Consider the following 70,612-nt stretch of genomic DNA (forward strand, 5'->3'; position numbering starts at 1 on the left):
AGCGCAAATCAACCAAAAACAGTTGATATTTATTATTAAGCATGTACTCTTTAAGATAGGGTGCCATACAGAGCATAGAATGCGTTAATATAATTTTTACAGCTGGTCAAAGTAGAGCATGTCAGAGAGCTTTTAGTGACCTGATTTTTTCCGTTGAAAATAGCTAAATTTGTGGCTTCATTACAGAGTCGTTGTTAAGAATATTGGTTTCAAAGTATTTTTATCCATAAAATTGATCTTCATTTAATGAATAGAGACAGTTTTTGTTTGATTTTACTTGTTAATTAATATTTTTATAATTTTTCAAAAACTGTGTTGATTTTCCATGAAATTTTATGTTTAACGGTAATTATCGTTTATATGTACATCGAAATACACGGAGTTATTTATACTGTGAGATAGACAAAAGCATATAGAACAATGTCCAGAATGCAGTTTTTGCGATAACTTGCGATCCTAATTTTAACAACCATATTTATGTGAATCCACCCCGGCCACTCGGACCACTGTGGCGGCCACGAAACGGCGGCGGGACTAAGCGAGGAAAGGATATGATATCCGTGCATAAAGACGACGGAATTCCTGTTCAATGACATTAGTTACTTGAATACATATTTTATGAATAATAATCACCTAGAGTTTTGTATATTATACTATAAATGGCTAAATTCAACGTACATCTTGGCGCAGATAACAGTTTCTTGCTAAATTGGTGACTGGCAATTATACGATTAGGTCATTGGAAGGGTCCTCGGCAGAGTTATGGCTAAAATATATTTGAAAGGATTTTCTCAGAATTTCGGATTTCCCTAAAGCATCATGGGCAGGCTGCGGTCGAGGGGTTTAGGGAAGGTCATGCACGTGCAGCGGCAGGCGCCCGCGCCGGCTGGTTGAGGATTTGCGACCCTCCGTACTTACTGGCCCGACAATGCTGGTTTTACAACCTTGCCGGTAATGACTCTTTTCTACTTCCCCTAATTCATCGGTAGCTATCCCAAGTTATGCTTTTTACTCGTTTTTGCCTCTTGCCGACCCTTTCCGCCACTTGTTCCGACAAATGGAATTCTCAGTTAGTGTCCTAGGGATTTTCCGGTTGTTTTTGCCTACCACATGCATCAGTTGTCCTAGAGAGAGTGTCGAGTGAACATCCACTGTAAGTGACTGCGCTGTGTTATAACACTGGATTGATCTGTCAACGTTAGAAGCACTTCAAAGGAGGATATAGTTGTACCTGGGAAGCAAAGCCTCCTTGCACCCGCCTCCGTTTCGTTGTGACTACAATAAGTGTACTCCTCATTCATCGAAAACGATTTTACTCTCCATTGTGGTGAGAAGCAGTGCTAATGGTAAGCAAAATTTTCATTTTTAAAATGGATTCCTAGTTGGAGTCCGCAATTTTTTTTGCTACCCATGTATGACTGATGATAGTTGGGCTGTCGATGGAACTGATTACCTGATATTTTTTTATTTCATATAGTAGTGTTTGATAATAAATTTGTTAGAAACCATGGAGAGTAGATTGCATTGCACTGCACTCAACTACTAATTATATGCGGTGCCTTTATGGTATGTACCCTTTTATGACGGTTTTACCCTTGAGCCTTCGCGCGGAGGCCGCGTGCAGACGGTAATAAACCTAACGGTTCGCGCGCTCCCCAAGCCCTTTTCACTCGTCGGCTGCCCATTTGTGTACCCAAATTTGTTCTTTTACTTTGAACACGTGCAAATATTTCCAATATAGAAATTTAGTTTTCCCGAAATAAACCTTCTATGCGATTGGCTCGCTCATTTCTAGCCGAGTCAGTCTCCTTTCAGTATTCCTAGTCGAATTGCCGAATGACGTTCACAGAGTAGTTGCTCAGTTATGGATACAACGAAAGTGACTAGTCAAGATTTACATAATGTGGTCTTGGCAAATAGAGAGGGGACTATTCACAAAGTTTTAATACATGGAGCGGGAATTGTGAAACATGACATTCTTCCTATTGGACAGCTTTCCGAGGAGACATTGGGAGCCCGACACGAGGAAGTTAGAAGATCAGAACATATCGGGAAAAACATACCAGAAAAGTTTCAACTGAAAATTTAACCTTATGGACTCAAAATTTACCTTATGCACAAGCTTTGACAGCTTCAACGGCAGAAAAATTCTATTTTTCCCTTGATATTTCCATAGCAGAAGGTAGGCATTCCCCTGTAGAGTTTGCTTCCCGCATCACATTTGCCTATTTTAATTGTTATCGCCCTTCTAAACAATATTGTGGCCTACATAATCCTAAATAAGTTCAATTGTATTTTTACAATACACAATTTGTAAAAAGTTTCGTTAATTTACCAATTCTTTAGACTCCAGCGACTTTTGGCCAGCTTTTTTCGATTCTATCCCACTGTGCGTCGTGGGAATGATGATGAGATTTTTCACTTTTAAGAACACGTTCCGGAAAGCTGTCGAAACAGTTTCCCCACACTTTTCACACGGAAATTAGGTGAATGCACTATTTATAAAATAACTTCCAAATATTTACCGGATCGAATGAACATGGAAAATGGCCGCCAAGCGTAGGTTTCCTCGAGAATTCCAAGTTTTTCTTGCGAATATGACGAGACAAGACGGCCGCATCACGCTTCTGGTGACATACACGCAGCATTCATCCGCGTTACTAAGGAGTCGTCGCCAACAATGAACGCCTTCCTCTGAAAGCGCAGTCGAATTTCGCGGGGGCCGTGCTGCTGGCAGATAGTTCGACCCGGAGGCCGACGATGGCGTCGGCACGCACTCTGTTTACTTCAAGTGTAAAAAAATGAGGGTCGCGAATGATGACGAAAAACAGGTGTCCAATCAAACCGTGAATTGCTTTCTTTCGGAGAGTTGCATTTCATGCCGATATTTTTTGCAAAAACATCCTTCTTCCAGTATTCCAGCCATTGCTGACGATTTTGGAAATTTTTTCCAGTCCCCGGAGAGGACTTTTTAAGCAGCTTTGAATCAGATTCCCCAGAGAGGACTTTTTAAGCAGTTTTAAGTCTGATTCCCCGGAATTTTAGCATTTCGAAAGAAAATACATGACTCGAGTGAGTAGGATAATGCTCTCTCATCGTTTTTATTGACGTTTTCTGGACGATTGTGAGTGACTTTTTCGAGTCCCGGAAATTCCCCGGAAAGGGCATTTTTCGCAATTTCTTTGGGAATTTCCCGGGACGAAAGCATTCCCCCGGGAAGCGAACGCAGGACGGCCCACGAAGGACGCTGCGATCCCACACGACAGATGGCACCGAAGGTCCGGAAAACGGCCCGCGTCCGTTACGTCCGCGACGCTCCTACGACTCTCCCGGACCCGCCGACGACACCAAAACTCCCGGAGTCTCCACCAAACACTTTCGTGCGTATTTTTCCACGTTCTCACGCCTAAAATTCGCCATTCCGAGACCGTTCCTCGCCTCAAAAACTCTCGCCGCACACCACCGCCGCAGCATCCGACCTCATCACGCAAAATACCCGAAAAACCGTCCCGAAACCCCGGAAAAATTGATTAATTATCGCTTCTCGGCCTTGTGGCTAAGATCAAAGTGTAGTCTCGAAGAGAGCGGACGTGCCTGCAGAGAGCTCCCGGGACACCGACGGCGCTGAGGTTCACCGGCTCATCCCTGCCCGCCAGAAGTGCCTGCCGTTTCGTCGGACTCGCGCGTCCGCCGCGAGCCGGAAATTTTCAAATCGCGGTTGTGCCGTAACCGCGAAGAGTTGTTTCCGGCCACTTTGGTCGAGTACTTGAGTGTTAACCAGCCCCCCCCTGCCCGATTTTGGTGCCGATTTCTCGCAAATTGCGGATTTTAGAAAAAGGCGCCAAAATTCGGGGGGGCCGTTTTTCTCGGGTGTGTGTGCCGGCACACCCGAGAAATTTTGGGAGGGAAAGAAGAAGTGTTTGGTGCTACTGGCCGCGAGTTCGACTCGCCAAGACCCCGGTGGCGCCTGCCAGTGGCGCCGGAAGTTGGAGCGGTTTTCCGTAAAAATGTTTAGTTGTGTGTGAGATAGAGTGTTGTGCTTTTGTGTGTGTGTTTGCCTCAGTGTTAGCAACAGCCCGAGCAACTTTGGTGCACGTAGCGTGCACCGTTCGGCTGTTGCTAAGCACGTGGTCCCCCGCCACGTGGTCCCTCGCCGCGTGGTTCCCCGCCACGTGCTTCCCGCGCGCCAACTTCCCGCCCTCCCAGCATGACAACACCGCCCGTCGCCCAGCGGACTCGCCGGAAGGCGAAGGAGAGGGGAGTGCATCGCCCTCGTGACGCTCCCTACGCCCCTCCCGACTCCCAGGCCTCCCCGTCGCTGCTTCCCGCAATGGACTCCGCTGGGAGCATTACCCGGTCCTGGCGGAGGACGCTGGAAGAGGAATGGAGTGCCGGGTCGTGGGATCCACGAGCCCTCGCTTCGCCCCCGACCCGATCTCCCGCCTTCCTCGCCACCCCCCGTCTCCGCCTCCCCTCCCCCATAAGTGCTCCCTCGGGATCCGCCCCTGCGAGTGCGTCGTCGGACGACCTTATCGTCGACATTGACAGCGCCCCCGCAGTGCATGACCCAGTGTTGCCCCGCCCCCTCCCCCTGGCCCCAGGTGTCACGGAACGTTGCCCTAGCGTCCGTGCATCATCCCCGGAGATTGTGTTCCTCCCGACACAATCTCCCTACCCCAACCGCGTCTCCCCCACTCTCAGTGCTCCGCAGTCATCCCCAGCTGCGTCTACGATGGACGGCCTGGCGTCGCCTCGTGCGAGTGAGAGTGTTGGTGTGAGTGTCGTCTCGGAGGACGGTGCGCAGCCGCGCCGAGACGAAGCGCAGGACGGCCCGGTGTCGCCGCGTGTTACCCCTCCCCTGTGTAGTGGCTTCCTGGAGGACGGATCGGTACCGCCCCAGGGGGCGTTGTCGGACGGCCTGGCGTCGCCGACAAGGTTTTGTGACGACACGCAGCGGTTTTTGGTGGTGGACAGGTGGCGTTATCGGTCTGTCGGCACACAGACCGGCGAGCCACCTGCCTCCGCAAGTGTTGCCTGTGGGGAAAGTGTGTGTGCTTCGGTTTCCGACACAGACGAAGTGCGTGGCCCGGAGTGCACCATGGCGGATCCCGAGGTGTTCCTCGTCCCCTATTCCCCTTCCGTCCCCTCCCCCCTCACCCCCCGCTGCCACGTCAGAGATCTTAGTCCGATCTCTGACATCCCCCTTCCGGAAGAGGAGCGCGGCAGGTCCCACATGCGCGGTGCATCGTGGGAGCAGTTCCGCGTTTCCTCCGAGGAAAGGCGGCGGAGGAATCGGGAGCGGACGAAGAGGAGGAAGAGACGACGCCGCGAGGAGCAGACGACGAGGGAGCCCGCCAGGCCACTCTCCCCTAGTGTCCGCTCCCCACCGCCTCCCATTCGCCGTCCCCCGTTCCCTCCCAATCATCGTCCTCAACCCCTACCCACCCCCCTTCCCCCCGTCCTGACTCAACGGCGTCCAGACATGCGCCCCTACAGGGAGCTCGCACCCACTGCCCCAGTGCCGCTGTTTTCCCCCAGTGAAGTTGCGCAGCTACGCGCCCTTCTCCGGAACGGCGCAGCTGCGCGCGGTGCTCCCCTCCCGGCCCCTAAAGTGCCCCAGCATTCCCTGCGAAGGGAGCGAAAGCTGCCTCCGCGCTTTATCCGGCAGGTGGAATCAGGGCATCGTCCGGAGGGGAAGGTAGTGAGGAGGAGAAGAAGGCGGAGAAGGGGGAATGGTGACGTCATTACCCCCTCCATCGGCGCCTTCTCCGACGACGCGTGGCCCGCCTCCTGTGCCCCAACATCGTCCTCCTACTCTCGTGCGAGCTCCCGTCCCCCCCCCCCGCCCCCCGTGATGCCCCGAGTGGCCTGGCCCCCACACGCCCGGGGCAACTATCCCTGGGGGCCGCAGGAGACCGAGTGGCCGATCCGTTACGGGATGGAGGCCGAACGGATGACGCAGGCGGCCCCCTTCCCCCCTCTGCCGATGTACCAAGCCCCCCCCCAGCAGTGGGTAGTGAGTCCCCCGGCCCACTGCTGGCCCCCGGTACATGGGTCACCGGCCCCCCAGCCCCGGTGTTGGTGCCCCTACACACACCCCTAGGCGACGAAGGGGAGGGGGTGTTGAGTGAAAGACAGGAGAAGTGGCTGCGTGACCTCCAGACGGCAAACGACGCGAACTCACTCTTTGCCGTCGTAAGCGAGGTCACAGCGGCAGCCGCTGTGTTCAACCCCCCTCCCAGGCTCCCCACGGTGACCCCCCGGCCCAACCCCCGCCCTTTGCCCGCTGCAGACCTCCAAAAACTGTACCGCAGCGGGAAAGGAAGAGCTTTCCGGCGGATTTGCGCCCCGACCGGAAAGCTATGTGAAATCCCACTGGCTTCCCTCAAGGCCCACTTCACCCGTCCCTCCCCCCCCCCTACGATCCGACGCAGCCATGGCCGGCTTTCATCCCGGAGTTCCCACCAGGACGTCGAGGGATCGGCGAGCGGGAGATCACCTCTCCGATCACACCGGAAGAGGTGATCGACCGGCTGAAGAGGACGCGGGCGTCGGCTCCGGGACCTGACGGCGTGCCCTACTCCGCATACCGGCGTGTTGACTTTAATGGCGAGGTGCTGGCCGCCATTTTCAACCGGTGTGTGGAGTTGGGGAGGGTGCCCCCGAAGTGGAAGGAGACGCGGGTCACCCTGCTGCACAAGGGGGGGAGTGAGCACGAAGTGCGTAATTGGAGGCCGATCTCATTGGCCAACACGTTGGCCAAAGTGTTCATGGGCGTACTGGCGGACCGGATGCTTCCCTGGGCCCTCCGTGGGAAGCGCCTTTCGTTCCCCACCCAAAAGGGCTTCATCCCCGCCACGGAGGGCTGCATGGAGCACAACTTTGTGCTTCAGTCGGCCATAGAGCACGCGAGGGCGAGTTTTGGACAGGTGGCCGTCGCGTGGCTCGACTTGGCCGACGCTTTTCCGTCGGTGCCCCATGATCACATCCTCCGAGTGCTCCGCGAGATCGGCCTCCCGGTGAAGTGCGTCACGGTGATCGAGGACATGCTCCGTGGCTCCACGATGACGGTAGCCGCTGCGGGTGGAGTCACGGATTCGATCACTGTGACGAGTGGTGTTCGTCAGGGGGACCCCCTTTCCCCTCTCCTTTTTAACCTTGCGCTGGAGCCCGTTCTGCGAGCGACATTGGAGGATCGCACTCTCCAAGGCTTTCCCATGGGGACTGCGTACGTCAAAGTCTTGGCGTACGTCGACGATTTAGTCCTCGTGGGGGGGAGTGCGGAATCGCTCGCGGCGCTCCTGGACGTCGCGGGAAGGGCCGCCGAGTGCTGTGGCTTAACCTTCAATCCGGGGAAGTATGCATCGCTACACGTGGACTGGCGATGCACGACGCCACAGCGCTCCAGGGGTGTTCAACGCACCCCCTTTTCCATCTGCGGCTCTCCCATCAGGTCGCTCGGCGTAGGTGACTCATACACCTACCTGGGGGCACCGATCGGCCTGAAAGTCAACGTGGCGCCCGCCACGGCGCTCGACTCCATCCTCGAGGATCTCCGGCGGCTCGACGAATCGGACTTGGCGCCGTGGCAGAAGATAGACGCGGTGCACGTCTTCCTGACACCGCGTCTCGAATTTCCCCTCCGAATCGTCCCTGTCCCGAAGAAGGCCGTCCACGACTTCGACAAGGAGATGCAGCGCACGGTGAAGAAGTGGATGTGCCTCCCGACCCGCGCGGCGCGGGAAATGATCTCCCTCCCCAGGAGCCGGGGAGGGGGTGGCTACGTCCCGCTGCCGGCCCGCAAGGATGCGCTCACCGTGGTGCACGCGTTCCGGATGCTCACATGTCCGGACGCGTGCGTCGCGGATGTGGCGTGGCACACCTTGCGGGACATCATCAGCAGGCGGACGGGAAGGACGCAACGGACGGCGGTGCTGAGTAGGGAGTCGATGTGCGACTTCCTCAATGGCGCCGCCGACGACGTCGTCGGGACGGGAACGATCGCGGCGTCATCGCACTGGACCAGAGTGCGCGCGGCGACGAGGCAACTGCGGCGCTTCGTGGACATCCGGTGGGCGTGGAGCGCCGCCAGGGCGGAGTTGGCCATCGTCGTCCAGCGAGTGACGCCGTCGAGGGAAGAGATGACCGTGCCGGCCTCTGCCCGGAGGAGGCTGCACGGAATCATCTTGGCGGCCATGGGGGAGGGCTTCAGGCGCTCGCTGGTTTCGAAGCCGGATCAAGGAAAAGTGATAGCAGTGAGCTCTCGACACCCGGACTCGAACCACTGGGTGTCGGGAGGACACTCAGTGGGGGCAAAGCCCCCGCGGACCCTCCTCCACCCCCCTGGGTTTCAAGTAATTTACTTATCTCCCAGGGGCCGCTTTTCTAAGCCTTTTCATTATTTTGCCGATTTTTATTGTTGTTTTTGCGTTTAAAGCAAGATTTGTTTGCCCCGGCTTTCGCCGGGTGAGTGTCCCCCTCACCTTAAAAAAAGGATCATTGGGATCGGCTTAGGCTTGTGTGAGTTTCACTTTCATTTTCATAATTTTTCTTTGCGGCGAGTATTTGATTCATTGTCATTTTCGTTGTTTTATAGACGCTTGGCTGAAGTATTTCTTTTTTGTTCATGTTGAGATTATTTTCATGTAATTTTAGAGTCAATGCATTTCTTATTTCCGTTAATTTTCTGCAATTTGCCAGCAGGTGCCAAGCGGTTTCATTTTCTTCTTTGCAGAAAGTGCATTTCTCATTTTCTACAAGTTTAAATTGGTGCAACTTCATATTGAAATCACCATGACCAGTGAAGAATTGTACGGTCACGTGAGTCAGATCCGTCCCTTTTCTTTGGGCTCTTTCCTGGACATTATCAAAGAATGAGTAAGTGTCCCTCCCAACAGTGGAGTTCTCCCAGCGACTCTGCCATTTGGTTGTTATTGCTTTCCTGTGATTTCTTCTTTGAAGGGCGCTATCAGTGTTTGTCTTTTTATCTTTGAAGATTAACATTCTTTCTTCAATCATTAGATCGATTGGTATGCAGCCTGCAAGAACACATAGGGCTTCTGTGGAGACTGTACGATAAGCTTTGGTGACAGTGAGAAGTGCAAATCTTTGCGCTCTCATGAGTTGTTCTCTGCTTTTTCCTCTTATTTGAATTTCTTCCCCCATGCCTCACATGCGTATAGTATGATCGGTTCTGCGATTCCTTTGTACAGTTTTCTAAGCGATGCGCAAGTGTAGCCGTTATTTTCCTTGGCGAGTCTTCTTAGTTTTGTAAAAATGTCTTTAATTTTATTGGTTATGTACTCATAGTGGTCGCTGAATTTCAATCCTTCGGTTATAATTACTCCTAAGTACTTAACTTTGGTATTATATTTTAGCGTTAGTCCGTTCATTTTGACTATAGGTTTACGTTTTAGTTTTCCTTTTAACAGAGTACATTCACTCTTTTCTTGTGAAAAACTCAGTTTTTTGTTTTTTCCCCACAGAGTAATTTTTTCAAGTGCAAGTGTTCCTTTTTCTTCAATTTCTCTGCGGTTTTCCCCTTTAATTACCACCAGCGCGTCGTCTGCGTAAGCTACAATTTCTGTATCTGGAGGGAGTTCTATCTTAAAAAAGTCATTGAATAAAATTAACCAAAATAGGGGACCAAGAACGGATCCCTGTGGGCAGCCTTTTGATAGTGTTTTCCCAGCAGTTACTCCGTTCATGTTTAGCTCCGTCCACCTATTTGTAAAATAATCAATGGTTATGTTAAAAACATTCTTCGTACATTCCTGTGTCCGTAGTTCATTTAAAATCATGGGCCACCAGGCGTTGTCAAAAGCCCCTGAAATATCTAAGAAAATACCAAGTACGTATTTCTGGGAGGAGTTTCTGGTAATAGATATGGCTTTTTCAATTGCGTTGACCGTTCCTTTTCCTCTTCTGAATCCGTATTGATGTGGATTGAAATATTCCTGCATGCCCAGCTCTTCGTTTATTTTTCCTGCTAGTAATTTTTCAAACACCTTTCCTAGTACTGGCAGTAGAGTAATTGGTCTATATGCCTTGGGGTTCTGGGGATTTTTATTAGGCTTTGGGAAGATTTTTAGGATCCCTTTTTTCCATTCAGCCGGGAAAGTTTCATTTTCTAATAAGTTGTTGAATAAGGTTAACATTTCGTTTCTTAGATGTGGATACGCGTGTTTTATCATTTCACACTTAATACCGTCGTGCCCCGGGGCTTTTTTATTACTTAGGCCTTTAATTATTTCGTTAAGGTCACTTTGTCTGAAGGGCGTTGCCTCTTTGCCTGCTGTTAGTTTCATTTTCGGTGATTTTCCGTATTCTTCTTTGTTCTATGGTTTCGTGAGTGTTATAGTCGGAAGGTAGGAGCGTTTCCAGCAACAGCTTGGAGGTTTCTTGCACACTTTTTGTAAATTCACCATCTGGCTTCATCAGAGTACTTGGCACGGGTGTCGTTTTTCTCTTTCTTAAAACCTTATAGGCACATCCCCAGGGGTCATCGTTTCCTTTAGTAACAAATCTTTCCCAGCTTTCTTTTTTTGCCTTTTTAATTTCGTTTGTGTATTTGGTTCTTGCATTCGTATACTCACTCTTCCAGATCTCTAAATTATGAGCTTCGATTCTCTGTTTTTCTCTATACTTCTTCCTTAACTTTTTGCAATTTATTCTCAAATTAGTGAGCTTTTTGCTCCACCAGGGTACGTTTCTGTTATTAGCCCTTTTTTGAGGAATCGACTTTTTACTCGCATCTAGTATTAACTTTGTCAACGTTGACACTTTAAGGTTGCTTTTTAAATCGTTACCACTGCTTGTTATTATCTCTTCAAATTCTGCCCAGTTTGCTTTCCTGACGTTGTAACTGTTATTGTTGAATTGGACACTGGATTGCTGTTTTTCGTAGAGAAGTTCGAAGGTGATGAGTCGGTGATCGCTCAACGTTTCCTCATCTAGAACGTTCCAATTATTGATGTAATTATTTAAGCCTTTTGATAAGGTTACATCAATGTTGGTCGTGAAACCATTCGGACTCTCGTAGGTCGTTAATTCAGTTAATTCATTTTCAATTGTCAAATTATTAAAAACAATAAAATCTTCGAGCTTAATTCCGCGGTCGTCACTTTTTACGTCAAACCACATTGTCGATTTAGCATTCGCATCACATGCTAGAATCACCTTGTGATTGGGATAAGCTCGAAGTGCTCTTTCAATTTCGTTTAGATATGGTTCAATTTCCTCACTGAATTGAAAGTAGCTGTTTATGAGTAGGATTTCTTTATCCTCAATTTTTATGATTGCAGTCACTGTGTTTGAATTGCTGAATTGTGAAATTAATGTTGTTTTAACGCTGGCATTGTTGTTTATGATGCAGGCCCATATGCACTCGGCGTTTGGCGATTTTAGTACTACGCCGCTGGAGAATGGGACGTTACCGTGTACTGCGTATGGTTCCTGCACCATCAATACATCGATGTTCAGATCTTTAGATAATGTTTCGAGGTTAGCTGTAGCTGCATGACTCCTACCAGCGTTGATTTGTCCTATTTTTAGTTTATGGGGGCGTGCCTCCATATCCAAGCCGTTCACACTCCTTGTCTCTAGCCATTTTAAAGAACGGACAGTTTCTGTCCCCAGATCGATGCTCTGCTTGTTTCTCTGCCGAAGAGCAGTGGTGGCATTTCGGTGGCTTCTCTTTGCCGGTGCAGTCTTCAAGCTTATGGTTTCCTGCACAATGTGCACACACATCTTCTGGTTTCCTGCAAGCAGAGGTCTTATGGCCGTATGCCTGGCATTTGTAGCACCTTAAGACTGTAATATAGTCTTTTATTTTGCAGCAATGCCATTCGAGGTATAATTTCTCCTTCTCTATAAGAATGTGTCTTATTTCCATAGAGCACTCAAAGATCCAATGCTCCTTCTCTGCGTCGTTGGATTTTAACTGGTGCACCTTCTTGAAGTTATTCTTGAATTCTGGTTCTAGCATCATCAATCCTATGTTTTGTTTGTAAAGCTTGTCTATTACAACGTCGGGTGAGAGGTGTTTCGGAACGTCGTAGAGCATCACCTGCGGTCTTCTTTTTTCTATTCTCTCAACTATGAAACCTTTAGATTTTAGTATTTCACTATTTAACATTCTATCGATGTGTGTTTCTTTTTCTAACTCCACTAAAATTCCTCTTTCGACATTTCTGCTTCTCTTCACGTTTACACCTAACTCTGCTGGCGTCACCGTCTTCTTCAAGAGTTCCTGAAGTTCCTTACTAGATTTTTCTTTATTCGACTGTTTAATAATTACGAGTTGCGGAGCAGGTTTCAGTGGCACCGTTACTCCAGAAACTTTAGGTCTCTGCACCGTAACCTGTGATTGAGTAATTTCAGAGAAGGATTTGGGCTTCATAGCCGGCATTGCGATTTTATTTTCGTTTATTAGATTCACAATTTCTTTCCTCTCTTCAGTCCTACCTTCTAATTTTGCATTATTTAAGGCCATCTTGAGGGTAATGTTGTCTATTTCTCTGATCCTTTTAAAGTGCTCCTCCAAGTTAGTTTTATTCAACTTTCCAATCTTGTGCTGACTTTTCAATGAATTTTGGATCTGCTCCAGCAGGCTTCTAATCTTTCCATAACTCTCCAGGATCTCTTCGCTTACTGCCATTTCAGAGTTGTCCTCGGTGGTTACTTCCCTTCGCTTGGGCGTGTTTCCATCTGGTTCCTCACTACCCTGCCTACCTCTTTTCTCATTACTAGGCGTCTCCACATTTTCGTTTGGGGGGGTCCTCATGAGAAGTGAGGACCTCCCGAATGCCTTTTCTGCATCGGAATCCTCCATCTCCCGGTCACTAGTATCCATTTCTCAATATAGTTAAAGTTTCAATGCATGGGGTTCCCCACCGAGGGGGAACGACGGGAGATCCCGGGGATTTTCCCTAGTCTGGGGGGGTTTGGCTGGCCAGCCGGGGATCGAAGCACTGTATGCACCTTGGGGGTATTTCAGGGGAGCGGGTTCCCGGGCAAGGCGATGGGACTCCTGGGGGGTCTGGGATCCCGGGCTTCGGGTGGGGTGTCGGGAGGAGTGGGGATCCGGTTTTGCGACTGGCGCTTCATTCACAGAGCGCCGCTGAACGTTCTCCCCCTGAATGCGGCAAGAAGAGGAGCGGCCAGGAGAGACACTCGGTGCCGGGTCTATGGACACGCGGAGGAGACCTTGCCGCATGTGGTGAACCACTGCTTGCCGCATGCGGACGGGTGGACCCGGCGCCACGACGAAATCATCAGTCTGCTGGTCGCTGAGCTGCCGCAAGGATGGGAGGTGCGAGTGAATCAGCGGGTACCTGGCGACGAGTCGCTGCTGCGTCCCGACTTGGTCATCTGGGAGGTTCCGAGGGGCGTGATCCACGTGATCGACATCACAGTGCCCTTCGAGAACCGACCGGAGGCCATGGCAGCAGCGAAGGCGAAGAAGATCGAAAAATACGCCACCCTGGTCGATCGAATGCGGGTCCGGTGCGCCTACAAGATGGAGGTCCATCTCGACGCGTTGGTGGTAGGCGCACTGGGGAGCTGGACGTGGGAGAATGACTCTCCTCGCCCGGCTCCACATCCCTAAATCCCGCATTCGCCGCGCCCGACGAAAGATGGTTCTCGCGGCCATCAAGTGGTCGCGGGATATTTACGTCGGGCACATGACCGGGGTCCGCCAGTACCCGCCAGCAGAGACTCCCATCCGGGTTGCCGCACCCACCGCCGGAGGAGGGGCAGGGAGCAGAGGCGCCGCCACGGAGCAGCCTGGAGCGGGAGGCGCCGAGGACGACGCGGCGTCGGGGGAGAGCGGCGTTCCGGACGACGGAGCTCCCATCGTTGGACGAGGGGAGCCGAGTCTAAGGACGCCGAGGGACCGCGACACCCCCCTTGCCCTCCCGTAACCCCCTCTGATCCCTGCCCCTGTGTAATGTGCTCCTGAGGACGTCCACTCACCGCCCGAGACGCCAGGAGCCATGTTCACATATGTATATATATTCGTGTTAGGTTAGGGCCCGTGAGATTCCCGTGTGTTTGTGTTGTGTGAATGCGAAAGTACGGTCTGGCATCGACTTTCCATTTACGGCACCCCCTCCGAGTGTAAATAGTGCGACGGACAGTGACCGCAATGCGTCGATTCACTCGGAGGCGGGGCAGCGTGCCATGGTGTGAATGTTTTTTGTATATATCGCGTGAAGTGAAGGGAATACTCACGCGCAGTCAATGTGTGTGTGTGTGTATTTTGTGTTTTCGCTTCTTCATTGTGTGTATGTTTCCCACCATCCTCGAGTGTATGTGTTGTGTCGGGGGCGGCAACGTGTGTGACGCGATGTGGCCATGAGTGTGTTTTTCTGTGTGTGTGCGTCGCGGCAACGATGTAAGCATCGACGTGACGGTCTTTCGTTGTCGCGGCGAACGTGTGAATGTTCCCTGGGCGTAGTGTAAATAGAGATTGCCGCGTGCGCGCGCGCCCAGGGATTTAAATGGCCAATTTCATCGTTCGGTGTCGCCCGCCGAAGTTTTTAGTTCGCCCGCCGGCCGCAGTTTCGGGCAGGTGGCGCGCCGGCGACGGCTTCGCTGCAGGCCGTTCCCACGATAGGCAGGTGTTCCCCTCCGTTGCCCTTTCCCAAGCGCCAGTGACGGAGGGGAGGGAGCGGCCTAATGCCAGGGCAAATGTGTGTGAGTGTTGTGTTAGTGTGAGTGTCTCTCCGCCGCTGCGGCGGAAGTGGGGGAGGAGAAGAATGCGGCGGCTTTCGGCGGCATTCGAGGAATGTCGCCTCACCTCAAGTGCTTACGCCCCTCTTTCCCCCCCGCCCTCCCCGTCCCCGCCGCCCTGCCGACGACGCCAGCAGCAGCCATGCGCAGAGGAGTTGCGCGTGGACCTGGGGACTCTGCGCGCTCTCGGCGACCGGCTGCAGGCAGCGTGGAGCGGTGGCGCGTGGAACTAGGGGGCCTTCCACGCGCCTCCGGACGGGGAAGAGAAGACAGAAGAACGTCGCGGCGGAGAATAATGCGTCCGTGGCCACAGCGTATAAGTGGCCACGGCGCAGGTATGAAAGAGCGGGCGGCCACGGGGTATAAGTGGCCGCCTCGCATGTGTGTTTGGTACGAATGAATGATCTGTAAATAAAACCGAATGGATGAGTTGATTCATTTTTCCCTGAATGAATGATTTTGAGTGAAGAATGAAGAAGTGAAAACAGTGAAGTGGACAATAGACATAAAAACTATTCCCGACCGGCCTCACTTCGAGGCCGGCGGTGAAAAGTGGCCCCTAAGTGAGGGGCCACAAAATTATTGTAATAGCTTCAATGGCATTACTAGGGCGGCCCACACTTTGTGGGTCGCCCTCTTGTATCATCCTCCCCCACGAAAGGTGGGGGGATTTGTCAACTACTCATGTTTTGAGATTCTCATGTATTTGCAGAAATATTCAATAAACGCTTTATTGTGATCAACGCCGCGTGGGAGGAGTTTGGATACGGTGCCTGTGCCATATTGGAATGAGTGTGTGTGTTTTTCCCTGGATATCGCCGTGACGTGCCTGCCCCTGGATTGTGAGTGTTGTACCTTGCCCTGGATTGCCCCGCGACGTGTCTCACTGGCCCCCACCAGTGGTAAGCCCATCTGAGACAGTCGCTCCCCCTATCCCTCCCCTCATGGCCGAGAAGCCAACCCCGCCCGTCGCCCAACGGACTCGTCGGAAGGTGAAGGAGAGGCGCCCTCGCGACGTTCCCTACGCCCCCCCCCCCCCCCCCGACCTCCAGCCCTCTCCGTCGCTGCTTCCCGCAATGGACTCCGCTGGGAGCATTACCCGGTCGTGGCGGAGGACGCTGGAAGAGGAATGGAGTGCCGGGTCGTGGGATCCACGAGCCCTCGCTTCGCCCCCGATCCGATCTCCCGCCTTCCTCGCCTCCCCCCGTCTCCGCCTCCCCTCCCCCATAAGTGCTCCCTCGGGATCCGCCCCTGCGTGTGCGTCGTCGGACAACCTTATCGTCGACATTGACAGCGCCCCCGCAGTGCATGACCCAGTGTTGCCCCGCCCCCTCCCCCTGGCCCCTGGTGTCACGGAACGTTGCCCTAGCGTCCGTGCATCATCCCCGGAGATTGTGTTCCTCCCGACACAATCTCCCTCCCCCAACCGCGTCTCCCCCACTCCCAAGGCTCCGCAGTCACCCCCAGCTGCGTCTACGGCCTGGCGTCGCCTCGTGCGAGTGAGTGTTAATGTGAGTGTCGTCTCGGAGGACGGTGCGCAGCCGCGCCGAGACGAAGCGCTGGACGGCCCGATGTCGCCGCGTGTTTCCCCTCCCCTGTGTGGTGGCTCCCTGGAGGACGGATCGGTACCGCCCCAGGGGGCGTTGTCGGACGACCTGGTGTCGCCGACAAGGTATTGTGACGACATGCAGCGGTTTGTGGTGGTGGACAGGTGGCGGTATCGGTCTGTCGGCACACAGAGCGACGAGCCATCTGCCCCCGCAACTGTTGCGTGTGGGGAAAGTGAGTGCTCCGGTGTCGGACACGGACGAAGTGCGTGGCCCGGAGTGCACGATGGCGGATCCCGTAGTGTCCCTCGTACCGTATTCCCCTTCCGTCCCCTCCACCCTCACCCCCCGCTGCCACGTCAGAGATCTTAGTCCGATCTCTGACATCCCCCTTCCGGAAGAGGAGCGCGGCAGGTCCCACATGCGCGGTGCATCGTGGGAGCAGTTCCGCGTTTCCTCCGAGGAAAGGCGGCGGAGGAATCGGGAGCGGAAGAAGAGGAGGAAGAGACGACGCCGCGAGGAGCAGACGACGAGGGAGCCCGCCAGGCCACTCTCCCCTAGTGTACGCCCCCCACCGCCTCCCATTCGCCGTCCCCCACCCCCACCCATTCATCGTCCTCAACCCCTACCCACCCCTCCTCCCCCCGTCCTTACTCAACGGCGTCCTGACATGCGCCCCTACAGGGAGCTCGCACCCACTGCCCCAGTGCCGCTGTTTTCCCCCAGTGAAGTGGCGCAGCTGCGCGCCCTTTTCCGGAACGGCGCAGCTGCGCGCGGTGCTCCCCTCCCGGCCCCTAAAGTGCCCCAGCATTCCCTGCAAAGGGAGCGAAAGCTGCCTCCGCGCTTTCTCCGGCAGGTGGAATCAGGGCATCGTCCGGAGGGGAAGGTAGTGAGGAGGAGAAGAAGGCGGAGAAGGGGGAATGGTGACGTCATTACCCCCTCCATCGGCGCCTTATCCGACGACGCGTGGCCCGCCTCCTGTGCCCGAACACCGTCCTCCAACTCTTGTGCGAGCTCCCGTTCCCCCCCCCCCCCCCCGTGATGCCCCGAGTGGCCTGGCCCCTACACGCCCGGGGCTACTATCCCTGGGGGCCGCAGGAGACCGAGTGGCCGATCCGTTACGGGATGGAGGCCGAACGGATGACGCAGGCGGCCCCCTTCACCCCTCCGCCAATGTACCAAGACCCCCCCAGCAGTGGGTAGTGAGTCCCCCGGCCCACTGCTGGCCCCCGGTACATGGGTCACCGGCCCCCCAGCCCCGGTGTTGGTGCCCCTACACGCACCCTTAGGCGACGAAGGGGAGGGGGTGTTGAGTGAAAGACAGGAGAAGTGGCTGCGTGACCTCCAGACGGCAAACGACGCGAACTCACTCTTTGCCGTCGTAAGCGAGGTCACAGCGGCAGCCGCTGTGTTCAATTCCCCTCCCAGGCTTCCCACGGTGACCCCCCGGCCCAACCTCCGCCCTTTGTCCGCTGCAGACCTCCAAAAACTCTACCGCAGCGGGAAAGGAAGAGCTTTCCGGCGGATTTGCGCCCCGACCGGAAAGCTATGTGAAATTCCACTGGCTTCCCTCAAGGCCCACTTCACCCGTCCCTCCCCCCCTACGATCCGACGCAGCCATGGCCGGCTTTCATCCCGGAGTTCCCACCAGGACGTCGAGGGAGCGGCCAGCGGGAGATCACCTCTCCGATCACACCGGAAAAGGTGATCGACCGGCTGAAGAGGACGCGGGCGTCGGCTCCGGGACCTGACGGCGTGCCCTACTCTGCATACCGGTTTGTTGACTCTAATGGCGAGGTGCTGGCGGCCATTTTCAACCGGAGTGTGGAGTTGGGGAGGGTGCCCCCGCAGTGGAAGGAGACGCGGGTCACCCTGCTGCACAAGGGGGTGAGTGAGCACGAAGTGCGAAATTGGAGGCCGATCTCATTGGCCAACACGTTGGCCAAAGTGTTCATGGGCGTACTGGCGGACCGGATGCTCCCCTGGGCCCTCCGTGGGAAGCGCCTTTCGTTCCCCACCCAAAAGGGCTTCATCCCCGCCACGGAGGGCTGCATGGAGCACAACTTTGTGCTTCAGTCGGCCATAGAGCACGCGAGGGCGAGTTTTGGACAGGTGGCCGTCGCGTGGCTCGACTTGGCCGACGCTTTTCCGTCGGTGCCCCATGACCACATCCTCCGAGTACTCCGCGAGATCGGCCTCCCGGTGAAGTGCGTCACGGTGATCGAGGACATGCTCCGTGGCTCCACGATGGCGGTAGCCGCTGCGGGATTCGATCACTGTGACGAGTGGTGTTCGTCAGGGGGACCCCCTTTCCCCTCTCCTTTTTAACCTTGCGCTGGAGCCCGTTCTGCGAGCGACATTGGAGGATCGCACTCTCCAAGGCTTTCCCATGGGGACTGCGTACGTCAAAGTCTTGGCGTTCGCGGACGATTTAGTCCTCGTGGGGGGGAGTGCGGAATCGCTCGCGGCGCTCCTGGACGTCGCGGGAAGGGCAGCCGAGTGCTGTGGCTTGACCTTCAATCCGGGGAAGTGTGCATCGCTACACGTGGACTGGCGGTGCACGACGCCACAGCGCTCCAGGGGTGTCCAACGCACCCCCTTTTCCATATGCGGCTCTCCCATCAGGTCACTCGGCGTAGGTGACTCATACACCTACCTGGGGGCACCTATCGGCCTGAAAGTGAACGCGGCGCAAGCCACGGCGCTCGACTCCATCCTCGAAGATCTCCGGCGGCTCGACGAATCGGACTTGGCGCCGTGGCAGAAGATGGACGCGGTGCACGTCTTCCAGACACCGCGTCTCGAATTCCCCCTCAGAATCGTCCCTGTCCCGAAGAAGGCCGTCCACGACTTCGACAAGGAGATGCAGCGCACGGTGAAGAAGTGGATGTGCCTCCCGACCCGCGCGGCGCGGGAAATGATCTCCCTCCCCAGGAGCCGGGGAGGGGGTGGCTACGTCCCGCTGCCGGCCCGAAGGGATGCGCTCACCGTGGTGCACGCGTTCCGGATGCTCACATGTCCGGACGTGTGCGTCGCGGATGTGGCGTGGCACACCTTGCGGGACATCATCAGCAGGCGGACGGGAAGGACGCAACGGACGGCGGTGCTGAGTAGGGAGTCGATGTGCGACTTCCTCAATGGCGCCGCCGACGACGTCGTCGGGACGGGAACGATCGCGGCGTCATCGCACTGGACCAGAGTGCGCGCGGCGACGAGGCAACTGCGGCGCTTCGTGGACATCCGGTGGGCGTGGAGCGCCGCCAGGGCGGAGTTGGCCATCGTCGTCCAGCGAGTGACGCCGTCGAGGGAAGAGATGACCGTGCCGGCCTCTGCCCGGAGGAGGCTGCACGGAATCATCTTGGCGGCCATGGGGGAGGGCTTCAGGCGCTCGCTGGTCGCGAAACCGGACCAAGGCAAGGTGATAGCGGTGAGCTCTCGACACCCGGACTCGAACCACTGGGTGTCGGGAGGTGTGGGGATCCGGTTTTGCAACTGGCGCTTCATTCACAGAGCGCGGCTGAACGTTCTCCCCCTGAATGCGGCAAGAAGAGGAGCGGCCAGGAGAGACACTCGGTGACGGATCTGTGGACACCAGGAGGAGACCCTACCGCAAGTGGTGAACCACTGCTTGCCGCATGCGGACGGGTGGACCCGGCGCCACGACGAAATCATCCGTCTGCTGGTCGCTGAGCTACCGCAAGGATGGGAGGTGCGAGTGAATCAGCGGGTACCTGGCGACGAGTCGCTGCTGCGTCCCGACTTGGTCATCTGGGAGGTTCCGAGGGGCGTGATCCACGTGATCGACATCACAGCGCCCTTCGAGAACCGACCGGAGGCCATGGCAGCAGCGAAGGCGAAGAAGATAGAGAAATACGCCGCCCTGGTCGATCGAATGCGGGTCCGGTGCGCCTACAAGATGGAGGTCCATCTCGACGCGTTGGTGGTAGGCGCACTGGGGAGCTGGACGTGGGAGAATGACTCTCCTCGCCCGGCTCCACATCCCTAAATCCCGCATTCGCCGCGCCCGACGAAAGATGGTTCTCGCGGCCATCAAGTGGTCGCGGGATATTTACGTCGGGCACATGACCGGGGTCCGCCAGTACCCGCCAGCAGAGACTCCCATCCGGGTTGCCGCACCCACCGCCGGAGGAGGGGCAGGGAGCAGAGGCGCCGCCACGGAGCAGCCTGGAGCGGGAGGCGCCGAGGACGACGCGGCGTCGGGGGAGAGCGGCGTTCCGGACGACGGAGCTCCCATCGTTGGACGAGGGGAGCCGAGTCTAAGGACGCCGAGGGACCGCGACACCCCCCTTGCCCTCCCGTAACCCACTCTGATCCCTGCCCCTGTGTAATGTGCTCCTGAGGACGTCCACTCACCGCCCGAGACGCCAGGAGCCATGTTCACATATGTATATATATTCGTGTTAGGTTAGGGCCCGTGAGATTCCCGTGTGTTTGTGTTGTGTGAATGCAAAAGTACGGTCTGGCATCGGCTTTCCATTTACGGCACCCCCTCCGAGTGTAATTAGTGCGACGGAGAGTGACCGCAATGCGTCGATTCACTCGGAGGCGGGGCAGCGTGCCATGGTGTGAATGTTTCTTGTATATATCGCGTGAAGTGAAGGGAATGCTCACGGGCAGTCAATGTGTGTGTGTGTATTTAGTGTTTTCGCTTCTTCATTGTGTGTATGTTTCCCAGCATCCTCGAGTGTATGTGTTGTGTCGGGGGCGGCACCGTGTGTGACGCGATGTGGCCATGAGTGTGTTTTCTGTGTGTGTGCGTCGCGGCAACGATGTAAGCATCGACGTGACGGTCTTTCGTTGTCGCGGCGAACGTGTGAATGTTCCCTGGCGTAGTGTAAATAGAGATTGCCGCGTGCGCGCGCGCCCAGGGATTTAAATGGCCAATTTCATCGTGCGGTGTCGCCCGCCGAAGTTTTTAGTTCGCCCGCCGGCCGCAGTCTCGCTTAAGTGGCGCGCCGGCGGCGGCTTCGCTGCAGGCCGTTCCCACGATAGTCAGGCGGTGCCCTCCGTTGCCCTTTCCCCAGCGCCGGCGACGGAGGGGAGGGAACGGCCTAATGCCAGGGCAAATGTGTGTGAAGTGTTGTGCTAGTGTGAGTGTCTCCGCCGCTGTGGCGGCAGTGGTGGAAGAGAAGAATGCGGCTACCTTCGGCGGCATCCGAGGAATGTCATCTCTCCTCGAGTGCTTCCGCCCCTCTTTCCCCCCCGCCCTCCCCGTCCCCGCCGCCCTGCCGACGACGCCAGCAGCAGCCATGCGCAGGAGAGCTGCGCGTGGACCTGGAGCTCTTCACGCGCTCGGCGACCGGCTGCAGGCAGGCAACAGCAGGCGTGGAGCGGTGGCGCGTGGAACTAGGGGGCCTTCCACGCGCCGACGGACGGGGAAGACAAGACAGAAGAACGTCGCGGCGGAGAATAATGCGTCCGTGGCCACAGCGTATAAGTGGCCACGGCGCAGGTATGGAAGAGCGGGCGGCCACGGGGTATAAGTGGCCGCCTCGCATGTATGTGTGGTACGAATGAATGCTCTGTAAATAAAACCGAATGAATGAGATGATTTATTTCCTCCCTGAATGAATGATTTTGAGTGAAAATGAAGAAGTGAAAAGTGTGAAGTGGACAATAGACAAAAACTATTCCCGACCGGCCTCACTTCGAGGCCGGCGGTGAAAAGTGGCCCCTAAGTGAGAGGCCACAAAATAATTGTAATAGCATCCATGCCTTTACTAGGGCGGCCCACACTTGGTGGGTCGCCCTCTTGTATCATCCCCCCCCCACGAAAGGTGGGGGGATCTGTAAAATTCTCTTGTTTTGAGATACCGTTGTATTTGAAAAGAATATCAATAAACGTCTTATATGGGCACGGGACTCGCATGCCAAGCGTGACATACGTCGTGGGAATGATTTTTTTTAGTTTATTGCACATATTACCCGTTCCGATGGAGGAAGTAATTGTTCAGGTCCCTCTCGGCAACAGTTTTGAATGCAAGCACTGTTTCACTCCTCACAACCATGGTAGACACAGGACCTACGTGATATACAAAAGTCATCATGATCGCAAGAAGCACTATGTTAAGAGCCATCCTACTTTTGCAATGTTCTTTCAGTGTATGTGGTGTCTCCACAAATTTGTTAGTTTAAGATCTTGCAAACTACACGTTAATGCTTGCGTGGGGACACCACCAGATCCCGTAGGCCTGGCCGAGGGGGAGGGAAGGGATGGGAACGACATTGTGGCCACCGTGGCTGATAATAATGAAGGAAATGGGCAAGATATGGGCGTGAATGAGAGAATGAATGAGAGCGTGAGTGTTATAAGTATGAATGAGAGTATGAATGTAGATGTTGGAGATCTATTGGAAATAATAATGGATGAGGAACCCGAGACTAATATGAATATTGTTTTACTGGAAAATAGTGTAACCACGGTGGCCGAAGGTGCTCCCCCTACGTCGATGGATGAGGAGCCACCACCTCCATTAAGAAGATCAACGAGGAAAACTCCGGGTCCGGCAGTTGACGACGGTGCGGCGGCGGCGGCGACGACATCAGTCTCCTCACCCGCATCAAGAAGAGCAGGCCGGCGGCCGGCGCGACGCCAACCCCGTCGAGGGACGGCAAGAGGAGGGAGTGCGCCGGCGCGGAGTCCACCGCCAGAGGAGAGTCCCCCACACAACGCGGCCGCCGTAACTGCGAGCCCGCCCCAAGTTTTAAATATCCCGGGGCGGGTAAGCGAAGAAAGCGGTCGCGGAGAAGAGGTGGGGGCGGAGGAACAGCCCCGCAGTCCACCAGCGGGGCGCAGCGGCAGCCTGTCCGATGACTGCCATCTGCAGGGAGACGGAGATGGGGCGGGCGAGGAGACGACGGATGCAAACAGCCCGCCCCCGACAAGGGCTCCACCCCGAAGGCGACGACGTGCGGGGCCGGCGCGAACTAAAAACCTCGCAAACCGGCCCCAGGGAGGAGACGACGAGCGGGGTGGACAGGTGCCTGCAAACATCCATGGCGCTCCCGTAAGACAGGTGGCAGTGGACTATGACGGGCTGCCAGAGGATCAACGGCGGTGGATCCAGAGGATTGAGGCGGCCTGCAAGGAAGGGTGGGGAGAGTTCGAGGAGGCCGTCGCCGCCTGGTGCAAGGGTATAACGGACAAGAAGCCGGCCCGGAGAGAAGGAGGTGGTGGCAGAAGGAGAGAGGGGGGGGAGGAAGAAGAGAGAGTCCCACGACACCCCCCCCTGGAAGAGGAGGAGGGGGAACACCGGGAGCTGAATGGTAACAGGGAAGGGAATGACTTCGGAACGGGTAACGTGCCTGCTCGCCGTGTTTTTAGACCCGGTTTGGAATGGCACGAGGAGGTGAAGGAAAAGGCTCGCAAAATCCAACAATTGTTCAGAAATAATAAGAAACGTGCCATTGATCAGGTTTTGAAGGGCCCCTCTCCGCATTGCCAAATCGACAGATGGTCAAATATTCGATCACTTTAATAATGTTTTTAATAAAGATAATTTTATTGATCTCCCCAAACCAATGAACATGGTGGAAATTAATATGCCCAGCCAAAAAAATGATTTAGAATTCTTATTAAGACCTTTCTCAGCTGGTGAGATATGGAAAAGGCTGGGCAAGATGAGCAATACGGCTCCGGGGAAAGACAACATCACCTACGTCGATTTACGCAATGCGGACAGAGGAAGCCACATCCTTCGGACAATATTTCAATTTTGTTTTGACCTCGGCCGGATCCCAGACATTTGGAAGGACACCCGCACCATTCTTATCCACAAAAAGGGCGCCAGGGATGAAATTGATAACTGGCGCCCACTAACTTTAGGGCCCACCCTAGCTAAATTATATGCTGCAATACTAGCTGATAGATTAAGTGGGTGGGCCGAGAAAACAGGGCGGGTGTCGATGTAACAAAAGGGATTCGGCCCCCGCGAAGGCTGCTATGAACACAATTTTATCTTACAAAATGTTCTAGAAGAAGTCCGAAGGAAACGTGGCGAGGTCTGCGTCTCTTTCCTCGACCTCTCTAATGCATTTGGTTCTGTTCCTCACAACCACATTTTTCGATCGATTGAATCATTAGGCGTGCCTCAAAAATTAATCAACAATATTACTGCAATGTATAACGGGGCACGCACGAGAGTGAGGACGGTAGAGGGAGAGACGCAGACAATACCGGGTAAATAAAAGCGGGTGTTAAACAAGGTTGTCCGCTTAGCCCTATTCTTTTTAATTTAAGTATGGAATACCTGATCCGCAGCCTGGCTGCACAAAGGGATAATGTAGGCTATCGGGTTAACGGCATACCCATCACAGTTCTTGCCTACGCAGACGACGTTGCTCTGGTGTCCAGGAAGCCAGACGGGATGATGAAGTTGCTGGATCTCGCCGACCGGATCGCGGCATGGAGCGGGTTAAAATTCAACCCCCGCAAGTGTGCCACGCTCCATGTCGCCGGAGGGCGAGTGAGAGCGACGGAGTTTCGTCTGGGGGGCGGGACACCAGCCTCGATGGCAGAGGGCGAAAGTTACGACTATCTTGGGATCCTCACAGGTTTTAATGTAGATCAAACGCCAGGGCGCCTTATCGAAGAAATTATTGAAAACATCGACGCGCTGGACGCGTCGTTGTTGGCGCCCTGGCAAAAAATAGAGGCTCTGAACATGTTTTTATTAACAAAACTTGATTTCATCCTCCGGGGAGGTAGGGTTAGGAAGGGCCCTCTTAAAATTTTGGATAAACGGGTTAAGAGGGCCCTGAAAGATTGGATGTACCTCCCCATAAGAGCCTCGTGGGAGATCTGCCACCTGGATCCGCGGAAGGGGGGCGCGGGCGTCTTCCCGACCGCAGACCAGGTGGACATATTAACAGTTTCTCATGCTTTTCGTCTTCTGTCTTCCAGGGAGCCGTGGGTAAGAGCACTGGTGGACTCAGCAATAACAAAGACCGTAAGGAATAGAACCCGACGGGAACCAGAGGAGAGAGATATCGCGGAGTACCTTTCCGGAAGCATGCGCGCGGAGTTTGGACGATATCGTTTTGACGTGGCTTCTTTGCGGTCAGACGCGAGAATGGCGTCCAGCCGGTTGGCTGTCAAAATTGGAATGTCGTGGAACTGGAGTGACGTGAGGAGGGAGTTTGAGATCGTCATTCCAGCCCACGGCAGAGAGGTTGACGTCATCCGAGTTCCTTCAAACAAAGCGCGCATGTTGGGTAAGCTGTTGCGCGATGCTGTGCGACAACGATACCTTGCCCGTCTTTTGGCCAAACCTGATCAGGGCAAGGTATTCGAATGTATTTCGGCTTCACCTTTCTCAAACCACTTCCTTCGCACGGGCGCAAATACTAGATTTTGTGACTGGCGCTTCGTGCACAGGGCACGTTTAGGCGTGGTCCCTCTGAATGCGGCGACGAGGTGGGGTCCTAGAGATGACCTCCGGTGTAGGAGATGCGGGTGGCAGAGTGAAACCCTGCCGCACGTCTTGGATCACTGTAAGGTGCATTCGAGCGCGTGGCGGGGCAGACACGATGCTATCCTGCATCGACTCGCCGGAGAGGTTCCTCGCGAAGGCGTGGAAATCCGTGTCGATCGCACACCACCTATGATCGATTCTGCCCTCAGGCCCGATCTCGTCGTCGTTGATGAGGGACGTAGAAAAATCGTCATTGTTGACGTCACTGTGCCCTTTGAGAACCGGAAGAATGCCTTGGATGTAGCCAGGCAAACAAAATTTCAAAAGTATTCTGGCATCGCACAACAACTTGCCGATCGCGGGTACACGGTTTCTTTGAGTGCACTCGTGGTCGGGGCGCTGGGAGCTTGGGATCCCCAAAATTGGGTGGTTTTCCGCGACCTCGGAATTGCAAAACTCAACGTCGGCAGGATCACAAAATTTATGATCTCCGACGCAATCCGATGGTCGCGGGAAATTTACGTTTCGCACGTCACGGGCAAAATTTTATACCCCACTACCCCAGCGCTCCCACCCGGCTTGGGAACGAACTGCTCTCCTCGAAACTCTAGTGAAGACGACGACCCCACCTTTTAATAAAATTTTATAAAACCATGTGTTATTTATTTATTTATTTGTGTATGTCCCTTTTTTCTGTTGTGTTTAGGAGCTTTTATCTTTTTTAGACTGCCGGCTCTATACACCGGTAGTCCGTTTTATTAACTTTTACTCCTAATCATTTCTTGTTATCCCGGCCTTTTACACCGGGATTATACTTTTTAGGCGCTGGCATTTTAAATTTTTTATTGCTCCCGGCCTTTACACCGGGAGTATTTAATTAATTTATTTATTTTCCAAATTTTAACTTTTTTATCAAGCCAGCGTCATACTTTTTAATTAATTGGTGGGCGTCTGAAGAGTGGTTCCCGTCCAGCCTACCTTATCCCAGGGTTAAGCGGAACTGAGGGGCCCTCTGAGTTTTTTTTTCTTCCTACGATCATTTTAAGATCGATTCAGTTTTATTTTTATTTTGTTCTTCCAGCATTCCGGATAGAAATTCAAAATTCAAAATTAATTTCTAGTTTTATTGAAAACTTTTTCGGCCAACCGGAATGTCAAAACCTGATCGCCCATACCGGGAAAATCAAAATTTAGACTTTTTATTTTCGAATTCACCACTCGCGTTTTAATAATTTTATCTCTCAAACTCTTTTTCTAATTATAGAAACGGCGAGCAGGACATGGATAGAAGAAATAAGAAGGAAATGAAATAAAATTTCATAAAAATTGTTCAATCAAAAATATTGTAAAGCAAGATTACTATTTCAAAACAATTGTAAATTCATGAAATCACAATTTTAACAATACTGGCATGTAACTTTTAAAATGTGCAATAAACGTCTTAATATGGGCACGGGACTCGCATGCCAAGCGTGACATACGTCGTGGGAATGATGATGAAATTTTTCACTTTTAAGAAAACCTTCCGGAAAGCTGTCGCAACAGTTTCCCCACACTTTTCACACGGAAATTAGGTGAATGCAAGATTTATAAAATAACTTCCAAATATTCACCGGATCGAGTGAACATGGAAAATGACCGCCAAGCGTAGGTTTCCTCGAGAATTCCAAGTTTTTCTTGCGAATATGACGAGACAAGACGGACGCATCACGCTTCTGGTGAAATACACGCAGCATTCATCCGCGTTACCAAGGAGTCGTCGCTAACAATGAACGCCTTCCTCTGAAAGCGCAGTCGAATTTCGCGGGGGCCGTGCTGCTGGCAGATAGTTCGACCCGGAGGCCGACGATGGCGTCGGCACGCACTCTGTTTACTTCAAGTGTAAAAAAATGAGGGTCGCAAATGATGACAAAAAACAGGTGTCCTATGAAACCGTGAATTGCTTTCTTTCAGAGAGTTGCATTCCATGCCGATATTTTTTGCAAAAACGTCCGAAATTATTGACTGATGCCGATTCTTCCGTCCCGTATTCTAGCCATTGCTGACGATTTTGGAAATTTTTTCCAGTCCCCGGAGAGGACTTTTTAAGCAGCTTTGAATCAGATTCCCCAGAGAGGACTTTTTAAGCAGTTTTAAGTCTGATTCCCCGGAATTTTAGCATTTCGAAAGAAAATACATGACTCGAGTGAGTAGGATAATGCTCTCTCATCGTGTTTATTGACGTTTTCTGGACGATTTTGAGTGACTTTTTCGAGTCCCCGGAAATGGCAATTTTTTTGGGAATTTCCCAGGACGAAAGCATTCCCCCGGGAAGCGAACGCAGGACGGCCCACGAAGGACGCTGCGATCCCACACGACAGATGGCACCGTCGCAAGCCAGGTTGCGGGCTCGTCCCCCCGGGCCTGCCTGCCAAGCGCTCTAGCCGTCCGCCCCAGCTTCGCGCTCGTCGTCGACGGCGCATAAGTTTCCAACATCGGTGGTGCCGCACCCGCAAGTGGCTCTACATCGAAACTTACCCAGTGTTATTGTGTTTGTCCCTTCCCGCTGCAGCCCGAGTTTGGTGCCGAAAGTCCCAAAACTGTACGATTTAGCATTTTGGCGCCAAATCTCGGGTGCGGCCATTATCTCGGGTGCGGCCATTATCTCGGGTGCGGCCATTATCTCGGGTGCGGCCATTATCTCAGGTGTGTGTGTCGGCACACCTGTGAAATGTTTTGTGGTAGTTTTTGTGTTTGTTATCAGTGTCTGTGCGTGTGCGTACTTTGCTAAGACGCCCCGGGTGCCGTCCAGCGGCGCCTACCCGCGGCCGACTTTGGCCGCGAAAATATAGTTGGGTGCAAGGTGGTGGTGTGAATTTTTAATAGTGTGTTAGTGTTTGTGTGTTCAACGGCCTGTGCGAGTTTGGTGCTCGTAGTGTGAGCGGTTTGGCTGTTGCTGTTTGCTAACCACGTGGTTGGTGCACACGTGGCGCGGCAACATCAATCATGGCGGCCCCTCAGCCCACGCCGCCGCTTGCCGTTCGCCGAGGCGGCGGAGAGGGAAGGAGGTGAGGATGTACCAGCATCGTGACGCCATTGACCCCCCCCCCCCTTCTCCGCCTGCTCAACGCTATCCCTCCCACTCCCCACGCCCCACCCTCCCTCCCCCGCGACATGGATCAATGACTCGTGGCGAGATGTACTGGAGCACGGGTTCGACACCGCATCCACGTGGGACGCCCGTGCCTCTTCCAACGCACCCACTGCCAAACACCACCCCTCCCCCGATCCTCCCCTTCTAGTTCGTTCAGCTCGCGACCCATCGTCAGTGACCGAGTGAGTGAGCCAACGACTCAGATGAGCGAGTCATTCGTCATCGAGATCGAGCCTTTCCCAGTGAGTGACCACGCCCTCGTGTTGCCACGCCCCCCTCCCTTAGCCCCCTGTCTAGCGGAACGTTTCTTAGGCGTCCGAGAGACTCTCGCCTGAGGTGATATTCGCGAATACGCATTCCCAGTGCTCCTCTCCCTCCCCCAATCACGTGTCCCCCACACCCTGCGCTCCCCGCGGACGATGGACGACCCGGCGTCGCCTCGTTCGCCACGCCCCGGTGCCGATGCGTGTGAAGTGCGTGACAGTGCTTGTGACGCCTCGGAGGACGCTGAGCAGGCGCGCCGAGAAGCGTCGTTGGACGGCTTGACGACGCCAACACGAGAAGTAGAGAACGGTCAGTCGTTGGACGATAGGTTCTCGCCACGGCGAGATGATCTGGACGGCCAAGCGTCGCCAGCATCCCGACGCACGGCCGATGAGCGCTACGTCACGATTGACAGGGGGGCGTGTCGGTCTGTCGGCACGCAGACCAACGTTGATCGTGGCACCGAAGCGATCGAGGTGTGTGTGACTCCGCGTGTGTGTGCCTGATCCGTCTGTGGATGTCGTGCAGTCGCGATCACCGGATCGAGTTATGTGTCGCGAGCTTGCGTGTCCCGTGCCCCTCGTCCCGTACCCCCCCTCCACGCCCCCGAGCCCACGAGACGAATACAGCGTCATTTCCGACGCGCCACTGCCCGAGGATCGGAGGGGCGGCGCTTCGTGGGAGCATTTTCGTGTATCATCGGAGGAGCGGAGACGGCGTAACCGCAAGAAGCGTCGCAATCGGCGGAGGCGGTACGCGGAGAGGCGTCGCGACGCAGCGGGGGAAGACGCCAGGCCACCAGCGGCATCGCCACTCACCCCTCCCCCAATATCCCAACCCCGACCACGCCCACAAGTGACGGCACGCCCACAATCACCGCCGCGCGTGTGTGTTAGCGCGCAAGACGAGCATGTGCGTTTCGCCGCCGCGCCGACGCCTCTACTCTCCGCTGAGGAGATCGCTCAGCTGCGACTTTTAAGTAGAGGCGCGCCCAGGATTTACGACGCGAGACGCGGCGGAGAGTGGGAGCGGCACAATCCGCCGCGCCTCCAACAAGTGTGGACACAAGTGAATGTGAGCGGAAGTGCGAAAAGACGCAAGAGAAGGCGGAGGAGGGGAGGAAATTCCGCGACGCCATCACCTGAAGTGCTTCAAAATGTTCCGCACCCGCGTGCGTCTTCCCCAGTGCAACACCCGGCCCCCGCCTTCCAACCAGAACCTCCTCCACCGCCCCCCGCGATGCCCCGAATGGCCTGGCCCTCCTTACGCCAGGGGCGTGTATCCGGTGGGGCCTCAAATGACTTTGGCCATCGGTCCATCCAGGGACGGAGGCGCCAGGGTGGATCCAGGTGGCCCCAATGCCCCTTCCCCCTACACCCCAGTGCCGCTCCCACATATCCCGCTCCACAGTGCCGCGCCATGGATGATCCCGCACCCCCTGCGTCACAGTACCGCGCCTTTTCTTTCGAGCGACCTTCTCTTTTCCCCTACCCAGGCACTCATTGGCTGGCGTCAGGGCCCAGCACCGAATATAAGGATAGCCCCGGGACCCGAAAAGACAGAACGGAGGAGGGAGGACAAGGAATCGGATCGCAGCGCGCAAAGCCTCGAGTCGTCACCTTCAGCAACTACGGGGGTGGAGAGAGTACATCCTCACCCCTACGCCGTACTCGCGCTTTTTGCGACTCGGTACATCATTCCAGGTTCAGACATCACAGAGGACGAATGCCGAGACAACCCCGTCTCGCCCGGAACGCCGCCCGGCAGAACGAAGCAGCACGCCAGCAGAGTCAACCCGGATGTTCCAGCCCGACGCCGCCACCGGGGACAGCACCCGCGGCCAGACCACCGACGCAGTCGCCGAGCTACGAGGACTACTACACGTGGGAAACGGAACCAGCCCCTGGCCGATCCTCAGCCCGCTGCCGCCGACGCCGCCGCAGTATGAGCTGCGACCTATCGACTTACCGCTCACCCCGTACGCTACAGTGACCAGGCTGCCGCGGCGGATCAGCGACCCGAGGGTGGTGAGAATGCTGCTCGGACCCTCACCCCAGAAGCAGCCATCCGGGAGGCCAGCACCCAGGACCAACTAGGCCCCTGCTGACCACCGCCTGACGCCCTTCAGGTATTTTCTTGTTTGTTTTAACCTACTCCATACATGGAGTAATGCCACTGTGTGTTACAAATAGACCAATAAATCGGGGTCAAACTGCAATTGGAGTTTCTGTGTTTACTTTACGCTCGTCTTCTCCCAGTCCACTCATGAGGACCCGTTCCCAGCAAGGACCCCTCAACGACCCGGAAGCGGAGGATACGACAAGGGTGCGTCGACGGCTAGGTCATTTTGCACCACTACCGCGTGATTTGATTACAAAAACTTATGTAGAAAGTGATCCACTGTATATGATGTCTTCGTAGAAAGTGTGCACAATTAGACTTTATTAAAAATGTTTATTTCTCTGAGGAACCGAAATGTACTATATAAGTTGGTAGGGTGGTCTCCTAAGGGGGCTTCTAGGTCTCCCCCTAGATTATTTCGTCTTCGCGGTACTTAACACAATCTAGCATAATGTGTCTAATACTTAATGGACAATCCTCACATTGGGGAGGTTCCTTCTCTTCAGTAAAGAGATACGCATGGGTCAGGGGGCTGTGCCCTATCCTCAATCGTGTAAGTACTACTTCCTCTCTCCGATTACTACGAGCTGAGGAGGGCCACGCTGCTATTATGTCCTGGATGCCACGGAGCTTGTTATTATTTAGAATCCTCCACGACTCCCTCCATTTTTCAAATACCGCATTTCTTAGAGATGCTCTTACGTCCTCGTAGGGAACCAGCGTTAAAGCAAACTTTTCGTCACCCAGAGCTTCGTTGGTCATAGCGTCTGCTGTCTCATTCCCAGCTATCCCCTCATGTCCCGGTACCCACAGAAAACGGATATTAAAACCCTTTCTCGTAAGGGTCAGCAGCAGGGAGTTTATTTCTTGCACGATCGGGTGCACGGGTGAGAAGCCAGAGATGGCTTGTAGCGAGCTCAGGGAGTCATTGCATATGACAAACGAGCCGCCGTAGTCACCTAGGGCTTCAAGAGCTGTCCTTATAGCATAAAGCTCCGCCGTGTAAACACTGCACATCGGGTGTAGCTTCGCTTTGATGTTCCCGTGGATAGGGGAGAATAAAGCACATGTACAAGCCGAGTTATCTTTCGAGCCGTCAGTGTAAACGGGGGTAAGGTTGGGGTTATTCCATCGGAACATGGCAAACGAACGCTGGTACTCCGAGGGAGTTGTGGAAGACTTCGGTCGAGATCGTAAAAGAAATTTCACCACCGGAGTGGGAGTGATCCAAGGGGGGTGTTCCGAGAATGAAACAGGATACACTTCGGGTAGTGTGAAATCGTTAAAACGAATGCTTACTGGTCTGGTTGATCTAGTCCTTCGGTTAAAAACATTTATAAAAACGGGTTTAAAAAGTAAATTATAACATGAATGACTCGGCAATGCTAAAATTTTTGAAACGTAGCTACAAAGCAGCCAGGTCCTTCGGTAGCATAGAGGCGGCTCACCTGCGTCGGTATAGATACTAGGGATCGGGCTGGTCCTAAACGCCCCAGTGCATAGTCGCCGACCTGCGTTGTACACTGAATTAAGTGCTTTCAAATACGTCTCACGAGCGGACGCATACACGAATGAGCCGTAGTGTAATTTCGACCGCACTACTATGCGGTAAAGTAAAATTAAGGTGGTGCGGTCTGCTCCCCAAGATACGTGGCTTTAAAACTTTAAAATGTTCAAAGACTTCAAACAGTTAACCTTAACAGAATTAATGTGCTCCTTCCAGTTCAGTTTGTGGTCGAGGGTCATCCCCAGGAAACGGACTGATTCCACAAATGGGAGGTTTCTTCCGCCTAGGTGTAACGTGGGATTTACATGGATGCCCCGAGTGCGAGATAAGTGAACAAACTTGGTGTTCTCCAAAGAGAAAAGGAAGCCGTTATTTTGGGTCCAATTGTGAAGTTTCTTTATGGTGAGCTGCGCCATGCGCGATACATTCACGACCCTGGATGATCTGCAGAAAATCGCGAGATCATCCACAAACAGTGACCCTATCACTGGCTCCTGGATGCAGTGAGCTATGTCGCTGATTGCGATAGCGAACAGCGTCACGCTCAAAACGGAGCCTTGACTTGACTTGACTAGCTTTTTATTTAATCTGGCCCGAATGAGGCCACAGTCCGGCCCCCTCTTCCCCCGGGCCAGGGAGCTCCGTTGTCAAGAGGGTAAACATTTGAAAAGAACTGTCCCGTCCTCACTTTAAAAACAAGGTTAGTCAAAAAAATTTGAATAAAAATGGGCAAACAGCCTCTAAAACCCCACTCGCGTAATACGCGTAAAATCTTACGTCGCCAGACCCGGTCGTAAGCCTTCGCTACGTCGAAGAATACACCTACTACGTATTGGCGGAGAAGGAAGGCTTCTTGGATGAAATTTTCAATTCTAACCAAGTATCTTTATCACTCTAGGTCTCCCCCTAGATTATTTCGTCTTCGCGGTACTTAACACAATCTAGCATAATGTGTCTAATACTTAATGGACAATCCTCACATTGGGGAGGTTCCTTCTCTTCAGTAAAGAGATACGCATGGGTCAGGGGGCTGTGCCCTATCCTCAATCGTGTAAGTACTACTTCCTCTCTCCGATTACTACGAGCTGAGGAGGGCCACGCTGCTACCGTGTCCTTGATGCCACGGAGCTTGTTATTATTTAGAATCCTCCATGACTCCCTCCATTTTCCAAATACCACGTTTCTTAGAGATGCTCGTAAGTCCTCGTGGGGAACCAGCGTTGAGACAAGAACTTCGTTATTCAGATTCGATGATGCCACGGAGCTTGTTATTATTTAGAATCCTCCATGACTCCCTCCATTTTCCAAATACCACGTTTCTTAGAGATGCTCTTACGTCCTCGTAGGGAACCAGCGTTAAAGCAAACTTTTCGTCACCCAGAGCTTCGTTGGTCATAGCGTCTGCTATCTCATTCCCGGCTATCCCCTCATGTCCAGGTACCCACAGAAAATGGATATTCAAACCCTTTCTCGAAAGGGTCAGCAGGAGAGAGTGTATTTCTTGCACGATCGGGTGCACGGGTGAGAAGCCAGAGATGGCTTGTAGCGAGCTCCTGGAGTCAGTGCATATCACAAAGGAGCCGCCGTGGTCATCTAGGGCTTCTAGAGCTGTCCTTATGGCATAAAGCTCCGCCGTGTACACACTGCACATCGGGTGAAGCTTTGCTCTGATGTTCCCGTGGATAGGGGAGACCACTGCACATGCACAAGCAGAGTTATCTTTCGAACCGTCAGTGTAAACGGGGGTAAGGTTGGGGTGATTCCATCGGAACATGGCAAACAAACGCTGGTACTCCGAGGGAGTTGTGGAAGACTTCGGTCGAGATCGTGAAAGAATATTCACCACCGGAGTGGGAGTGATCCAAGGGGGGTGTTCCGAGAATGAAACAGGATACACTTCAGGTAGCGTGAATTCGCATCCGCGAATAAAATCGTTAAAACGAACGCTTACTGGTCTGGTTGCTTTAGTCCTTCGGTTAAAAACATTAATAAACCGGGGTTTAAAAAGTAAACTATAACATGGGTGACTCGTCATTGCTAAAATTTTGGAAACGTAGCTACAAAGAAGCCAGGTCCTTCGGTAGCATAGAGGAGGCTCGCCTGCGTCGGTATATATACTGGGAATCGGGCTGGTCCTAAACGCCCCAGTGCATAGTCGCAGACCTGCGTTGTGCACTGAGTTAAGTGCTTTCAAATACGTCTCGCGTGCGGACGCATACACGAATGAGCCGTAGTCTAATTTCGACCGCACCAGTGTGCGGTAAAGTAAAATTAAGGTGGTGCGGTCTGCTCCCCAAGATGCGTGGCTTAAAAACTTTAAAATGTTTAAAGACTTCAAACAGTTTACCTTGACAGAATTAATGTGCTCCTTCCAGTTGAGTTTGTGGTCGAGGGTCATCCCCAGAAAACGGACTGATTCCACAAATGGGAGGTTTCTACCACCTAGGTGTAACGTGGGATTTACATGGACGCCCCGAGTGCGAGAAAAGTGAACGCACTTTGTTTTCTCCAAAGAGAAAAGGAAGCCGTTATTTTGGGTCCATTTGTGAAGTTTATTGATGGTGAGTTGCGCCATACGCGATGCATTCACGACCCTAGATGATCTGCAGAAAATCGCGAGATCATCCACAAATAGTGACCCTAACACTGGCTCCTTGATGCAGTGAGCTATGTCGTTGATAGCAATAGCGAACAACGTCACGCTCAGAACCGAGCCTTGGGGAACTCCGTTGTCAAGAGGGTAAAAATTTGACAACAACTGTCCCGTCCTTACTTTAAAAACACGGTTGGTTAAAAATTTTTGTATAAAAATGGGCAAACAGCCTCTAAAACCCCACTCGCGTAATACGCGTAGAATCTTACGTCGCCAGACCCGGTCGTAAGCCTTCTCTAAGTCGAAAAATACACCGACTACGTGTTGGCGGAGGAGGAAGGCTTCTTGGATGAAATTTTCAATTCTGACCAAGTGGTCCATTGTGGAACGGTTCCGTCTGAATCCGCATTGTATCCTAGAGAGGAGTTTTCGACGCTCCAGCCACCAAATGAGACGTCGATTTACCATTCGCTCCATTAACTTGCACAGGCAGCTGGTGAGAGAAATCGGCCGGTAAGAATTCGGGTCAGCTCGGTCTTTTCCATGTTTTGGGATGGGAACAATGACGGACTCCCGCCAGGACGGAGGAAAATCCCCATTGGCCCAGAGCTGATTAAAAGTTTCAAGGATTTCCAGCAACGCCGATTCCGATAGATTTCGGAGGAAGGCATTGTGGATCTCGTCGGGTCCTGGGGACGTGTCGTGGGAGTCATGGATGGCAGATTTCAGCTCCCAAATGGTAAATGGCATATTGTAGTCTGCCGTTGTTTTAGGCTCCATAAAGGATATAGGGACGTTCTCGAGCCTTTTCTTGAGGATCGCAAAAGAAGGGTCATAGCATTCGTCGCTGCTCGCTTTGGCGAGTAATTGGGCGAATACGTTCCCTATCGCAGCTGGAGAAGTGATAACCTTTCCTCCGACTTCTAGGAAGGATATACCTAGATGCTGGCTGCTACCCGATATGCTCCTCACCTTACGCCATACCTGTGCAAGTGGAGTCCTGTGGTTGACACCGGAGACAAAATTCATCCAAGAAATCCTCTTTGCGTCCTTTATTACCTGACGCGCTTTCGCTCTTAGTCGCCGAAAAGCGGAGAGATTATTTGCTGTAGGATACTTGTTGAAAATTCGGAGAGCTTTCTTACGTTTTTTAATGGCTTCTGCGCAGGTTTCATTCCACCATGGCACCGCATTTCTTGGAAGGATGCTTCGAGATCGTGGTATGCTAATTTCGGCGGCTTGAATGATGCTGGATGTCAAAAGATTTACGTTTGTTACACAGTCGTTGTTTTTATCCCACACGTAGTTAAAATTTGAGTTAAAAAGATGCCAATCAGCTTTCCGGACAATCCAACAGCCTGGTCTAATAAAATCGGGGTTTATATTTTGCTCCCTTTTGATTAAAAGGGGAAAGTGATCGCTCCCACTAAGATCCTTATGCACAGAGAGTTTGAGTTTATTGACCAAACTAGTCGATAAAATACTCAAGTCAATGGAGGAAGAATCGCCGCTATAAGAGTTAAAACGGGTTTTCTCGCCGTTATTGAGTAAAAAAAGGTTAAAATCACTAATAAAACTTGATAAAATACGTCCCCTGCGGTTGCACTGTTCCGGGGTGCTTCCCCATAGACGATCGTGAGCATTAAAATCTCCGAGTAAAATAAAAGGCTGAGGTAGCTGGTGAACAAGGGATTCTAGATTAAAACGGGTGACGGGTGCACCCTCCGGCAGGTAAACGTTGCACACCGTTATCGCCTCGGGAGCGTGCACCGTCACCGCTACCGCTTGGAACGGAGTGTTAAGATTTATTCGGGAGGTGTAAAGAGCCTCCCGGACAAAAACCGAAACTCCACCATGGGCTCGTTGGCCACTAGTATCGTCCAGTCTAAAAGTGTTAAAATGTTTTAAATATCCCTTGTCTGTATCTTTAAAACGCGTTTCCTGCAAACATATACAGAAAGGGTTAAAATCATTTATTAAAACAGCCAGCTCCTCCTTATGCCGATAAAATCCATTACAATTCCATTGTAATATAAAATTCATAAAAAGGGTTTAAAAAGGGTAAAAGATAAATAAAAACAGAAAAAAAAGGATGTCAATATTGAAACTTGGAGCAGCATTAGCCCGGAAGTCTGTGGAATCATCGCTTTAAGCGACTTTTCCTTCCCTTATTCCTGACTTTTTCGATCTCTGTGTCCGAAATACAGAGATCTTCGTCTATGTCCTCCTGCATCGGTTCCATACCTTTGCCGGAGGGACCAGGAGAGGGAGTTTTCTCTCGCTGGTCAGGTTTTCTGGTGGTTTTCTTTGTTGTATTTTTGGGAGACACTACGGAGGAGTTAGGGGTGTTTTTTTTAGTATTGCTATTGTTACTCGCATTTGTTTTTTTTAATAAATCTATCTGCTTTTCAGGTTCCGTCTGTGTAGAAATGGTGCACTTCTTAACTGGAGCAGAGGCGATTGCGGCAAAGGAACGCGAGAAAGAGGGGGCACTAAGGGCTTTGAACTTTTTCCTTGCCTCCAGGTAAGATATTTTTTCCATAGTTTTTATTTCCATAATCTTCCGTTCCTCTTTCATTTTCGGGCAATCGCGAGAGTAAGCCGCGTGGGTACCCTCGCAATTCACGCAGCAGGCCGCTTCCGCACATTTGTCCCCATCGTGCTTGTCCTTGCCGCAGCGCGGGCAGGTGGCCTTGCCCTCACATCGCGGTGCGATGTGGCCGAATTTTTGGCATTGGAAGCAGCGCATCGGTTGAGGGAAGAATGGTCGCACAGTTACAGATTCGTATCCTAAGAAGACTTTAACGGGCAGTTTGTCTAGAGCGAACGTGAGAATTACTGACGTGGTATTTATCACTTCACCGTTTCGCTTCGTAGTCAGTCTGCGGCAGTCGATGACGCCCTGGGGGGCCATCTCTCTCTTGATCTCTTCTGGTTCCACGTAAAGAAGGTCGTAGTGACTTATTACTCCCTTAGAGGTATTTAGAGTGCGGTGGATCTCGACTTTAACTGGGATGTCGTGTAATTTTTCAGTTTTAAGCAATTTTTCAGCTTGGATGTTGTTCGCAGTCTCTATTAGTAGGGTACCATCTCTTAGTTTTTTCACCGAATTTGGCTCTCCAGTAATTATCGATTGCATAGCTTTTTTAATGAAAAAGGGAGACACCTTTTTCAGAGTGTCACCTTCTTTGGCGCATTTCATGGACAAAAAACGCTTCGAGCTTTCAAAAGACTTTTCTCCTCCGCCCGTGTCCGGGCGGGATCTTTTTGGTGGAGGAAGAGTAATCGTCTCCATGAAAGTAAGAACATAATTCGTCCCCTGGGCTCCCCACCCACCACGGAGCCACACATTTGGGACGCCACCCGCAAGCCGGAATGGACGTCAGGGCTACCCAAGGGATATAGGAACCTTCGATAGGGGGTCTCTTTTGGGTTAGAACCTCCGGCGCGGGGGCCCTCCGAACCCACACGCCTTCGGCCGCCCTACGGAGACCCCCTTATCTCCAGCACTAGCCCGTCCTGGCGTACGCTCGGAAGGAGCTGCCAAGCTCCCCAGCCGCCAGGAGCCGATTGACCGAGCTGGGCTCTTCTCGGCCGCCCGTTTTCGGGGAATCCAAGGCCGAAGTGGGGTATTGAACTCCGGCCCATACCGGGTTTCCGACGCCCGGCTGGGTGCCGGAGAACTCACCCACCAGGATCCCTTTCTCCCCCATGTACGGGTCTCCACGCACGGCAAACACGTGGGTGATTCTGGACGCCAGATGTTACGGCTACTCAGAACAGCAGAGTCACATGCTGTCTGGACACTATCCGAGCGAGCGACGGGGTTTTTTTACGAGCTTGTCTCCTCGGTGGGCTCGGGTCCGTGGGGGCGCGACTCCCCAAAGGAAGAGATAACTCCCCTCCCCCCGTGCGGGGAACAGGAATGAAGTAGTAGTAGTATTTTCTTTAATAGGGTGCGTCGGCGGCCAAGGCCATTTTGCACCACTCACTGACTGGAATTGATAAAGGGGATTAGGCCCGTTCTGAAATTAACGTGTCAATAATTCAATGTGTCAATCAATGAAGTCGGGGTGTCGGTGCATTACTTCCTTGAAGCTATGCTGGTATTCCGCGGCAGTTGTCAAAGATTTTTGATTTTTGTGGAGGACAAAGCTGATTTGTGGAAAAGGTACCTGCCAAGGTGCATTTTTCGAATTCCCAATGGGGTACACTTCTAGGAGTATAAACTCACTGTCCAGGATAAAATTATTAAAAGTAATACTTAGGGGTCTAGTTGCCCTAGGCCGCCTGTTAAAAATATTAATAAAGCGTGGGTTAAAAATAAATTTAAAACTAAGGTGCCCTCTCATTGTTAGAATTTTAGCAACATAGTTGCACATGAGGATGTTTCGGCGTACAGTCAACGGGGGCTCCCCAGAATCTGAGTTAACACTCAAGACCGGAGAAGTCCTGAAAGCTCCAGTTGCCAATCGAAGCCCCGCATTGTGAACCGTGTTCAAAGGTCTCAAATAGCTTTCACGGGCAGAGGAGTAGACAAAACATCCAGTCTAATTTCGAGCGCACCAATGCTCTATACAAAAAAAGCATCGTGGAGCGATCGGCACCCCACGAGTAATTACATAGATATCGCAGGATATTTAAAACTTTCAAACATTTGTTTTTTAAAAACTCAATGTGCTCACGCCAATTAAGGCGGCGGTCAAAAATCAAACCTAGAAAGCGGGCTGAATCCGTATAAGGTAGAATTCGGCCGCTCAGGCGAAGTTCTGGTGGAGGAACATGTGCCCGCTTACGATGGAAGTGGACACATTTCGTTTTTCAACGGAAAAACGAAATCCACTTCGATTCGACCATTCCCGAAGTCTGTTAAGGGTCAGCTGGATGACCCGTGCGGCACTGGCAATTGTGGACGATCGACAGAAAATGGCCAAGTCGTCCACGAATAAGGAGCCCATCACTGGTGTTCTGACGCATTCTGTAACGTCATTTATCGCAATGGCGAAGAGTGTGACGCTTAGTACAGACGTAAAAGAAGCTTCATAGCATTCGTCGCTGCTCACTTCGAAGAGTAATTGGCCGAATACGTTCCCTATCGCAGCTGGAGAAGTGATAACCTTTCCTTCGACTTCTAGGAAGGATATACCTAGATGCTGGCTGCTACCCGATATGCTCCTCACCTTACGCCATACCTGTTCAAGTGGAGTCCTGTGGTTGACACCGGAGACAAAATTCATCCAAGAAGTCCTCTTTGACTCCTTTATTACCTGACGCGCTTTCGCTCTCAGTCGCCGAAAAGCGGAGAGATTATTTGCTGTGGGATACTTGTTGAAAATTCGCAGAGCTTTCTTACGTTTCTTAATGGCTTTTGCGCAGGTTTCATTCCACCATGGCACCGCATTTCTTGGAAGGATGCTTCGAGATCGTGGTATGCTAATTTCGGCGGTTTGAATAATGCTCGACGTCAAAAGATTTACGTTTGCTACACAATCGTTGTTTTTATCCCACACGTAGTTAAAATTTGAGTTAAAACAATGTCAATCGGCTTTCCGGACAGTCCAACGGCCTGATCTAATAAAATCGGGGTTAAAATTTTGCTCCCTTTTGATTAAAAGGAGAAAGTGATCGCTCTCACTAAGGTCCTTATGCACAGAGAGTGTGAGTTCATTGACCAAACTAGTCCATAAAATACACAAGTCAATGGAGGAGAAATCGCCGCTATAAGAGTCAAAACGGGTTCTCTCGCCATTATTGAGTAAAAATAAGTTAAAACCACTAATAAAACTTGATAAAATACGTTCCCTGCGGTTGCACTGTCCTGGGGTGCTTCCCCATAGACGATCGTGAGCATTAAAATCTCCGAGTAAAATAAAAGGCTGAGGTAGCTGGTGAACAAGGGATTCTAGATTAAAACGGGTGACGGGTGCACCCTCCGGCAGATGAACGTTGCACACCGTTATCACCTCGGGAGCGTGCACCGTCACCGCTACCGCTTGAAATGGTGTGTTAAGATTTATTCGGGAGGTGTAAAGTGCCTCCCGATCAAAAACCGCCACTCCACCATGGGCGCGTTGGCCGCTGGTATCGTCCAGTCTAAAATCGTTTAAATGTTTTAAAAATCCCTTGTCCGTGTCCTTAAAACGCGTTTCCTGCAAACATATACAGAACGGGTTAAAATCTCTGATTAAAATTTCGAGCTCCTCCTTGTGCCGATAAAAACCGTCACAGTTCCACTGTATAATTAAAGCCATTAAAAATTGATAAAAATAAATTAAATAAATAGATAAATTAAAAACTGCCAGAGGGAGAGTCAACGCTTAATGCGTGTTCTCTCTTTAGCCTTCGCCCGGATAATTTCTAACTCGGAAATATATTCGTCTTCTTCCAAAAACTCTGGTTGGCGACCAGATGGACCCGGGTACTGAGACTTTCCACGCCTGCTTTGCGTGGCCGCGGTGGGTGTTGTGGTTGGGTTCTTCTTTGAAGAGCCCTGACTAGCATCGCTTTTTTCCGGCGGTGTGCCCTTCTTAGTTGCCGGCTTGGTAGCCATATCCGGCTTGGCTTGTTTTGTATTCTTAATCGTATGTTCTTCCTTCTTTTTCTCTTGCGTGTCTGTATTATTATTTTTCTCACTATCTACTACGGCAGCATAAGAACGGGAGAACGTAGGCGCGATAAGTGTTCTGTATTTCTTTCGTGCTTCATGATATGGCAGCTTTTCCACGGTCTTTATCTCCTTTATTTTTTTCTCTTCTCTCATCTTGGGGAAATCTCGGGAGTATACCGGATGTGGTCCCTCGCAATTTACACAGGTTGGTTCAGAGGTGCACGCGTCACCTTGGTGTTTCTTTGCCACAGCATGGGCAGGTGGCCTTGCCCTCACATATGGTAGCGATGTGGCCGAAACGCTGACATTGAAAGCACCGCATGGGACCAGGGATGAATGGCCGTACGGAAACAGATTCGTATCCCACATAGACTTTGTCAGGGAGTTAGTCACGACAGAAAGTGAGGATGACGGACGTGCTGTTGATCAGCTCACTGTTCCTCTTTGTTTTAAGACGGCGGCAGTCTATTACACCCTGAGAAGCCATCTCACTCTTTATCTCATCTTCAGAGACGTAGAGCAGGTCGTAATGCGAGATGACTCCCCGACATGTGTTGAGTGTTGTTTGGTGCACCTGGACCTTAACAGGTATTTCGTTAAATTTTGTCATTTTCAATAGCTTTTGGCTTTGTTTCGTTGCTGGTTTTAATTAACAGTGATCCATCCCTTAATTATTTCGCAGATTCTAAATCACCGGGTATCGCTGCCGACAGAACTCGTCGTATTAGAAAGGGAGACAACTTTGTCAGGGTCTCACCATCATTTGCACATCTCATAACGAGAAATTTCCGACAAGCGGTAGACTTACTTTCTCCCCCGCCCACTTCCGGACGGGATCTTTTCGTCGGAGGAAGAAAATAGTTATCCATGAACTCAAAACAGAACTTCATCCCCTGGGGTCCCCACCCGCCACGGAGCCACACATTCGGGACGCCACACCGAGATCCGGGGTGGTCGCCAGGGCTACCCAAGGGATATAGGAACCTTCGAAATGGGGTCTCTTTCGGGTTAGAACCTCCAGCGCGGTGGCCTTCCGAACCCACACTCCTTCGGCCGCCCTACGGAGACCCCCATATCTCCAGCACTAACCCGTCCTGGCGTATGCTCGGAAGGAGCCGCCAAGCTCCCCAACCGCCAGGAGCCCATTGACCGAGCTGGGCTCTTCTCGGCCGCCCGTTTTGCGGGGAATCCAGGGCCGAAGTGGGGATTTGAACTCCGGCCCATACCGGGTTTCCGACGCCCAGCTGGGTGCTGGAGAACTCACCCACCAGGATCCCTTTCTCCCCCACGTACGGGTCTCCACGCACGGCAAACACGTGGGTGATTCTGGACGCCAGATGTTACGGCTACTCATCACAGCAGAGTCACATGCTGTCTGGACACTATCCGAGCGAGCGACGGGGTTTTTTAACGAGTTTGTCTCCTCGGTGGGCTCGGGTCCGTGGGGGCGCGACTCCCCAAAGGCGCAACCCCCTCTTCCCCCCGTGCGGGGGACTACTGCCAGAGAACTGTAGCTGTATGTTAAACTGTATCCGTGATATTATATGCCAACCGTGGTGCATAAGGTACTGCTGCATGGAAGTGAAATTGCAAAAGAAGCGATTCTTCCCTTGGGACAACTTTCAGAAGAGGCACTTGAAGCTCGGAATGAGGACACATACAGTGGCGGAAAGAATTAACGCAAAGCTCATTGGCGTCTGAGAGCGGCCAATTCAGAAACTACTTGTCTTCAAACATTTTACCCTCGTAATGCTCTCATACAACCGGGAGTTTTAAAAGCAATATATCCCTTATACCGGGGAAATAATCATGGTAGTTAGTAGTAGTACCATGGGTTTAGGGTGTTTATTTCATAGTTTTTAGGTTGCCTCGACAACTAAGGCCATTTGCACCACTGACAATCTATAAAATCAAAGTTTTAATAGGTACATAAACAGGCATTTAAACATTCGTTAAAATTTTGAAATAAAAGGGGTAGTCAGATTATAAAAATGTTAGAATTTAAACACTGTTAATAATCATGCTCGTCGCATTATGACAAGGCGCAAAAGATCTGTCCTACGCCACTACGTGTCCTACGCCATACTCTCCGTAGTGTACTTCGACCTCGACTCACGTAGAATGCAATCTACTCTCGTCGGGACATCAGTGTACACAGACGGCATATTGGGTATTTAGACTGCCTTAGAACCCAATCATTCCGGTGGTGTATTGGGTTAAGTATCGTGCAACAAATCAGGGGTCCCACGGATCAAGTCCCAGTGACGGATGACTTGATGCTGCACACACACTTTAAACATTGTTCTGATCTTAAAACTTCGCAATACCTTTCACAAGGTCAATAGGATATTGCATTGTTATTAAATTCTTACGCGCTTATTTATTTGTTGAAATTCGACTACTATATTGCATAACCATTAGGGCAGTTGACTGTGGAAAGAATTTTGACTACCATTTCCGCGTCGGCCAACCCAGCTTCAAGGCCCCTAACATTGTGAAAAAATAAAAAATGAAAAAGCAGGAGCAATTTCCACAATTTTACGCTTAATAATACTACCGGTTTCACTTCCCAGCATCATCAGGTACCGCTGATTACCGCAGGTACCTGATGATGCTGAAAAGCGAAACCGGTGGTATTAATGAATGTAAAATTGTGGAAATTGCTCCTGCTTTTTCATTTTTCATTATGTCACGTTTCCACTCCATCTCGCCTGAAACCTCAGACTATACTCCTAACATTGGCTGTATGTTCGATGTGTTAGTTAGTTATTGTTATTTTTAGGGTGCGTCGACATCTTAGGTCATTTTGCACCGCATCATTCCATTCGTAAAAATTCATTTTGGGAGGATCATGTCATAAACCTGAACCTGAAGGAATCTGGATATTTACTTCCTCGGAATATAAAATAATAGGTGAGAAAGTTGAGTGCATGAATACAAATTGTGTAACGAGGTTAGATTTCATTCAGCAGACCAATAGTTTTCAGAAATTTTATTACCCGACTAAGACGTTCAGGGTCGTCACGAAGCATATCGTTTAGTCCTCCAACAAGGTTCATCCTATATCGCAATATCCGATATAGGTCACATTCCGTCAGGATATGTCTCACACTGATTATAGAGTCACATTCCTCACAATGGGGCGGGATTTTCTCTTCTGTGAATAGATTGGAGTGAGTCATGGCGCAGTGCCCTATCCTCAGTCGTGTGATGACTACCTCCTCTCTCCGAGTATTCCTGACCGAAGAGGCCCACTCTGACACGTCAGGTTTCACACTACGGAGTTTGTTCCCCGTTTGGGAACACCAGCGTTCTTTCCACTGATTTAGAACGATTCTCTTCCACGCTACCTGGAGATCACCTGCAGGTACTGGAAGTGTATTGCATTCTATATCGGATAGAGCCTCCTTCGCCGCTCTGTCTGCCTTTTCGTTTCCGCGTATTCCCATATGCCCTGGTATCCACATGAAACTGATTTTCACACCCCTCATTTGGAGGGAGTGGAGGGCAACATGAATTTCGTTTGCATTGGGATGCGACGGAGAGAATCGGAGTATGGTTTGCAGAGAGCTCATTGAGTCAGTGCAGATGACATAAGGTGTGCCGTTTTGATGGATTCCCTGAAGGGCCATCCACAGAGCAATCAATTCAGCCGTGAAAATACCACACAGAGGGCTGAGCTTCCGCTTGATGACACCGTGGTGATTTGAGACCACGGCACATGCACACGCCGAATCAGTTTTCGACCCGTCCGTAGTAGTAGTAGTGTTTATTTTATAGGGTGCGTCGGCGGCTAAGGCCATTTTGCACCACTCACTGACTGGTATTGATAAAGGGGATTAGGCCCGTTCTGAAATTAACGTGTCAATAATTTACAAGAGGTATCATTTATATTTTATTGAAAAGTCGAGTTGAGTGTAGGAATGCTATCAGTCGGGAAATGTTTTCGGGAGTGTCTCCTAGTACCTCAGCTAGGTTGACTCCGAGGTTGTGATTCACCCGTGCAGTACGATATCTTGCACAGTCCGTCAGGATATGTCGCACTGTTAGTGGACAATCGCAATTTAAGCATTGGGGCTGTATTCTCTCTTCGGTGAAGAGGTATGAATGGGTTAATAAGCAGTGACCAATTCTTAAGCGTGTTAAAACCACTTCCTCCCTGCGGACATTTCTTATAGAGGTCTGCCACGCAGTTATTACGGGCTTTATTTCCCGAAGTTTGTTATTTTGGATTTCGAGCCATTGCGTCTTCCAATTTTGTCTAATCATACCCCTCATGGCATTCCCTAAATCTTCCGCTGGCATTAACTGAAAATCTGTATCCGGAGACCTGAGCGCATCTTTGGCTGCAGAGTCTGCTTTCTCATTCCCTGGTATGCCCACATGTCCAGGGACCCAAGCGAAGCTTATAGTGGTCCCTTTTTTACTCAGGGATAACAGAGTGCTTTGTATGTCCTGAACAATGGGGTGACAAGGAGAATAAAGAGATATGGATTGGAGAGCACTGTAAGAATCTGTACAGATCATAAATGACGCAACACTGTTTTTAATGGATCGGAGAGCAATCCTAATGGCAGTGAGCTCAGCCGTAAAAATGGAACAGTACGGATTCAATTTTGCCTTAAGGACTCCATGATATGGGGATACCACAGCGCACCCACAGGCGGTATCCGATTTCGAACCGTCAGTGTACACGAACGTAGATTCGGAGTTTTCGGCGCGGAATTCCTTGAAAAGTTGTTGGTATTCTCCCGGCATAGTAGTAGATTTAGAGCAGCGAGTAAGATCAAGTCTCAAAGCTGGCCGGGGAATTAACCACGGCGGCACGTTGCTGTACCCAGTGGGGTACGTGGCGGGCAAGGTAAAATTGCGTTCTGCGATTAGGTTTCTGAAGCGAACACTTAGAGGTTTAGTGGATCTTGTCTTTCGGTTAAAAAGGTCTAAAAGCAGTGGGTGAGAAATAATGTTAAAACAGGGGTGGTTCGGCGCGGATAAAATTTTTGTGGCATAATTGCACATCAACGTCTCTCTGCGATTGACTAGGGGAGGCTCTCCTGCATCGGCGTAAATGCTCAAGACAGGGGAGGTCCTGAAGGCACCGGTTGCTAAACGCAGTCCCGTATTATGAACCGTCGAGAGCGGTTTCATGTAGGTCTCACGGGCGGATGAGTACACAATCGATCCGTAGTCTAGCCTTGAACGTACTAATGCTCGATACAGCATAAGCATTGAGGTACGATCCGCGCCCCATGTCGAATGTGACAGAAACCGTAAAATGTTCAGAACTTTGAAGCATTTGTCTCTTAGAGCTCGGAAATGTTCGCGCCAATTCAGGCGCCGGTCCAATGTCATACCCAGAAATCGGGCGTTCTCAACGTAAGGAAGCTCATTACCATTGAGATATAGGGACGGTGGGGCTTGTACACCCCGTCCTCGGTAAAAGTGAATGCATTTCGTTTTCTCAGTAGAGAAACGGAATCCATTCCTCTGAGACCAAACGGAGAGCTTATTCAGAGTCAGCTGGATCAGCCTAGAGGCATTCGTTAATTTTGATGACCTGCAGAAAATAGCGAGGTCATCAACAAACAAGGAGCCCATAACTGGGGAGCGGATACACTCGGTCACATCGTTTATCGCAATGGCAAATAGGGTCACGCTCAGTACGGACCCCTGGGGTACTCCATTTTCTTGTGGATATAAGGTAGATAGATATTCACCTATTCTAACTTTAAAAACTCGGGCATACAGAAAATTTTTAATGAAAATAGGTAGATTTCCTTTAAACCCCCATTTATCAAGTGTCTTCAGAATTTTGTACCGCCAAACACGGTCATACGCTTTCTCTAAGTCGAAGAACACGCCAATTACGTTTTGCCGCAAGAGAAATGCTTCCTGAATGAAATTGTCAGTCCTGACGAGATGGTCGGAGGTTGACCTACCCCGTCGAAAGCCGCACTGGATATCCGAAAGAAGGTTCCGCCGCTCCAACCACCAAACGAGACGACGGTTGACCATTCTTTCCATCACCTTGCATACGCAGCTGGTGAGAGATATCGGTCTATAGTTGTTTGGGTCCGATCCATCTTTTCCTTGTTTAAGGATGGGTACGACTATGGACTCCCTCCAAGGGTCTGGAAAACTACCCTCTGACCAAATTTGGTTAAGGGATCGCAGCATATGGGGGAGTGCTTCTTTGGGAAGATTTCTTAGAAAAGCGTTATGCACCTTATCTATTCCTGGTGAGCCGTCACGGGATTCGAGGATGGCGGAGGTCAACTCCCACAGAGTAAAGGGGTCGTTGTAAACCTCGCCAGAGTCTCTCGGGTTAAAGGTAAGAGGTATCGTCTCATTCTGCTCTTTCAGTGTTCTAAATGGTTCGTCGTAGCTGCCGTTACGACTCGTCTCCGAGAGTCGACGTCCAAAGCACTCGCTTATTTCGGGAGGTGTCGTCAGAACTCGGTCAGTCTCCTTCAGGGATGAAATTGCAGGGTTGTGGTTAGAGCCAGAGATGCTTTTAATCTTCCTCCAGATGTTGGATATGGGAGTCCTGTGGTTTATAGAACACACAAACTCCTCCCATGAAGCTTTCTTGGCCTCCTTAACCACTTGCCGAGCTTTCGCTCTGAGGCGCCGGAAGGCGGTGAGATTTGTCGCCGTAGGATATTTGCTAAATATTCGGAGTGCCCTCTTTCGCACCTGTATAGCTTTTGCGCACTCCTCGTTCCACCAAGGAACTGTGGGCCTGTGAGATTTGCATTTAGAACGGGGTACGGTGGAATTTGCGGCTTCTAGAATGTTATCTGTGAGTACTTTTATGTTCCCCACACCATTCACATTGTCGTCGTGGTTAAAATAAAAATTTCTTTTAAAAAGAGACCAATTGGCCTTGCGGACAACCCAATTGCTTGGTTGAGTCGGACGGTGGATAAAACCGCCACCTTTAGTAATTAAAATAGGGTAGTGGTCGCTACCGCATAAATCTTTATGTACGGACCACTCAAGCCTACGCATTAGGCCACCTGTCGAAATACTTAAGTCGATACACGAGAAGGTACCGTTGAAGCTGTTGAATCGAGTTTTTTCACCGGTGTTTAATAAAAACAAGTTAAGGTCATTGATAAAATTTGTGACTATGTGTCCCCTTTGATTGCACTGAGTTCTTGTGCTACCCCATAGGGTGTCGTGTGCGTTGAAGTCACCCATTAAAACATAGGGCCGAGGTAACTGACGAACGAGGGATTCTAAATTAACTCGACTCACAGGTGCACCTTCCGGCAGATATACGTTGCAGAGAGTAATTGCCTCGGGTGCGTGTACTGTCACTGCAATTGCCTGCAGCGGAGTGTCCAATTGCACTCGTGAGGTGTATAGGGCCTCCCGAATAGCAATTGCCACTCCACCCTGGGCTCGCTGACCACTGGTGTCGTCAAGTCTAAAAAATTTAAAACCTTTTAAAACGGTCTTGTCTGTCAGCTTAAAATGCGTCTCTTGCAGGCATATGCAGACGGGGTTATAGTCTCTAATTAAAACAACCAGCTCCTCCTTGTGCCTATAAAAACCATTCATATTCCATTGTAGAATAAAATTCATGGTTTAAATTGTTAAAATAAATAAATAAATAGGTTAAAATCTGGAAATGTACGTATGTACACAGTGAGCGGAGGATCAACGTTTTAACCGCTGTTTCCTCTGCTTTATCCTGGCCTGGAACACTTCTGTGTCCGAGACACAGAGGTCTTCTTCCATGGCATCATATTGTGCATCTTTAGAGGATGTGGGTGGGGGTGTTTTATCCCGCTTATTCCCAGCATCCTCAGAAGTAGATTTTGGGTTTTTCTTAGGGGAAACCGCCTTAGAATGACTTTTCCTGTCTGTGACTTTATTAATTTGCTTTTCTGTTTTTTTTTGTTCTCGTATGGGCATCTTCGTGCTCTCAATGCGAAAATCATTATAAGTCTGAGTAGAGATGGTACATGTAGTTTTTTTAGTGGTGGTTGCGACTATTTGCGAATACGATTTTGAAAATGTTGGGGCCATCTGTGACCGGTATTTCATTCGTGCCTCGGAATAGGGGATTCTTTCCAGGGTCTTTATTTCCATTATCCTCCTTTCATCTTTCATGACGGGACAATCTCGGGAGTACGATGGATGCGTGCCCTCGCAGTTGACGCAGAAAGGCTCCGATGAACATTTCTCACCGTCATGCTTGTCCTTGCCACAGCGCGGGCAGGTGTTCTTGCCCTCACATCGCGGTGCGATGTGGCCGAATTTTTGGCATTGAAAGCAACGCATCGGGTTGGGAAAGAAAGGTCTCACAGGTACCGATTCATAGCCTAGGTAGACTTTGCTCGGGATTTTATCCAAACCGAACGTGAGGATTACCGAGGTAGTATTAATCACTTCACCGTTACGCTTTGTTGTAAGTCGTCGACAATCAATGACACCCTGGGAAGCCATCTCCTTCTTAATTTCGTCTGGTTCGACATATAGTAGGTCGTAGTGGCTGATCACACCCCTAGATGTATTTAGAGTACGGTGGATCTCGACATTGATTGGTATATCGTGCAACTTATCTACTTTTAACAATTTTTCGGCTTGTACGTTATTGGCTGTTTCGATTAGTAGGGAACCATCTCTTAGTTTCTTTACTGAGTTTGGCTCTCCTGGAATGATGGCTTGAAGTGCTTTTTTAATGAAGAAGGGAGAAACCTTTTTCAAATTTTCGCCGTCCTTGGAGCATTTCAATGACAGAAACCGTTTTGCTCTTTCGAATAACTGTTCTCCTCCGCCCGTGTCCGGGCGGGATCTCTTTGGTGGAGGAAGAATTTCAGACTCCATACTACGTTATATTTCATCCCCTGGGCTCCCCACCCACCACGGAGCCACACATTCGGGACGCCACACCGAGATTCGGTGTGGTCGCCAGGGCTACCCAAGGGACATAGGAACCTTCGAAAGAGGGTCTCTTTCGGGTTAGAACCTCCAGCGCGGGGGCCCTCCGAACCCACACGCCTTCAGCCGCCCTACGGAGACCCCCATATCTCCAGCACTAACCCGTCCTGGCGTACGCTCGGAAGGAGCCGCCAAGCTCCCCAGCCGCCAGGAGCCGATTGACCGAGCTGGGCTCTTCTCGGCCGCCCGTTTTGCGGGGAATCCAGGGCCGAAGTGGGGTGTTGAACTCCGGCCCATACCGGGTATCCGACGCCCAGCTGGGTGCCGGAGAACTCACCCACCAGGATCCCCTTCTCCCCCACGTACGGGTCTCCACGCACGGCAAACACGTGGGTGATTCTGGACGCCAGATCTTACGGCTACTCAGAACAGCAGAGTCACATGCTGTCTGGACACTATCCGAGCGAGCGACGGGGTTTTTTTACGAGCTTGTCTCCTCGGTGGGCTCGGGTCCGTGGGGGCGCGACTCCCCAAAGGAAGAGATAACTCTCCTCCCCCCGTGCGGGGTCGACCCGTCCGTGTACACGGGAATTAACTCTGGATTGAGGGCTAAGAATTCGTTGAAGAGCTGCTTGAACTCGGTGGCCGAGGTGGAACTCTTGAGACGTCTGTGGAGTTGCGTATCGCATAACGGTCTCGTCTTCTCCCATGGAGGTAGTCTAGAAGTAGTAGCGGGGAATAGTACGGGAACGTTGAACGGACATTCGTCTAAAAAGTTTCTTAGTCGTACGCTTACTGGTATGGTGGCTTTCCGTCGTCGGTTAAATATTTCTAAAAATCGTGGTTTGAAAATGACATAATGCGCTGGGTGATTTCTCGTCGCTAAAATTTTTGCAGCGTAGTTGCACATTAGAAACTTCCGTCGCGTTTCGAGAGGTGGTTCACCAGCTTCAGCACACAAACTCAGGATGGGTGACGTCCTGAAAGCCCCAGTTGCCAAGCGCAGGCCAGCATGGTGTACGGTTGATAGTGGTTTCAGGTAGGAGTCACGTCCAGACGAATAGACTATGGACCCGTAATCTAATCTGGAGCGTACTAGTGCGCGGTACAATAAAATCATTGAGGAGCGATCCGCTCCCCAAGTCGTTCCAGTTAAAAACCGTAAAATATTTAAAATCTTCAGACATCTCTCCCGCAAGTCTTTCGTGTGTTCACGCCAGTTTAGCCGTCGGTCAAATATCATCCCCAAGAAGCGATATGACTCAACGAAAGGGAGTAAAGCATTGCCCAGGCGAAGGTTTGGTGGGAAATGAATCCCACGCATACGGTGGAAATGCAGGCACTTAGTTTTCTCCGCAGAGAATCGAAATCCGTTTCGCTTGGACCACACGTTCAGCCTGTTGAGAGTAATTTGCAACTGCCGTCCTGCTGTTGCAACTCTAGACGAACGGCAAAATATTGCCAAGTCGTCTACAAATAGAGAACCCATCACCGGTTCCTGAATACAGTCGACTACGTCGTCAATAGCAATGGCGAAGAGAGTCACGCTTAAAACTGAGCCCTGGGGTATGCCATTGTCAAGTGAATAAAATTGTGACAGATGCCTTCCTGTTCGTACCTTAAAAACTCGGTCGGTTAAAAAGTTTTGAATAAAAATCGGCAAGTTCCCCCTAAAACCCCACGCATGAAGCCTGTCTAAAATTCTCCTCCGCCAGACTCTGTCATACGCCTTTTCTAGGTCGAGAAAGACTGCTACGACATGCTGTCGAAGGAGGAAGGATTCCTGAATAAAATTTTCTGCACGGACGAGGTGATCTAATGTGGATCGACCTCGGCGGAAGCCACATTGAATGTTTGAGAGAAGCATTTGCTTTTCCAGCCACCACATGAGTCTCCGATTTATCATTCTCTCCACGACTTTACATAGGCAGCTTGTGAGGGAAATGGGTCTGTAATTATTCGGGTCAGCTTTTTCTTTTCCTTGTTTAGGGATAGGTACCACTATTGACTCCCGCCATGACGATGGAAAATCCCTATCAACCCAAAGTTGGTTTAAAGTGAGCAGAACTTCGTCCAATGCCTTTTCCGGAATATTACGTAGGAATGCATTATGTACCTCGTCCAACCCTGGCGAGGTGTTCCTGGTGTCTCCGATGGCGGAGGTGAGTTCCCACAGGGTGAACGGGTCGTTGTACGGAGCATCTGTATCTCCTTCTAAGAAGGAAAGGCGAGAGGCTTCGTGTTGGCGTTTACGGTGGAGAAAGGAGCCGTGGAAGTTATCGTCACTGCTTGTGTTGGCTAGGACCTGCCCAAAACCTTCCGAAATGGCGGGCGCTGTTGTCAATGAATTGCCGTCAATTTTCAAGTAGGACACGTTGTTAGGCTGTCCCGAAGCTAAAATGGATTTGACCTTGCGCCATACCTGCGCAAGTGGCGTTTTATAGTTAACACTTACAATAAATTCCATCCATGAGATCCTTTTAGCCTCTTTCACCACACGACGAGCTTTGGATCGCAGGCGGCGGAAAGAGGCCAAGTTTGTTGCTGTGGGGTATTTATTAAATATTCGAAGAGCCTTCTTACGAATACTGATAGCTCTGGCACATTCATCGGTCCACCATGGTACTCGTGGTCGTTTTGCCTTACCTCGAGATCGCGGTACACTTACATTTGCAGCTTCTATGATGGCCGAAGTTAAGAGCTCGATGACAAGGCGTCATGCGCGTTGAAATCTCCAAGCAATATAAAGGGCTAAGGAAGTTGGCGGGTAAGGTTCTCCAAGTTGCACCTTGTGACCGGCGCACCCTCCGGTAGGTAAACGTTGCATAACGTTATAGTCTCCGGAGCATGGATTGTCACCGCTACTGCTTGAAATGGAGTGGTCAAGTGCAATTGGGAGGTGTAAAGGGTCTCCCGAATAGCAATTGCCACTCCACCATGGGCTCTTTGACCACTGGTGTCGTCGTGTCTAAAAACATTAAAACCCTTTAAATTCCTTTATCTGTAGCTTTAAAATGCGTCTCTTGGAGACAAACACAACTAGGGTTAAAATCACGAATTAAAATAGTAAGCTCCTCCCTGTGTCGGTAAAAGCCATTACAGTTCCACTGTATGATAAAAGCCATTAAAATAGGGAATAAGTTAAATAAATAAACTAAAACTCGATCACTAGGCTAGAGGGAGACTTAACGCTTAAAGCGTCTCTTCTCCTTAGCCTTCGCCCGGTTTATCTCTGACTCCGAGATATCATCTTCATCCATGGATTCTGGTAGGCTATGTATAGCCTTACCAGATGGACCGGGGGACTGGGACTTCCCACGCTTGTTTTGCGTGGTCCCGGTGGTGCCTGAGTTGGCGTTCTTCTTCGAAGAATCCAACACGGCGTCATTTTTCCCTGTCGGAATGTTCTTTGTTACCGGTTTAGTAGCCTTATCCGGTTTGGCTTGGTTGTTGCTGTTGTCCGTTGCTTTGCTCTCTTTCACGTTCTTTTTGTTTCCTTGGCTTACATTGTTTTTATTATTATTAACTGAGGTGTCTACTACTGCAGCGTACGATCTTGAAAAGGTAGGTGCCGTTAACGTTCTGAATTTTTTGCGGGCTTCAAAATAGGGTAACTTCTCCACAGTCTTGATTTCCATGATTTTCTTCTCTTCCATCATTTTTGGACAATCACGGGCGTACACTGGGTGTGTACCCTCGCAATTGACGCAGGATGGATCTGAGGTGCAGGAATCGCCGTCATGTTTATCTTTGCCACAGCGTGGGCAGGTGGCCTTGCCCTGGCATCTTGTAGCAACGTGGCCGAAACGCTGGCATTGGAAGCATCTCATAGGACTTGGGATGAATGGTCGGACTGACACAGATTCGTAGCCCACATATACCTTTTCGGGAAGTGTCGCGTGAGTATGTTAGGATTACGGATGTGCTATTTATCAGCTCGCCGTTCCTTTTAATTTTTAATCGGCGACAGTCTATTACGCCTTGTGGAGCCATCTCCGTCTTAATTTCATCATCGGACACGTAGAGGAGGTCATAGTTGCTGATTACACCCCGGCAAGTGTTAAGGGTGCGGTGCACTTGGACCTTGACAGGGATATTATTAAATTTCTCTAATGCGAGTAATTTTTCACTTTGTGCTTCGTTTGTTGTCTGTATTAGGAGCGTTCCGTCTCTTAATTTTTTGGCGGATTTTAGGTCACCCGTCACTGTTGCTGAAAGGACTCTGCGTATTAAGAAAGGTGACACCTTAGTAAGGGTCTCCCCTTCGTTTACACATTTCATCACAAGAAATCTGCGGCAAGCGGAAGCTATATTTACTCCCCCGTCCGTTTCCGGACGGGATCTTTTGGTTGGAGGAAGATTGATTGTCTCCATGAATGCGTGAAGAAAAATTCATCCCCTGGGCTCCCCACCCACCACGGAGCCACACATTGGGGACGCCACACCGAGATCCGGTGTGGTCGCCAGGGCTACCCAAGGGATATAGGAACTTTCGATAGGGGGTCTCTTTTGGGTTAGAACCTCCAGCGCGGGGGCCCTCCGAACCCACATGCCTTCGGCCGCCCTACGGAGACCCCCATATCTCCAGCACTAACCCGTCCTGGCGTACGCTCGGAAGGAGCCGCCAAGCTCCCCAGCCGCCAGGAGCCGATTGACCGAGCTGGGCTCTTCTCGGCCGCCCGTTTTTCGGGGAATCCAGGGCCGAAGTGGGGTATTGAACTCCGGCCCATACCGGGTTTCCGACGCCCAGCTGGGAGCCGGAGAACTCACCCACCAGGATCCCCTTCTCCCCCTTGTACGGGTCTCCACGCACGGCAAACACGTGGGTGAATCTGGACGCCAGATGTTTCGGCTACTCAGCACAGCAGAGTCACATGCTGTCTGGACGCTATCCTAGCGTACGAAGGGTTTTTTGACGAGGTTGTCTCCCCGGTGGGCTCGGGTCCGTGGGGGCGCGACTCCCCAAAGGAAGAGATCACCCTCTTCCCCCCGTGCGGGGCCGTGGACAGCATTCTAGCCTTGGAAGAGTTTCAGATGAGCATTGCATATTACCCCGATTATAGAGGATTCATGATTCACATTCATTAGCTTCTCAATGTCAATTGAATTGACATTGTTTAAATGGGTTATTATTTGTTACGTGTTAATGTTTATGTTGAGGGAAACTTTTTCAGATCAAATACCTCCATGAGCAGACCACGAATTATTTGTGCCGTGATTTGGGGGATCGATTGTACACAACGAAATTATTGCCATGCTCATAACGGATGAGTTGCCCAGGGGCATATATATGAAGAGGATAGCAATGAAATGCTCTTCAGAGGAGAGCTACCCGCGGGTCATTGCACTTGTCTTTGGTTAGTGATTACTTATTTCTTATAGTATTAGTCCCTTATTTCGTATACTTAATGCATACTTAATCCATACTGGGTGATGGTGTATCTCATGTATTTATTCATTTTTTGTAATTGGGTCTTAAGTGAAAATGAAATCACGCTCTGATCGACCGGTGGACTTGGTGACGGTGAAGTGGAGCATGGGAGAAGGGCTCCGCCAGGCTCCACTGAGGGGGGGAGGGATCTTACATGCTCTAACAGCCGAAGAAAACTGTGATTATGCCTTGTGAATATGAGTTGTGACTATGACTACTGTGTATATATTTTTTACCTAATGGTCGTTAATTAAAAAGTTTAATGGTCGTTAAAAAAAGTTCAACAATGAAGGAGATGCTGATGTAGCAGCTGCGCCTTCCTCTTGAATACTTTGTTGAATGAAGACAGCTGTTACTTTCCTGAAGAGGAGAGCAGTCGCTTCGAAAAATTTTCTATCATGAATTGTCTTTCGCCTAATGTCTCTTGGCCCAGGAATGAATGCAGAATATTGCCAGGCACGAAAACAGGTATGATTTCATTTCATAAATTTCTTCCCTTAAAGTAAGGCAGGGAAAATGCTGAAAATATTTTATTCTGTGAAAACAAACTATATGAGGTTCAAGGGTTGAGTATCTGAACCAAATAGGTTAATTGCATGGACTATTTTAATATTATTTCTTCCAGATACATATGATGAAGCCTGCCAATTTGATAATGCTGCCATCGAAACCAGTGACTCTTGACATCCACAAACCCCATGGTCGTGTCCTCCGGAAAAAGAAACCTAGAAAGCGGGTAAAGGAGCACATTGCAGAGGAAACGTCAGAGTCAGAAATGGGGGAGAGAGCAAATGGGAGAGGTATTTCACCTCCTCCAATATATGGTAAGACATGAGTTTTATGATTAAGTAATTACTTCAATTCAGGGTTTTTCCAAAGTTTTAACATTGACTTCTGGGTCTGAGTATTGAATACGTTAATTTTGTTTATTTGCAGTTAAAATCACTGATTCCCATGAGCCTGCTACGCAGTCTGAATCTCATGACATGCAAGACTCGTATCCAGTCATGATTTTGCCCGGAATTGGCAATGAAAACGATGAAATAGAGGTGGTGATTGACCATAGAGAGGGCTTCACCATGGTGCAGCGACCATCAAGAGATGGAACTTGACGCTGCACAAGCAACCATGGAAATGTGGAAGAGAAATTTAATGCCATTCTCAGTATGAGCAATTAATATGACATTTAACTTGAGAGATTGATATGAATAATGATGAGTAGAGAAACATGTTGTAGTTCTTCAGTTGACTGTATGATTGTATCTTTTTCATGCTAATCAGCACTGCAGTGACACTTCACTGAGTTTACTGGGAAATATTAGGGTTCTGTAATATGCACAACTCCGAAAAATCTACTAAATCTGGAAATTTGTGTAATAGTGCCCTTAATAATCCCTTTAAATAGCTGAAAATATTCCTCAAATTCATCAATAGCCTGTTACCTCTTTTAGACAAACTGGTGAACATGGAGCTGCAGATAGGTGAGCCAGCTAGCTTGCTATCATTGCTGGCTAAGGAGGGTGGTAACTCACTACCTCAGATAAGCCATTCCATCGAGAAGACCTTCCCATAGAAAATAAACTGTGAAGGAGTTCGAAGAACTGGAATGTTACCCGAGAAGTGATCCAGAACTTTTTGAAAAAGTGGTAGGTTTTGCTTTTTTTTATTTTATGCTTGTCGACCTTAAGAGTCAGCTGCTTGAAATACAAAAATTCCCGGTACAAACTTTCAAAGATAAGGGGACAACAGTGTGGAGAAGGCAGTGTTCAATGTATATAAATATTTTTTTAAATATTTTCAAGTGTTCAAAATATAATTTTTAAATTGCTTTTTAAATAATATTCGCCTTTTCCTGTCAAATTTAAAAAAAGAATATGTGCAAAAAATTAAGCCATTTGTACGTATCAATATGCATGTTAACAACAAAATGATATCACTTTAAAAGATAACACCTATTACATAATTTTAAAATCTTGAAAAAGTCACGGATCTAGCCATTTTGATTTTAAATTTGAAATAATATTTAAATCATTTTTCAATATTCTTCTGCTACTCGGGTAGTAGTAATTTTCTTTTGTCCCACTTATTGATCCACTTCTGTTGTGAATCTTTGTTAATGACTTGGCTAATATACATTCATCATTGCATATGTCTAATGTTTGCAGACAATGTAAAAGTATGTAAAAAGTGGGACAACTTGTAAATATTGTGTCCATGTACTATCAGATTTAAGCAGTCTGGTCACTTGTTCACGTGGCATCTCATAATGCATGATAAGAGACTGACGTGCATAATTTCATTTTTGGTCAGCAAGCAAAAAGAGTTATCAATGTGTTTTATATTGTATTAATTTCGATAGGTAGATGTTCTGACAAAAAGCCAGTTAGAGGGACGGTACCACAAGCCTCCTACTTCATTGGATTTCACTGAAATGTGAGTGATCATATTCATCATGTTACAAAATATTGAAGAGTGCTGTTAACATCGAGTATTGCTTCAACATTATATTACTGTTGTACTCTTCTTTCAGCCCTTGTTGCAGCAGCTTTTAACCTTTGGTGCACTTCATTAGTAGAAATCATGTCCTTATTACAAAACTTCCCAGGAAGCAGCCTTCAAGCAGATAAAAACTGTTTCTTCTGCCGAAGCCGTATTATCGGATCCAGCTCCAAAGGCAGGTGATTCGCAGGCCAACCAGCTCGTAAGAAAACCACCTCTGACGGCTGCGTATGTGCGACCGGGGACACGAATTTCAGCACGTAAAAGTGAACCTAGTGTAGGAATTACTTGTATCGACAATCCTACTCCCAATCTTAAACGTGAGTCTGCCGCTGCTATCCCCGCAGACAGGTGTAGTGATACTATCGCAGTTAACCAAGCCACCGAAGAAAATAACTATGGCTTTACTCGTGTGACACACAAACGTTATCGCCGTCCTCCTCCATCTAGGGGTACTTCTAACAAGATCTGCTCTCTCTCGGGCATCCCAAAGCGCTCACACATTCACATTTGGAATCTTCCTCCTGACACAACATGCGCCTCGGTGCTCCAGTACATTAAGGAACAAAAGCAAGAAATAACCGAATCATCTATAGAGATCGAACAGCTAAAAGTCACTCGTGGAGACTGCCTCATTTCGTGTCTCGGTTAGTAGTGAACTCGGTGACCAGCTTCTCAGTGCTGAATTTTGGCACGAAGACGTGTGTTTCGGGAATTATTTTTTCCCAAACCTCGCCAAAAAGCGCCAACGAGATAGAGCAGCATTTAAAGGTACTCCACATTAACATTCAATGTGTACGCAACAAGACCCTTGATCTAGAAGTTTTTGTGAGTGACCATAAACCAGACGTTCTCTGCCTTAACGAACACTGGCTTTCGGCCGACGAAGTGAACACTTTCCATCTGCCCGGCTACGTGTTAGCAGATTTTTTTAGTCGATATATGCTAAAAAATGGTGGCGTCTTAATCCTCGTATCTCGGAATTTAAGATACATCCCTGTGAAAGTCCCCTATGATAGGCTGAACGAAGAACAAGTGTTTGAATCTTGCATGACTAAAATTGAACTTGACAAGAGAGAAATTTATTTAGTGACCGTCTATCGCTCTCCTTCCAGCAGTTTCAATATTTTTCTCGACAAACTATCCGAACTTCTTGAACTAATTCATAATGACGTTGAGAATCCTTTTCTTATCATCACTGGGGACTTCAATTGCAATGTTCTTCAAGATTTTAGAGAAAAATGGGAATTGTTAGATATTCTTTCTTCTTTCAATCTGAATATCACAAATGATGAACCGACAAGAGTTAGTCATACTTCCGCGACCCTCATTGATTACATCTGTACGAATTTTGACCCGATGTCTGTTGAAACTAAAGTTGTTGTGTCTCATATATCAGATCATTTCCCATTACTTTGCAAAATTGAAGTTAGTTCTTCAAAAATGAGTTCAACCTCATATAAGAGACTTCTCTGAAGAAAATATTATCACTTTCTGTGAATTGCTAAATTCTCATGATTGGTCTAGCATTTATCACATGTCCTCTTTTGATGACAGCTTCAATCTTTTTTACTCATCATACCTAGAGTACTTCGACTATTGCTTTCCCATCTTGCCAGTAAAAAGTAGAAGTTATTAAAGGACAAGCAACAAAAAACCTTGGGTCTCGCAAGAAATTCGCAACTTATCGAGGTATATGAAAGACATGGCTCTGTACTTCAATGGTAAAACGGACCCCACTGATAGACGCGAGTATACTGTCTTGAAAAAGAATTATAGGTATATCCTTCAGAATGCCAAGAAGACATACAATAACCAAAGAATTAATAATGCTGCAAATAAAACTAAAGAAATTTGGAAAATTGTTAAAGAATCGAAACATAGCAAGAGTAATAGGTCAGACTTTAAACTCTTGAACTCCCAGGACAATACCATTTTGGATGATAACTTTCAAATGGCCTCTGCCCTCAATGATTTTTTTCTGTCACATCAACTACCCAAATTGAATCAACATACTAAATATTCCCGAACAGTAACACCTTGTAATTCCTTATTTCTTCAGCCTTGTTCTGATTCAGAATTAAGGAATGTTATCCGGAAACTAAGCAATAAGTTTACTGCTGGCCTTGATGAGATTCCAATGGTTGTAATAAAGCGTTCCTTCCATGCAATCATGTCCCCATTATTATTCTTGATCAATGAATCTTTACGGTTAGGCATTTTCCAGGTCCACTCAAAGTAGCAAAGATCATCCCTCTGTACAAAGGTAAGGGCAGTCGACAGAGGATGAATTCATATCGTCCAATCTCTCTACTGAATCAGTTCAGTATGATTTTTGAGGTAGTATTTTATTCACGTCTCATAGCTTATTTGGAATCTCTAAAATTATTATCCACCGCCCAACATGGCTTTAGGAAATCAAGGTCTACTACTACTGCCACTTACCAGGTTGTGAATAAAATATTAGATGATCTGGATAACAGACTAGAATCACTTATTCTCTCCTTTGACTTTTCTAAAGCTTTTGACTGTGTCAATCACGGTCTATTACTGCAAAAACTTGAAATGTTTGGAATTAGAGGTGCAGGCTACAAGTGGATTGAGTCTTACCTGAGTGATAGGCGACAAAGTGTTGTCCTTAGAAGGGATGGAACCAATTTTATGTCCCCTGAGAAAAAAATTGTCATGGGCGTTCCCCAGGGCTCAGTTCTGGGACCAGTTCTGTTCCTTTTATTTATAAATGACCTCCCAGATATGTTTAAATATGTACCAGGTGTACTTCCAGTATTGTACGCTGATGATACCAATGTTTTAGTGTCTGCCACATCAATGGAAAGCCTGACCTTAAAATCTAATGATGCAGCACGTGTCTTACAAGAGTGGTGTAATCAAAATTCTCTCCTCCTCAATGTGGAGAAATCTAATTTAATTTACTTTTGCAACAAGAATAAACAGCAATCACAGATCTCTGTCAAGACTGATGGTAAACCTATTCCACAAAACCTCAGTTCCTCTTTCCTGGGTGTAACTCTTGATAATCAAATATCTTGGGAGGAACATATTCAGAAGCTTCGCAGTAAATTGAGTTCTGTCTGTTACTTGATCCTGTCTATCCGAAAAACTGTAGATATTGATGTACTATTATCAATTTATTATGAATTCTACTCACATGTAATGTTTAGTATACTCTTCTGGGGCCCTAGACCCAATTCCAAAATAATCTTCAAAATTCAAAAGAGGATACTGCGTATTATCGGCAAGGTGCCTGTTTATGCTCCATGTCGCCCTCTTTTTAAGAAATTCAACATTTTACCTCTCCCCTGTGTATATATGTATGCTGTAATTGTCTGTGCAAAAAAGAATCTTTCGAATTATGCAACAAATGGTGATTACCACTGTCATTATACAAGGAGTTCTACAAGCCTCCATCAAACATTTACAAGAACCAAGAACTCAAGTTATGCACCTTGGCACATGGGCCTACTGCTATTTAACAAACTCCCACCAGAAGTGAAGGGAGTCAAAAACATATATATCTTCAAATCAAAGCTTCGTGAGTTTCTTTTGAAAAAGTTATTATTCTGTGGATGATTTTCTTCATCCATAACACCTTGCTTTTTACATGATGTATGGTAATACCTTGTAGTTTTTTGTATCTGTGTATTTTTGTACCATAATTGACGTGTCCTATATTTGTGAGAACAAATCGCCGGACAAATAAATTATTATTATTATTATTACACCTCTGCATGGCCAAATAACCTTGTAACCATCAGTCCCCATCGAGTTCTGAATTGAATACACATCAGAACTCCACTCATTACATAATGCTTAAGTCTATGCAGTGGCCGTAGGAGCCTAATGAATTCAAATATAAAAATCTTTAACCAAATTATGCTACTACCTCTTTGGATGCTTCAAGTAAATCATTTAAAGCCTAGTCATGCACTGCTTGAGTCCCTATGAGGCTAACACGTTCCAATGAGTACTACAATTGGAACATTTGTGAGTACACACCCTTTTAGTCGCCTTTTACGACAAGCAGGGATACTGTGGGAGAATTCTACATCCCCCTACCCACAGGGGAGCAATTGCAAACAGCTGTCCCACAGGAAGTAGTCATTCTCCTCTCCATAACTCATTGGGCTATCCAAGAGCATCTTTAATAAATGAAACCAGGCATTCCTTATTGTTAAGTGTTTCTAATAAAGTGAAGTGATTCTAAGAAAAATGGTTCTCTCATTACAAACTTGCAAAACCAATAAGCATTTGGAGAAAACATAAGCAGTTGGAGAAAACAAACCCATTACAAGTCTACTTCACTAATATTTTTGTGTATTGTTTATTACAAGTAATAATTTACACAATATTTTTTAATGTTTAGGGTAGGAAAGTATGTATGTATTAGAAATTGAGAGGCAACAAAATTGATACAAGAGTTAATTGACTATTATGCCTTTTATTAACCAGTGCCGGAATGGTTTTCCAGCACCATGACACCCTTGTTCACCAAGTTCTCAGAATTGCCCAAGGGAACAAAATAAAAAATTAATATTAACACTTTAAAGAGTAAAGGTGATAAAATAAAGTCATGAAATACAATTATCCTACATACTCCTACAGTAAATACCATTCCAACAAAAACCAGAAGTGAATTATAGTTTCAGTCAATGAAGCTTAACACATTAAGGGAAACACTGTCCAGTGTGTCGAGGAAATAAAAATATACATAGATGGAAAAATTCATAAATGAACGCACATAATATGCAGGTAGTCTTTATTAAAACAAATTTCATTCATATTAGTCCTGAGGAAAGAAAAATTAAGAGGAAAGCCTCGGTACAAGTTCCGCTGTACATAATTTTGTCCTCTACTTGCAATCATGGACCCACAACTTTGTGTAATAGCAAAATTTGTCCGTATCAATTACAAACAGTGTTTTGAAATTCCAAAATTGATAAAAAGTTAATATTAAAGAATCCATGTGCCTCCTGCCTCATTTTTGAGCAAGATGCCAAGAAAAAGTCACGCAATTTTCCATCTGATGGTCACACAACACTCCAGGGGACACTGCATTTTCATTCAAGTTTGACTGACACCCAGTTATTTTTTCATTAAATTTTCATCAATCACAGCTGTATTAAGCTTTCCAGCTGACCAAGTGACAATTTCCAAACCTTCAAATGCAAGCCAGAATGACATATGATGCATAAGATGTGATCTAGTAAGTGAGGCAAATCTAATAAATAATTTGCCATTAAACCTAATGTTCTTCATAAGAATGCCAAACTTAAACATGTAGCATGATTATTCCCCCATTGATATGAGCATTAAAAAAATACCAACAGGATTCAAAGTTGGCAGCAAAGGAAACAAGAAACATTCTTTAAAACTGTCTCAAACATTTAAAAAAAAACAGCAAGTCATAACTTGATGCTTTGATATCTAAAATTTCTAGCATCTCTGCTACGATAAGAAAGAAACAATTCTATCTACTCCAACGATAGTGACATGGATGACAGCCCTTTACCCCTCCATGGCTGTAGGTATGGATTCTGTTGTACCTCACCAAAGTAAGGGTTGGTGGTGATATTTGGTGGAACTATATAACAGGAAACAATCACAGATATGTACACTAACATTGTATGATACACACACTATTTTTTGTTAGCCCCAGGTTTTGACACTGAACGTTATTTGTGTAGTTCCTCACAATTACCTTAGAGATATACATATATGAGGTTAGTGTACCTGTGATTATTTTTTGTTTTATCTCTACAAAAATTTCCAACTCCGAGAAATCCATCATCTATCACTAAAAATGCTCCTATTGAAATACCACCCTTACCTTAAGAGCAGGAATGCTCTCAATCAAAACATTCAATCTGACTAGAAACTATCCCCTGATACTGAAGCACTGCAACTAAGTACTCACACACACAGGTAAACTACATAAGAGGCCTGTGAATTGAACAACTACCAAGATCATACTAAAGATGACTAGGTACCAATTCTACTCCAGTGTGCTATCTAAACCAATGCCCTCTTATATGGCTTGGTATCAATTATGTCAACTTGGCTTACAGTAAACTCTCAATTATGCAAAGCAGGATATTACAAAATTTTTGATAATAAGTAGTGAAATTGTGACCCCAGCGACAAGCCTATGGTAAATACTATTAGGCATTCGGTTATAAAGCACAATTCAAAAATCCTAAATATTTTGAAATCACAAACTTCAGGCTCTGTCCCCTTGAGCAAATGGAATTCGATTATACCAACTACAGGCGGTCCTCGACTTTCGTACACTCGACTTTCGTACAATTCGCACTTTCGTACGCTCAAAATCGACACCTTTTACTTGACTTCCGTATGCTAAATTCAGACTTTCGGACGTTGGTCTGTAATTTTTTTAAATTCCCGCAATGTTTACTGCGCATCCCAACATTCAATTGTTTCAAATGGCAGGATATGAGAATAATACGAATGTATACAATGAAGGGAATTGTTGGTAGCTGACTCTAATCTAGGTGATTTATTTGGGAGAGAGACTGCCCCTGCTATGGGCTCCTCCATCAAGAGAAAAAGAAAGCCTTCATTGGAGACATTTTTCAAAAAAGTTGACTAGACATCAAATAGCTTTCAATAAAACTAGTAAGATCTTCTTTCTAATTGATTTTTTTGTTTGAGTTCTGTTTAATTCATGTACACCTTCAGCAACGAAAATGCACAAAATATCACCCGAATTCAGTTTCTCTTTTGTCTTTTTTGAATAACATGCAAAATATACACAATCACAAATGTCACCTGCCAAATGTCGAATTTTGGTGTAAATATTAAAAGGTATCCAGAGTGCGGGTTCAACAACTACATTTTGTTATGCTTCTTGATATGTCTCTTTATTCATAGTGGACGTAATAAGTGGAATGTCAACTTAAACAGCAAGAGGAAGTTTCACTCGATAGCCAACGGAGTTCTTGTTTTTTTAAACTTTTATTTACATTTTCTGCATATGTTCTAAAGAAATTAGATGATTTGAGGAATTTTATTAACAAATTATTAAAATTTAGTGAATTGAAATAAAAGCCGTGAAAAAAAAGGTTTTATTACGTATATACAATTCTTTTGGAACGTAACCCCTAATTAGTATGGAAGTCAATGGTTCGACTTTCATACATTCGACTTTTGTACAAGTTTTCGGGAACGCATTGTGTGCGAAAGTCGGGGACCGCCTGTACAGCAAAAACATCAACAAAACTACTGTATGTAAAAAAAAGCAAGATACTCGAGTTTGAGGAGCTCTAGCGTCTAAACGAAGCAATCGATTTCAATGCAATAAAAAGCATACGAAAGAGAATTTAGTTCTACGTTATATCATGTACTTTAAAAATTCTTCGGCTAAATAGTATTTCCTGTACTTAATTTTTTCTCAAAAAAGTACCTGTTTTTTGTGCGTAAAATCAAGATGCCCAACTTTGAGCGCTTGGCATTCCCGTCGTTTTCGTTCCTATAACTTGAAATTTTGATATAAAGAAGCCACATCTATTACTAGCAGTTTGCCGAAAACAAATTGTTTATACTACAAAAATTAACGGATTTGTTGTAAACAACGCAAACCTCTGCTAACTTCGAAACAAGTGAGTCAATTGAAAATTGATTGGTACTGTTGTCTTCCGTAGAATGTTAGTAATGTATATACATACGTAGATCATACACGTTAAATGTCAGCAGTATATTCAATATCTTTGTATATTTATTTTTGTTGTTTGCTCTTGTTGTCGCCTTCTCCCTGCTTGACGGGGATGGCCTAAACTAAGCAACATAAAAGAGAAAGTCTCTCGAAGTCGTGCGCAGTTACTATGTAGCGCATCGTGACTCACAGTACCCTAGCAGTTAATGAATCATTCGCTGGTTGCTTTAAAACGTTTACCTTTAGGGATGATTCGACTATTGTTAGTGCAGATTCCCTTGGTGAATCATGCGTCCAAGAACGGGTTTTTCGGAGACGAAAGTTCAAATGGTATTGAGTGCAATTTTCTTTTTTTGCTGCGAAGCAGAAAAAAGTATGGACGAAAGATATCCTGTGTATCAAACTGTGTCTGATTGTCTTGGTATCAGCTTGATATCAGTGAAAAGAGTCGCGGCTAAACAGAAGGATTGTGAAAAGGAGAACACAAGTGGTGATCTTGCTACGGCACAGAAGAGGGTTCGTCTTTTGGGAAGGCCGAAGATCTTCATCAACAACTTCACGATTGGAGTAATAAGGAGGACAGAGCACGGTTTCTATTTGAGGAATATGTTTCCTACGTTATGCAGAATGATGGATCACCTGCTAGATAATGTTCCCGATTGCCCACGTTTCTCTCTCCCAAAGTTAAGATCCATTCTGTTAGACATGGGATTTAGGTACAAGAAGTTGAGCAAGAAGCCAGTGACGATGGAATCTGTCACCATTGCAGCAACTCGCCACAACTTTTTGCGACGAATTAGATGTAAGACACCTTCTGGAGCTGGTTAAAGAGTAATCATTTTGCACATAGGTAGTGAAGATGGTTTTCTAAATGGTGGTGAATTGTGTTTTTTCGGCCGTAAGGGTGGAGATGATTACCATTCCAAAATGAATGCCAAGCATTTCGAGGAATGGTTTCGATCAATTGTTTTGCTGCTACCGCCGAAATCAGCAATTGTTATCGACCAAGCACCTTACCACACGATGATCGACCCCGAGACCAGAAATCCATCGATGGCTTGGAAGAAGGCTGATATAATTGAGTGGTTGACAAGGAAAAATTGCCCGCTGCCTGACGATAGTGAGAAGTTTGAGACACTTACGAAATCCGCATTGATTAATCATGCCTGACCATATTTTGTTCCTACAGTCCGAAAGTTAGAGACTATTCTCAAATAATTGAGGAGTTATGTTCAGTTAATTTGGACACCAGTTGCTCATTGCAAGTTAAACGCAATCGAACTTATATGGGCATTTGTCAAAAATAAAATAGCCAGGGTTAATTTAGCTAATGCAGCTGAGAAGGGGATTAGTGTGAACGTCCCCCATCAATTGTGTTTGGACGCTTTGAAATCAGTGACACCAGAGTTTTGGGCAAAATGTGTGGCACATGTACAAGATATCGAGAACAAGTATTGGGAAAAAGACCATTTAGTGGAAGAATTCACATAGAGTGATCGAGTAGTGATCAATTTAGATTCTGACTCTGATCAAACAGACATCGATCAAACAGATGACGAAATTCAATCTTATGAGGATTCCAATTGAATGGTTTGGAATATTTCTGAGCGCAATGATAGTGTATGTATGTAAATAAATAATAGAATAGTAACTGACGTGTGGTAATTAACCACTAAAATCACTTTTGAAGCAGCCTTTGGTGGTCCAAAGCCCACATGAGAAATGCTGATGGGAATTGACTCAAATAGTTTTTTCACCATCCGATAAAATTTACGCTATTATGGCTTAGAATTTACGTCGTAGAAAAGCATTTTGATGAAATGCTCAGCCCAACCTGACCTTAAGTTTACCTAAAGGGTGCAACAACGATACTTTCATCGTGCGAGTCGTTCATTTAAAGGAAGCGCTCCCTCTGCTGAGTCGGTGGCAACCACGGGCCTCTTTTCGCCTCCCCCTCCCACGACGGAGCTGCCGGTACGCGCATAGAAACATCTAGATAAATAATAAGTGTTATTGACGTTATTATTGATATTTAATATACAATTCATATGTGCTTGCATTACTAACATTTTACGGAAGACAACAGTACCAATCAATTTTCAATTGACTCACTAGTTTCGAAGTTAGCAGAGGTTTGCATTGTTTACAACAACTCCGTTAATTTTTGTGGTATAAACAATTTGTTTTCGGCAAACTGCTAGTAATAGATGTGGCTTCTATATATCAAAATTGCAAGTTATAGCAACAAAAACTGCGGGAATGCCAAGCACTCAAAGTTGGGCACCTTGATTTTACTCACAAAAAACTGGTACTTTTTCGAGAAAAAATTAAGTACAGGAAATACTATTTAGCCGAAGAATTTTTAAAGTACATGATATAACGTAGAACTAAATTCTCTTTCGTATGCTTTTTATTGCATTGAAATCGATTGCTTTGTTTAGATGCTAGAGCTCCTCAAACTCGAGTATCTTGCCTTTTTTTACACACTAAGTTATTCTGGAGAAAGCAGCAAAAAAAAACAGTGCTTCTGACCGTGGTGCTTTGAAGTGTGAAATCGTAAATGATGGTGCAACTACGGAGGGAAATGGTTCGCCTAAAAACTTACGGTAGGAATTGAGGGGAGGTAGAAATTCAGTAGGTAGTAGAGGTTCAGCAAAAATATCGCAGCTGACACAATTCCCCTATTTACGTGACTACTCGTAAACATCACGTTGACAATACTTCATAGTTTGACATGCGAGGAAGATCACGCAGAGTATTTCTTACACACCACCTTAAACCCTTTGACATTGAATCATACCAAGAAAACATTGAAAGTCCATAAAATTCCTTAAATTTCTACGCTCTTACAGATTAATAAGCTGCCTCATGACAAACTTTCGAATCAACACATGGAAATAACAGGAAGAAAATTAACCCTCTTAATGCAATCCTTCTTCCTGTAGTACTGGAAAGAAATGCGGATAGTATTTTGATAAAATGTAGCCATTACAAAATAAAATAACAATACAACGGTATTTAATTACATATACATAAGCGGTTTTTTTAATTGACGAGGTTAAACTGGTTTATATTGACAAAATATTTTTATATTTACTGAAATGAGTTATAGCAATGTGACAGGTGTTAGCAAATAAAATAATGCACCACGTATGAGCCGATATATCAGCCCACGGCACTTTTTGCACGAGCAGCAAAAGCCAATATGTATATCGGCCCACCACACTACAAGGGTTAAGTCACTCAATGATACATGAAATATTTAGCATTTTTAAGTTCTACTTCAGAGACAACGATACGTTTTGGTGAGGGGAAAAGGACAGGTAAAAAACTGTGATTGTAAATGACAAGAAGTGGGGAGAGGTAGAAAGGATATCACCGATGGTATCATTGTTAATACTTGAGCCCATAATGAGGGCATAATGGCTCCTCTATTGCCAAAGTTAACAGGGATGTGACGATTTTGTGTCTGGCTTTTTTTTTCTGAAAGTACTGAATCCTACCGTATGGACTTGAACTAAATTCATGAGAGAGAGTGCAGTCATGACAGCAGTGATGACAAAGATGAAAGAGGAAAAAATTCCACCACATAAAAATGAATTTTACGCAGCCCTCCGAACATTAAGAAATTTTGACAATCAGGTGGACAATATGGACTCCCAATTTAGTTGCCATTTAAGCAAGTTGGACTCCATGGTGGAAGCAGCGATAGAGAAGAGCAAAATGGAAACCAAAAAATAATTTTTCACGCGCCTTGTAACGAAAGGGCACTTCCAACTGTAACCATGAACTTTACTCCAGCACTCTTCTTCACTCCCCCAATCCGATAGATCTTTCTTTCCAAAACCTTTGTTTACCCTCCCTTTTTGTTGATCTTCCTGACACCCAACTTACACATCCCAAATCCTCTACCCGTACCACTTCCCCCCTCCCTAGGGTGATGGAGCTTGGATGTTGATTTTTTTCTATAGATACTACAGTAGGTTGAGCAAGCAGCCAGCAAAGAAATTAGGAAAAGGTTGAGGCACAAGACTTTAGAAAAATATTTTATACAGAATGATTTTGAATTAAAATAACTTAAAAACAGCTACCAGATATTTTTCATTTAAAAAAATTTTTGAAACCTGTCAATTTTTTAATATATTTTAACTTCCTGAA

At 48.5% G+C, this 70,612-nt stretch overlaps 5 protein-coding genes and 1 long non-coding RNA gene across 9 annotated transcripts in view; 5 read left to right on the plus strand and 1 right to left on the minus strand.

Annotated features, from left to right (window-relative positions):
• Positions 1–13,021: 13,021 nt before the first annotated feature.
• Positions 13,022–13,609, plus strand: LOC124169440. Its single transcript, XM_046548085.1, has one exon. It carries the CDS (start codon positions 13,022–13,024, stop codon positions 13,607–13,609), a length of 588 nt encoding a protein of 195 aa, XP_046404041.1.
• Positions 13,610–18,672: 5,063 nt separating this feature from the next.
• Positions 18,673–19,860, plus strand: LOC124169508 (uncharacterized protein T26G10.4-like). The gene has a single exon (XM_046548172.1). The coding sequence runs from the start codon at positions 18,673–18,675 to the stop codon at positions 19,858–19,860; it is 1,188 nt and encodes a 395-aa protein (XP_046404128.1).
• Positions 19,861–24,544: 4,684 nt separating this feature from the next.
• On the plus strand, positions 24,545–26,353 carry LOC124169594 (uncharacterized protein T26G10.4-like). The gene has a single exon (XM_046548265.1). The coding sequence runs from the start codon at positions 24,545–24,547 to the stop codon at positions 26,351–26,353; it is 1,809 nt and encodes a 602-aa protein (XP_046404221.1).
• Positions 26,354–29,663: 3,310 nt separating this feature from the next.
• Positions 29,664–31,106, plus strand: LOC124169673 (serine/arginine repetitive matrix protein 1-like). Its single transcript, XM_046548378.1, has one exon. The coding sequence runs from the start codon at positions 29,664–29,666 to the stop codon at positions 31,104–31,106; it is 1,443 nt and encodes a 480-aa protein (XP_046404334.1).
• A 25,482-nt stretch (positions 31,107–56,588) lies between these two features.
• On the plus strand, positions 56,589–61,855 carry LOC124172583. Of its 3 annotated transcripts, XR_006868203.1 has the most exons (5): positions 56,589–56,733; positions 56,891–57,089; positions 57,202–57,911; positions 58,625–58,698; positions 58,796–61,855. XR_006868203.1 is itself a non-coding variant. In XM_046552030.1 (3 exons), exons 1-3 carry the CDS (start codon positions 56,683–56,685, stop codon positions 57,375–57,377), a joined length of 426 nt encoding a protein of 141 aa, XP_046407986.1. In that variant the 5' UTR covers positions 56,589–56,682; the 3' UTR covers positions 57,378–57,896. The 3 variants fall into 3 exon arrangements, 1 of the variants encoding a protein (XP_046407986.1); XR_006868199.1 differs by lacking the exons at positions 58,625–58,698; positions 58,796–61,855 and having other exon boundaries at positions 57,202–57,429; positions 57,547–57,896; XM_046552030.1 differs by lacking the exons at positions 58,625–58,698; positions 58,796–61,855 and having other exon boundaries at positions 57,202–57,896.
• A 7,912-nt stretch (positions 61,856–69,767) lies between these two features.
• LOC124172598 overlaps positions 69,768–70,612 on the minus strand; it is a 20,293-nt gene continuing 19,448 nt past the window's right edge. For both annotated transcript variants that reach the window (XR_006868206.1, XR_006868207.1), the window contains exon 4: positions 69,768–70,612. This exon is cut by the window's right edge and continues 621 nt beyond it. This is a non-coding gene — a long non-coding RNA (uncharacterized LOC124172598).

This window comes from Ischnura elegans, chromosome 1 (genome assembly GCF_921293095.1).
Source record: "Ischnura elegans chromosome 1, ioIscEleg1.1, whole genome shotgun sequence".
Classification (NCBI taxonomy): domain Eukaryota; kingdom Metazoa; phylum Arthropoda; class Insecta; order Odonata; family Coenagrionidae; genus Ischnura; species Ischnura elegans.

Excerpts from the sequence above, each read along its gene's own strand:
- LOC124169440 (XM_046548085.1), top strand. The coding sequence starts at position 13,022 with ATGGGACTCCTGGGGGGTCTGGGATCCCGGGCTTCGGGTGGGGTGTCG.
- LOC124169508 (XM_046548172.1), top strand. The coding sequence starts at position 18,673 with ATGGGGACTGCGTACGTCAAAGTCTTGGCGTTCGCGGACGATTTAGTC.
- LOC124169594 (XM_046548265.1), top strand. The coding sequence starts at position 24,545 with ATGGAATACCTGATCCGCAGCCTGGCTGCACAAAGGGATAATGTAGGC.
- LOC124169673 (XM_046548378.1), top strand. The coding sequence starts at position 29,664 with ATGTGTCGCGAGCTTGCGTGTCCCGTGCCCCTCGTCCCGTACCCCCCC.
- LOC124172583 (XM_046552030.1), top strand. The coding sequence starts at position 56,683 with ATGTCTCTTGGCCCAGGAATGAATGCAGAATATTGCCAGGCACGAAAA. Across the intron at positions 56,734-56,890 it reads ATTGCCAGGCACGAAAACAG|ATACATATGATGAAGCCTGC; the intron begins GTATGATTTCAT and ends TATTTCTTCCAG. Across the intron at positions 57,090-57,201 it reads TTCACCTCCTCCAATATATG|TTAAAATCACTGATTCCCAT; the intron begins GTAAGACATGAG and ends GTTTATTTGCAG.